The sequence below is a fragment of the Microcaecilia unicolor genome, chromosome 1, assembly GCF_901765095.1.
Source record: "Microcaecilia unicolor chromosome 1, aMicUni1.1, whole genome shotgun sequence".
Taxonomy (NCBI): Eukaryota; Metazoa; Chordata; class Amphibia; order Gymnophiona; family Siphonopidae; genus Microcaecilia; species Microcaecilia unicolor.
Genome location: NC_044031.1, coordinates 191,979,327 through 192,051,415, shown reverse-complemented (window position 1 = coordinate 192,051,415; position 72,089 = coordinate 191,979,327).

The window sequence follows — 72,089 nt, the reverse complement described above, 5'->3', positions numbered from 1 at the left end:
AGACTGTGTTTCTGCAGCCAAGAGAGACCCAGTATGATGGAATGTACTGCTGTCTGAAGGACATACAGGGCAATAATCTCTTTATGAAGTACCCTGATCCTCAAAAAGAGAGGGACCGTTTTTGCCTTGACGACTCTGAATATTTCCATATACAGAAGAAACAGAAATGGGCCAATGCAGCTCCTGGGTGGGGATGTTATAGTGACAAACCAGGGCCTCATCAATGAAACATCCTCCAGTCCCTGAGTTGATGAAGACTTCAGTAGAAAATCCTAGGCCCGATTTGATAGTAGTAGGTGACCAGTAATTGAGTGGGGGAATTCATCTAGAAGGGGAATTCATCCTGCTTCCCCTGCCAGAACTAGGCTTGAAGGTTTTCCAGCTTCTTGGAGCACCATCAAACATAGTTATCCTTCTCCCCACAGTACAGGCACAGATCCTGGGTCCATCTGCGCTGCTTCTCTTGATCCGAGAGGCCCAGGCGGTCAACCTGCATAATCTTCCCACTCTCAGCCGACACCAAGAATTTAAACGGAGAAGGAAAGGACTTATGCTGGAAATTGGGAGCCAGACGAAGTAGCCTATGACTGACCTGACATTCTTATGCCTGCTTGCAGAAGCGAATATCCACTCAAGTACACAGTAGAATGAGGTCATCCAGGTTCGTTGGGAGGTCTCACCCTGCTAGTTCATCCTTTATCAGAGTGGATAGACTCTGTCAGAACACAGCGACCAGGCTCTCGTTGTTCCATTCCAAACCAGGGTCCGAAAACAGACAGCATAGACCCAGGGTCTGCGATCCTTGGAGTAAATTCAATAACTCTGAGGCCACAGAGGAGACCTTCCTGGGTTCATCAAAAATCCTTCGGAATTGGCCCACAAATGTCATCAAGTTGTTCAATTTTGGGTCATTCTGCTCCTGGATAGGGGAGGCTCAGGCAAGAGCAGGACCGGTAAGAAGCGAGATGAAATAGGACCAAAGTGGCCTATCAGAAACAAAGTCTCTTGCTTGCAACTAAAAAATGACTTGACATTGGTTCAGGAACCCTCGACAAGCCTTCGGGTTCCTGTCAAAGCAAGGAAGTGGAGCGACACAAATCCCCATGCCGCTGGGTGAAATGGCTGGACACGGGGCTACAGTGGGTGGGAGGCCACAGCTTGTGATGCACTGGGGTTCTGGAAATTGTTCATATATTGGGTCAAATCTTGTACAAACCCCGATAACTGTTGGAGCTGTAAGGCCAACTGCTGAAGCAGTGCAAAGCTGGTGACTCTGTTGAGCTCATGACCTTTGTAAACTGTTATGGTCCTAGAGGGTGAGCACTTGAACCATTGATGAGTACCTGGCATGAAGGCCAGGAGGCTTAGGCTGATGGAAGATGAGCCACAAAGGAGGCTGAAACCACAGCGAGCTTACTGGAACTAAAGATTGGAGCCATAGCAAACTTGACTGGAGCTAAGAACCGGAACCACTGCGAACTGAGTGGAGGAGTGACCTAGTGGTTAGGATGGCGGACTTTGGTCCTGGGGAACTGAGGAACTGAGTTCGATTCCCACTTCAGGCACAGGCAGCTCCTTGTGACTCTGGGCAAGTCACTTAACACTCCATTCCCCCTTGTAAGCCGCATTGAGCCTGCCATGAGTGGGAAAGCAAAAAAAAAAAAAAATACTGGAACCACAGTGAGCTAGACTGGAGCTGTAGATTGGAACCACAGCTGCTTTACAGGAGCAAGGCAGGACTGGAGGTAGGCAGGACTGATACTTGACTGAAATGAGGCAGATGTTGTGAAGGCAATGAAGAGGAAGACTGCCCGGCTAATATAGTATCACTGCTGACTTCATTGGGACGTGCCAGGGCAGCCACCCAAGAGAAAATGGCATTTCCGGCACAAGCATGCACCTAAGTTACAGGCTGCAAGGGTTTCCAGTGGGAATGAGGAACTGGCATGCCCAAACTGCCACATGGGCTCTGACCTGTAGAGGCAGGCCTCAGGGCGGCCGCTCAGCTGGATCACAGCTTCCCCCACTGAGGCAGGTGGGTCAAGGTTGGGGCATGCCAGTGGCCATGACAATAAGAAATTGTAGAATTGAAACCATTTAATTGCTAAAATGCTTTTGTGATTATAGCCAACAATTGTGAGAAACAGCTAAGACTCAAGAAGATAAAAAGAGGCAACAAGAACATATTGCTCAGCCTAATAAACTATTAGATGGATGCAGAGAGGTAACAAAGGAGGACAGGCAGACAAGGAGAAACTCTCAGGCATTTAAAGGATTAAAAATATCAAACTTTGGTGTCAACGATCAATTGCATAAACTGGAAAAAGTGATATCAAATGCCAACACATAATATGGAACTTCAGTGAAGTGAAATAATTTACAATTAACAAAAAGCAAAAATGAAATTGTTATGCAATTTTGCAAATTGGCAAAATGCTGCGTTAATGTCAGGAACCAGTGTAAAATACAGATAATTAAAGCGCAAGAATAACTCGCATCAAAACCAGTGTAAGCATATTGTATATAAAATCAGTGTATTAGACACACAAAGTCTGCAATAAGAAGCAAAGCTTATTCAGCCAGTGGTATGCAGTCTATAGAAAAATAAGAAAGCAGCAATGCATGACAGACTTTATCGTATGTATATTGTCTGAAATCAGCCCACTATACTGTCTGTGTCTCTTTTATCCAAGAATGATTGCAAGGCTTTCGGGGTGTCAAAGACGCAAATAACATTACTTAGAATATTGACCATTCTAGCAGGTTATTGAAGCCTGTACCTTGTGCTTTTATATTTAAGATGAGCTCTCATGGTCAGGAATTGTTTTTTTTTCCCTGTGACATGGATTTTGAGAGATCGGGGACAATGTTGATTCGCTTACCTTCGTAAATCAAAGAAGGAATTGACCGCATAGTTGTAAGTATTAACAGCAAGTTTGAGGCTATCTGAGCAATTTTGTAATAATAGGATGTAGTGATTTTGCATTGGGCTTTATTTTTTCCTTGATCAGTGAACACGTTTGAGTTCTAACACTGTGTCTGGTGGTAAATGCAGAATCGGTGGCAGCCATGTGTTTGAAAACATTATTAAGTCAGGACCTTCAGTGTTCTCTGGCATGCCCAGTATTCTGATGTTTCTCCTGCTTCTGCTGGCGAGGTCCTCCAGCTGTTTTTCTAGCATTTGCATTTTATCCATCATGGCTTGCACATGATGATGTAGATCCGTTGCTGTTTGCTCCATGTGTTTTTCCACTGATTCCAGCCTTGCCTGAAATTCAGAGACTGAAATTGTAAGCCCTGTTAAATCATATTTTTAGACTGCACATCGTTTTGAAATGCTTTGTGGTGAATTCGCATAAAGCTTTCAGCTCGTCCATATTTGCATCAGAAGAATGGATGGTCAAGTCTGGTCAGTGCCATTTTTTCAGGTGATGGTGAATCACATTTAGATCTTTTTGGTCCCATACAGGATGCCAAACCAGCTTCTTGTTTGTGCGATTTGTTTGAAGACATGTTCACATGAAAGAATGTGAACTTTGCCTATAAAATAATTGCGCCATGACACCTAATAATATCGATTTTATTGAAGGCCTAGGAGGGAGCTCTCCATCTGCATGTCCATTCCTTTATAAAATGGCATCCTTCAAAGCTCTTTCAGGCTCCGAGGCAGGTATAATTTTCGCATCTTAGCTTGCACATATATGTGTTTTCTAACATATACTATTCTCACAGTTCCATCCCAGCTCTTCCTGGCCTCCACCCCCAGAGAATGCATGGATGGTAGTTTTATAGCAATTGACTCAGGTTGGAAGGCCAAGCAGGTGCCTATTTTAAGCCTATTTGATAGGGAAAATCAGGAAACTATTTGTCATTACAAAATACAAGCAAAAAAGTTGCTGAAATTGTGCCTACAAAGCACCCACGGGTGTACATGTGCATGGCTGAAGTACATGTGTGGCTGCATATTTTATATTATATATGTGTATTCCAGCACTTAACCTACACTCTGCCTCAGTTCATCCTGTGTCACATACATGTATGCATCTACTTGTCAAAGGGGTCCTTTTACTAAGCTGTGGTAAGCACTATTGTATGCTTACCACAGCAAAAAATGCTTTATCACGGGGTGTGCTCAGGCATCCCATGATACTTTTAGGATCAGCGCACACTACCCATGTGCTACAAAATAAAATTTAGGCCGGGGTAGGTCTGGGGGCAGAGAGCGGGCATGCCGCATGCTAACCGATTATAGGTGGCAGTAGGGGCTCACATGCTAATAGGAAAACTAGCACATGGCCATTAATACTAAAAATGGAAAAATTGGCCATTTTACCCCAGCAGAAAATTGGCTTTAGCATGTGGGAATGACCCATATAAGAATGCGCTAAGGCCACTTTTTACTGCAGTTTGGTAAAAGGGCCTCATAGTGTGCAGATGATGGGTGTAATTATTTTTTAAGAGGCTTTTCATGACTGTATATTGTCATATATGCACGAAGAAGCTTATGTAAAAAAGTATGTATTTTTATACAATACTTTTATGCATGTACACTCCCAGGCAATTTTATTTAAAAAAAAAACTATTTCTGTATCTTAAACATTGTTTATGTGTGAAATAGGATTAGAAATTTACTCTCTTCTTGTGCAATTTGTTTAGCAAAATTCTTATCTGTTATGCTTTTGGTCTAGATGGCATAACTATTTTTTATATTTGCTCTTGTAATTCATTAATATATACATTCCACTTAAAATAAACTTACTGGGCCAAAGGTAGCATGACCCTGAACATAAGTTATTGCTATCAGTGTGAACTTTCCAGTAATCCCTCGCCTTCCCAAAGGAGTGGAATATTCTCTCATGTGAAAATTCATCTCAACAATCTCTCATGTATATCCTTTTTGATCAGTACACAAATAGCTACAAATGTTCTCCACTTGGCAGTATACGTGTGATTTAGCAAGAGAATGGCAGTAGAATGTGAGAAAATAAAGACAAGTAACATTATCACATGGATCCCTTTCACCTTCATATCTCGGGGACCTAAATTAGACAATTGTTTAAAATGTAGCAGAAAAAGAATGAGAACGTCTTGTCTGCGAGTGTTGTGTGGTGCCAGCAAAAGGGACTCTTTCAAGGAACTGAAACAGAAAATAGCCACATATCTTCCTCCTATTGTTCGACTGTTCACAGCATTGATGTTGGTACCGACCTCTGACCATCTTCAGGACAGACATCAGCCATGTGCCAGCTTTTATTTCTATATTCTACAGATCATCTTCTTAGGGTACGGTTTGGCGCTGTCTCTAATGCCATTCCACCTCCATGAATATAAATCTCTCAACACGCATGGTAAACAAACGTGTATATTCTTTATTTATGGAACTGGGGATGCACTCTGAGTACATAAGTTAGTTGATGGATGTTTGAGTGATTTTTAAGTAAAGAGGGACAGCACTTTTCCCCTGTATTTGTCCAATGAAAATGTGAACTTTAAGTACCTAATTTTATAATTAGCACATCTAGCTTATGCATTACAAATGTGAATGAATAAATGTCTGAATTGTTAATGTTCTGTTGTACTCTGCTGATAAACTTGTGATCAGTGGCACACGTTTTAATACATGAAATGAAATCTAAATATTCTTCTGCTTTACCAAACAAATCAAACCAACGCTCTTCTGAAAGTACAATAAATTAGCATGCACAACACAGTTTTAGTTTTTTTTTTTTTTATTTCAATATAAAGAAATTAACAGGCAAACACATTGCCCACAGCTAAACACAGTGGCGGGCAGCGCTTTTGCGTTCAACCTGGATATTGAATGCTAGGCCATTTCCATTGACCAGTATTGAATATCCAGGGTTTTTTTTAACCACTAATAAGTTAACCAGTTAAGCTGATATTTATGTGGCCTCTTCTAACCGCTGAATATTACCACACCTTGATTTACTGCCAGATTCAGCAACCTGCAGGATCTTAGTACCACAGGTTGTTTTAAAAGAATAATACCACTTGTGACCATTTGTGAGCTATACTAGGCTGCAAAACCGTGGCCCGATGCTCCCAGGCCACCAGAGCAGGGCCCCCTGGCTGAAGCCCCACTCACCTCACACTCCCTTACCCCCTAAGATTTCAGCTAGCTGCTAACCGCTGATATTCAGTAGGAGATAACCAGTTATTTCCTGCCGGTCATCTTTGAAGATCAGGGGGAAGGAATCACAAGTAAAAGGTAGCACAAATCAGAAAATATCATAAACAAGAGGGTCCTTGAATCAAACCACAATATAATGGAAGCAGACATAAGAAAGAGTACTACTACTATTATAAATCATTTCTATAGCGCTACTAGTCGTATGCAGCACTTCACAATTGAACATGAAGAAGAGACAGACCCTGCTCAAGAGAGCTTACAATCTAATTCAGGACAGATATACACGACAAATAAGGGATAAGGATAGGAACAGAAACTGCTTCCTCCACCACACCACCTCTGGAAGCATGATTTTGTAATTCAGAAATATTACATCTTTAACTTTAAAAATCATTTTCAATAACCCTTCTCTACCTGATTCCAAGGCGAACTGGTCAAGAAATATAGAAAGTGTTGCAGATTCATTCCCTGATCTTTCCAGGAAATCAGTTACATTGATAGTATCAAAAGATAACTAAGTTTGACCACAACAATGGTGTCTTGCTTTTACCCTTATGGAAGATAGTTTGGACAAGTTTTGGGGGTGGGGCAATGAAGAAATATCTGGAACCTTAACTACTGTTAAAATTATCATATTTGGAAACAATCAAGAGTCTTGGGAAATTTATCACATGCATATTCCTCCTTCAGTGTTTTCCAGTTTCTGAATTTTTATATGCATATTTATGTTATCCTTCATCCACAGAGTGTTGTTAGCTTCCAATTTTTTTAAAAGTAGATCCCTTATTTTAGTATTTGCCATACCAGCTATAATGTCATTAAAGTCTCCAAATGGCATGATTTTGAGCTGTAAAAGAACGCCAAACCCCTTGAACTGTCTCCCCCAGAGTTTCTAAATTGAAAGCTTGAGGGCACTTCACCTTAACAGAAGCAGTAGTGGGGCTCACAAGCATCTTTAAACTTACAGTTGGCATGTCTGTTGTCTGCAGTACACCATTCATCCTCCAACACAAGATCAGCCACAGCCCTTGAAACTCTATGACTTCCTAGATATTGCAGGAATCGCCCATTCATGCCAAATTTTGCCTGCACCAAGATGACTAATCCATGTACAAACATGGTGGTTTACCTTTTTCAAGCCTCTAGTATACAGTTTGGAATCAACCCAGTGTAGCTGTAGGATAATATTGGACCATAGAATCCATTTTCCAGTTAACATGATGCAGAGTTCAAAGAGGTCCCGTTTCACCTTGGAAATCAATTGCTTGCAGAAGAACTCAATGTCATTACCTACCAAGTGAAGGATCATCGAGAGGAGCAAATGAAGAGAGCAAGTCCTTGAAATAAATCAGAATCTGATGCAATTGCATTCTGGGGAGCCCTAGCCACTTAACACATATGCATGCTACATCCAGCCCCAAGTGGGTGCCCAGGGGATGGCCTGCACTCTACATCTGGCTCGAAGAATAAAAAAATGCCTGATTATCCACATGCAACCACATTTTAGACAAATTAAAGAATAGGAATCAAGACATACAGGTCAGTGCATCTCAAGTTTCACCAGTATTTTTAAACAGAATCTGCAAACAGTTCTAAAATACAGGAGTTTATAGCCTATTCTAAAATAAAGAAGAAATGGACATTTATGGCCCAGAGTCTTTTCTAAAATACTTGCAAGAGTACTTGTATATTTGCAGGTATGTACAGTGGGAGCAGCCATTTTACAAGTCTACATGTGGGAAAAACAGAGTACACTCAAGCAGGAATCTATCAAAGTGCAGTAAAAGATCTCCTTTTACTGAACCTTGATTTACTGCCGGATTCATCAACCTGCAGGATCTCAGTACCACAGGTTGTTGAATCCCATTTTAAAAGAATAATACCACTTGTGAGCCATTTGTGAGCCACATTAGGCTGCAAAACCATGGCCCGATGCTTCCAGGCCAGCAGAGCAGAGCCATCTGTCTAAAGCCCCACTCACCTCCCACCCCCTAGCCCCCTAAGATTCCAGTACCCAGCACCCATCCGCCCTCACATTTGAAAGAGCCCTAAAGGGGTTACCTGTAAACTCATTGGTGGTCCATGGGGTCCTTAGGCAGGACCAATGCCCAACTGCTCCTGTCCAATCCAGCATCTTTCCCAAAATGGCACCTATACAGTTAGTCATTAACCCCTGGATTCTATATAGCATGCCTATAGATTTGCACCGATAATAATGTGTATAATTTAACAAGCTTAATCAGCTAATGAGCGCTGATAATAGAACTTAACTAGCAATAATGACCACTAATTGGCATGGATTAGAATTTAGGTGCACAAGTCACTAAGTGTATTCAAAAATGAAGTGTGCCAAACTTCTAATGTGTGCAGGCAAAAAGGGGCAAGTTTATGGGTGAGGAAATGGGCGTTTCATGGGTGTTCTGAAATTTATGCACCTAGTTTATGGACCAGTGTACCTAAATCTACACGCTGGAATTTACACTACATTTTAGCTGGTGTAAATGGATGTGCGTAGATGTAGGCGCTGAGAGACCCTTTTACTAAGCTGCATAGGCGCCTACGTGCACCCAACATGCAACAATTCAGAACTATCGCCTGGATATCATGTGGCCTGAGTGGTAATTTCATTTTTTACATGTGTCTACTATGCGCTCAGGAAAACATTTTATTTTACGGCATGTGGCGCTAACTAGGTGGTAATCAGCATTGTATGCGCACTGACGATCACTGCCCGGTAAATACGTGAGACCTTACTGCTAAGTGAATGGGTGGCGGTAAGGTCTCAGGTCCAAAATGGACGTGCGCCAATTTTCATTTTACCACATGTCCATTTTCAGCCACAAAAAAGGCCTTTTTTGCATGTCCACTGAAAAATGGACCTGCACATGTCCAATACATGCGTCTACACCAGCGTAGACCACTTTTTGGTGCACCTTAGTAAAAGGACCCATTAAATATTAACTAAGCGTATTCTATAATCAGCGCCTAAATCTAGGCCCCTATTATAGAATATACTCAGTCAGCATTGATTTCAGTGCTGATTTTTTAGGCACCATATATAGATTCCCCGCCAAGGGCACCTAAAAAGTCCACATGGAAATCATTCTTGCCTAAGCATATTCTATAATCTGTGCCTAAATTTAGGCACGATATATAGAATACACTTAGGTGGCAATTATAGCTCCTAAATCTATGCGTTCTCATTTACACCAATGAAAACATTACATCAATCCCTGTGTGTAGATTTAGGTGCAGAGGGCCATGTTCTTTAACTGAATGTGTACAGTTTGGAACACCCATGAAATGCCCATTTCCCCATCCATAACCATGCCCCTTTTTGTCTGTGTGCATTAGAAGTTAGGCACAGTGCATTACAAAATACACTTAGCAAGCTGTGCATGTAAATTCTAATTATTGCCAATTAGTGCACATTATTGCTTGTTAAGTGCTGTTATCAACACTAATTTGCTTGCTAAGCCTATTAAGTTACACCACAGTTATAGAATCTGCTTGGATTTCAGCGTGGATCTCTAGGCATGCTATATAGAATCCAGGGGTAAGGGGCTTATAATGTGACATAAAGCCCTAATGCAGCTTGATAACTTGCACCTCAGCAACTTGGTATTTTGCATGTCCCTTTCACTCTACATATAATGATGGGCATATAATGAAGTATACATCCAGTATTATACATATAACTCTGCTGGATTAAAAAAAAATTATTCGTTCTGTGCTGGCAGCAAACATAAAAGTGGTTTTAAATATTGGGCCCAAATATTACTGCATAAATACAGCAAACCGTTAATATAATCTCCTGCTCTCACAATTTTTTGATTGGTTTTATGTGTCCTTTGTAATTATCCTTTCCTTCTTTCCAAAGGGGTGTGTTGTCCAGCAATAATTGGTGCCCTTAGGGCGAAGTACCAAAACCTCCATAAGACATGTCTGCACATTTAAGTCTCTTAACTGAATTGTTAAAATAAAATGTGACTGCAAGAATTTCAATCATCTCTTGGCAGGGGCGATAAGATGCCTGTCTACATTAATCAAACAATTTGGCTTTGTGGTTGCCCATTTTGCCTCTCTGAGGTCTTCTGTGGTTGGAAAATAAATTTTGAGTCAGAGACCCTTCATTTGCGGTTTTAGGTAATAGAGCGATGTGCTGTAGAGTACAGGGGATTAAGAAAATCTAATTTGATGTCAGGTTCAAGAACCAGAACAACAGATGATAATAAAAACAGGTCTTGACTTGAGCTAACCTTGATTTATGATTGTTTTCTGTTGTTGAAAGAATGTGAAATTCATGGCATGCATACAGCTTAGCTTACCTATCCATGTATAAAAAGATTTAGGGACTGAAGTACTCTTTCCACCTCTTTTTACCCCCTTGTCTCATTCCTTTACCAATCAGTCTGTCTTCTCCATGTCTTACCTGTCTCTTGGCCTCCTCTCTACTACTACTACTATTTAGCATTTCTATAGCGCTACAAGGCATACGCAGCGCTGCACAAACATAGAAGAAAGACAGTCCCTGCTCAAAGAGCTTACAATCTAATAGACAAAAAATAAATAAAGTAAGCAAATCAAATCAATTAATATGAACGGGAAGGAAGAGAGGAGGGTAGGTGGAGGCGAGTGGTTACAAGTGGTTACGAGTCAAAAGCAATGTTAAAGAGGTGGGCTTTCAGTCTAGATTTAAAGGTGGCCAAGGATGGGGCAAGATGTAGGGGCTCAGGAACTTTATTCCAGGCGTAGGGTGCAGCGAGACAGAAGGCACAAAGACTGGAGTTGGCAGTAGTGGAGAAGGGAACAGATAAGAAGGATTTATCCATGGAGCGGAGTGCACGGGAAGGGGTGTAGGGAAGGACGAGTGTGGAAAGATACTGGGGAGCAGCAGAGGGAGTACATTTATAGGTTAGTAGAAGAAGTTTGAACAGGATGCGAAAACGGATAGGGAGCCAGTGAAAGGTCTTGAGGAGAGGGGTAGTATGAGTAAAGCGACCCTGGCGGAAGATGAGACGGGCAGCAGAGTTTTGAACCGACTGATGAATTTCAGATATGCAGTGCTCATAGCTATCCCATTTTTTCTGTGATACTGAAGTCAAGTAATACCGTAAGAGCAATGTGGATTCTGCTAGCTCTGAGCAGCTCGAACAGTAAAACAAGCCATGTATTGTAGAGGGGCTCTCCTTTTTATTAGTATTGCTATTCTTTTGGAGTGATAGGAAGGAAAGGGTGATGGTGGGGATTGCTCTGGTCCTGAAATAACTATGATCATGAGTGTCATGACAGAAAATGTTATATACCCCACCTTGGTCCAGATGCTAGATAACTAGCTAGAATACTAACAGATGTATGCCGCAGAGAGTGCTTTAGTAACCCCCCCCCCCCCCCCCATAACGTAAATGTGTACGCTTCAGAATCTATAATAAATGTATGTTATTCATATAAAAACAGTTGCAATTTCAGAACAGATAAATCAAACTACTTTTATTGCCACCCAACCAAGTGTATACCATGGACAACGCTCTAAAATCTAAGGATCCAATTATAGTGTCATGCCAGCTATACAGAAGCTGTTTCCCTTAATCACTTTGAAAAAATGATCTATATTTATACTAAAAATTATAAGAAAGCTGTCGTGATACATGTGTTAGCCTGTTAAGCAAACTACTCAAGCCTACCAACCACCTCTAGTGATATGTCACAATTAACTCTAAGCCCCTGTTTCATTTTTATGCTGCTCTCCTGATATATCGTCCTAAATATTATTCTAATTAAAACAAACATCAACCTACAAATGCCCCATTACTTTGGAACTCAACACAGCCAACATTCTCCCTCATGGATCTGACAATGGCACTAAGATTTTTGGATGAACGTATGAGCCCCACACAGTTTGGAATTCTATTAATATCCTTAGGGATACTACTGCCATGCATTATATTCCCTCAACTGATAACACAATTACTAAATAAACACCTAACAATATTGCTAACATGATCCTTGTTGAACATCACAAAATAACTATTCTCACAACTGTCCAATAACGAATTTAATTTCTAACATCTTTATCATATTCAGGCCGATATTCAAAGCAAGTTTTGCATTGAATGATATTGAACTTATTGAGCTTTTAAATTGCAAAATGGGCAGATATTGTCTGTATATTGGTAGACCAGGAGCTATATGCTATGCCAAATAGGTTACTACTTGTACACAACCTGTGTGTAGGCATATATGGGGGAGGTGATTGCGTGGAATAAAGGTGAAGTCATGAAGTACACATTAAGACTGTAAAATGTGCACAGCTAAAATACGCCATAGGTATGCATTTGCACCAGCTGGTGTAAGGGCTCCCTTTACTAAGCAGCGATAAACCCAACGCGGGATTACTGCTCGCTATAATGGAAATACCACCAGGCTACCACAGCAGCCCGGCGATAATTCCCACTCCCACTGCGCTGTCATTTCTGATGCTACAAAAATTTTCCAGTTAGCACGGGAGCCCTTGCCACCACCTCAATGGGTGGCAGTAAGGGCTCCCCCCCAAAATGGCCAGTCAGCAAGTAAAGCAGGAAAGCAAGACCTTCCTTTTACCAGCTGCGGTAAAAGGGGGCCTCGGCGCATGTGGAAAACACATGCCGACACCAGCGCCAGCCCCTTTTTGCCACAACTTGGTAAAAGGGGCCCTAAATCTATGCAGCTGCAATTTCAGCTGCTCTTGTATTGCTATTTTATAAAGATACATGAAGACCCTTTTTAGATAGGTTGTAGAAAAGGGAATTGAGATGTCCAGGTCAGGACATTCACAGTTCCCTGTGTATTTTACAAAGGCTTTGCCAAACTTGAAACCTCTTGTAAAATACATGGAAGAATGTACAGGCTTGCTGGCACATCTAGTGGGAAGAACAATTTTAAAGAGCTACATGTGGAGCAAAAAGAGTGTTCTGCTGTCTCCTATTTGTGCTTGGGAGTAGCTTTTCACAGTCACTGATCCCAACAGATTCAATCCCTACAGTGTTGTATAGCAACCAAGTAAATGTAACTAGTTACTGTACCCAAGTAAACATTTTGTCACTTTCATACAGGATGACATTTGTTGTTTTTAGTGAAGTAATAATTTCACCGATTTCTTTTCTACTTTTACTCAGTTAAATCTGATGCTTGCAGTTAAAAGTAAAAGTGGAAGCGGAAGTGGAAGTGAGACGTAAATGACAATTCCTCAGCAAACCAAACGAAACACCAAAACAGGGAACTGGATAAGCTAAGTATTCGCTTTTTTGCACTACCCGCTAAACGTATTCTGCAAATCAGTGCAATAAAAATTCTAATGTGCACTGCTGAAAAAGGGATGTGGCTATGGGCATGAAATGGACGGGTCCTGGGCATTCCAGAAAACTATGCACAGGGTTACAGAATAAAAGGACCCCATAATAAACTCATGAGCAACATTATGGAGGGTGGGTGGCATGAATACTGTTTGTGCAAATTTAAACATGGCAGAAAGAACCACCCTATGAGGAGGAGCCAGTCACAAAAGAAAGTAGTTAATGGGCAAAGAAAGCGAAGAAGAGAGATAGGGGATATGTATTTAATAAGCAAAAGTAATTATTCTGAGGTAATTGATGTGCTGGGTAATTACTCTGGGGTAATATGTAGAATATATAGCAAATCAGTTCATTAAAGCAGCATAAAAGCTCATAATAAACTTCAAGAGGTGCTTTACTCCTGGAAAGTTAACTAGCCATAAAGAGACTCACCAACCAGAGGGTGGCATTAAATACTGATTGTAGCAGGTTTACAAGCTCAAACCAGGCTGGGAGAGATTTGTATCAACACGAAACCCACATTAATAATTTGGGTGCAATAGAAGACACAGAGAGCAAAAACTAGAGAAATAATCCAAGAGAGAATGAAGTGAAGCAGAGAGAGTGGAGCTGTACTTGCTAAGAGAGGGTACTAAGTCTGGGGTAATTAATGGGCTGCTTGGAAAATAACATTGCCCTGGGGTAATTACTATGGTCTAGTTACTCTGGGGCACCTACCCTGTAGTAATTATCCAAGGGTAATTTGTAGTGAATCACATTATTAATTACCCTTGCTAAATTACCTTGGGGTAATAATCTGGGGATAATGACCCTGGGATACCACGTTGCACAGTTGCTCATTAAAGTGGAGTAACAGTTTATAATATATGCATGAATTACATTTTTCCTGGAAAGCTAACTAGTCATAAAAACCTTGCCAGCTGGAAGGTAGAAATTATAATTGTAGCAATAATAAAAGTGCATATTTGGCAGGAAAAGTTTTTAATTAACATAAAGCCTTAATAAGTTCCATGCCGACATCCATTTAAGTATGGCTACTGAATTTATTGAACCCCTAGTAATTAGGCACTAGATATTCAAAATGATGTGCTAAAAAATCCAAACTATACAAAAGTAAGCTATAGAAAATATATATATTTTTTAATGCACAATAGATTAAATAGATTGGCATAGAACCTGCTTAGTAGATGTAGCTAGCATAACGCATTCCAAATTATGAGAATATATTTTCCTGGAACCATATGCCTTGGGCCATTTACTCTTTCTTTTTCACCTCTGACTTGTGCACAGAAGAAAACTGTCACTCATGTAGCTGTCATGCAACCAGTGCAGGCAATCAAAAAGTGGAATAACATAGTAGATGACAGCAGATAAAGACCTGAATGGGAATGGAGATAAACGAGTCTGTTTACAGGATGGAGCCTATCAAGAAGTTTGTAGGAGAAGTTATGTTGCCTAGAACAGAAGAGACTTCCAGGGTTGTTGACTCGCACCATCTAGGTTAGGATTTTTAAAATTTTGTTGACTTATTTATTAGGATTTTGTTGTACCGCACTAACACAGTCAGGATCTAGGTGGTTTACAGACTAAAATAAACTTCATTGCAGGCATAAAACGAACATTAAGAAAAGCACATGGGTAGGGAAGCATGGCACAGCAAGGATTTATTTCTTTATTTGTATTCCGCACAATCTCAAAATCCTTGTTAGCTGCCCACTAAAAACTAACCTGTTTAAAAAGGGACGCCCTACCGATCCAACTTAAATGCCTGATCTCTGCAACACAACCAAACTAAAGCACGTAATGGACATAACACAACTCCTCTGTACTACGATTCCCTAATGTGGCTGTGCCACATGAACTTTATCTTACCACAACATCACTTTGTATTTGTTCACACCGGAGTCTGCAAATACCTCTCCGGTACTATGTAAGCCACATTGAGCCTACAAAATAGGTGGGAAAATGTGGGATACCAATGTAACAAATAAAATGTGGAGGGGCATTTTTGATATAGTCAAATGGAAAAATAAATGTTTACTGGAAAATGTTTAAAAGCACAAATCCATAATGGAAGAAATAAATAAATGTGTCCCAATATTTAAAAATACACAAACAAAAAAATATTTAGAAAGAGGTTGTCATAGCTGTTCTGAGATAAACGTCTCCACCAATCAAAAATACACTATGCAAAACGTGCAGTAGCGGTACTGGTCCCCAGGTCAAGAAAATGTCTGTGGCAACGGCAACCTGTTCTCTCCAAATGCAAAACATGCATATATACCACCTACATGTGTAGGAATGGTCCTCAGTATGGCGAGTTCTATGGGGAAAATACTCTAGTTCAGATCTTCACCCATTGTTGCATCAGGAAGGCTCCTGTGGATGCAGAATATATGCTTGGATTTAATGCTATGACAATGCAGAGTCAGGGGTCAGTATTTTTTTTTATATGAGATTTCCAGATTTGTATAGCTAAAATATGTTGCATTATTTCTTTTTAGTACAACTGCTAGGCTAGTGTTTAGAATGAGGGGACCCCCTCACCCTTCTTCCTGACTATAGTTTTCAGGGAGCCCTCTCTTTTGGGTGCCTGGGGAGATGTCACCTCATCCCTCACCTCAGGCAGCAGATTGCTGTGAGCCTCCCCTTGGGGTAAGTGCTGTCAGTGGAAGGAGCCGAGAGGAAAAAAGTTATACCCAAGGGGTAAGTGTTGCCTCTGAGGGAGGAGGTAGAAAAAAAAGTGCTGCCTGTAAGGTGGCGGGGAGGGGTGTGTGCTGCCTGTAGATGGCCCCAGGAAAAAGTGCTGCCTGTTTGGGGTGGTGGAGAGTGGATGTTTTTTTCAGTCCATGTGGCATGCTATGGGAATTGCTGGTAAGGAGGGAGACGTCCCCGTCTCATCTGCCCGCAACCTCAGTGTCATCTTCAACTTCTCCCTCTCCTTCTCTGCGCATATCCAGCAGATAGCCAAGACCTGTCGCTTCTTCCTCTACAACATTAGCAAAATTCACCCCTTCCTCTCTGAGCACACCACCCGAACTCTCATCCACTCTCTCATTACCTCTCGCCTTGACTACGGCAACCTACTCCTCACCGGCCTCCCACTTAGCCATCTATCCCCCCTTCAGTCCATCCAGAACTCTGCCACACGTCTTATCTTCTGCCTTGACCGATATACTCATATCACCCCTCTCCTCAAGTCACTTCACTGGCTTCCGATCAGATACCGCATACAGTTCAAGCTTCTCCTACTAACCTACAAATGCACTCGATCTGCAGCCCCTCCTTACCTCTCTACCCTCATCTCCCCTTACGTCCCTACCCGTAACCTCTGCTCTCAAGACAAATCCCTCCTTTCAGTACCCTTCTCCACCACTGCCAACTCTAGGCTCCGCCCTTTCTGCCTCGCCTCACCCCATGCTTGGAACAAACTCCCTGAGCCCATACGCCAGGCCCCCTCTCTACCCATCTTCAAATCATTGCTCAAAGCCCACCAATGTCGCCTTCGGCACCTAATCACAACACCTCTACTCAGGAAATCTAGACTACCCCAACTTGACATTTCATCCTTTAGATTGTAAGCTCTTCTGAGCAGGGACGGTCCTTATTTGTTAATTTGTACAGCGCTGCGTAACCCTAGTAGCGCTCTAGAAATGTTAAGTAGTAGTAAAGAGCTGGAATTTGGAGAAGGAGAAAAAGGGAGGCTGCTAGTATCAGGCCTAGGGAGGGGGAGAGGGAAAGTGCATGCTCCCCTTGTTAATTTGTGTGAATGTGAGAGGGGGCATAATGAGAGAAATTCCAAATGGTGCTGCCTCATTTCAGTTAAAAAAAATATCTTCACTGTTTTGATATGCTGACTTTATATGCTGGTGTGTGTGTGTGTGTTTTGAATAACCATAATGAATATGCATGCAAATGAATATGCTAATGTGTCAAGCTCCCCCCCCCCCCCCCCCAATGAATCAGTCAAACTATGCCAATGCTAAAAAATTTCAGTTTCAGTGGCAGTTTTCGTTAGGCTGAAACCAAATAAAAGCAGTTTCAGTTGGCCTCTTCTGTAAATGTTTATCATATGTTTTAATCCAATTCTAAAACTCCAATAAATATTTTGTGAACCCACCACACAAAAAAGATGTCATTGAGGGGTAAATATTCAGATGGTCAGCGTTTTTTTTTGGCTGCCACTGGTGTTATGCCCATATATTTAATTCTGGGCCATGTCCAGGCACTGGTATTGACCATCTTGGTTTGTGTGGCTAAGTGTAGTATTAAGCACCTAACTGCCTATATTAATCAAAAAAAGATAGAACTGTGTTTTATGTGGTCCAGTTTGTTCAGTTAACCTAGGGCCCTGTTTACTAAGCCTCGCTGCAGCTGTGCACACTTTTTAGCGCCCGCTGATAGAGACACCGATATGAATATAATGGGTGTCTCTGTCATTAGCGCATGCTAATTTTTAGAACATGCTAAAAAGTGTATGCCTACAGCGCAGCTTAGTAAACAGGGCCCTTAGACAGTTAAATGCTTCATAATTACCAACTTTGCTCCCGGACCTCCCATAAAATAGTTGTCTTTGTGCTTAGTGGTCAGTGCTGATATTCAGCTGCACTATCCAGTTAATATCAGTGGATAGCCCCACAGAAGCGATTTAACTGGCCAGGAGCCTTTCCTACCTAGTTAAACTGCTTTCAATATTGACCCCAATATATCTGACACAGTATTTTATATAATCCAAAATCATGGATACATACTGTTAGCCAGTAATTGCGGTATATAAAGTTTTAATAAACATTAGCATAAACATATGCAACTCTTCAAAATTTTGTACATATGAACATGGTATAGGTGATGCTACATTAGTTTCTATGGCATTCTACAAATTTAATTAAAAAATTCCTTCTTGAACAAAAAATAATTCCGTAAGAACCAGTGTCAACAATCAGATGATGACATCTACCCTTGTCACCCACCAAATATTTTCATGCCACATGTACTGCTTCCAACTGGGAGATATTGGTATACAGAGCTGCAATATCTATCATCACCAATATCCATGTATCTTATACCTGTTCCACTGAAGAAAGAAGCTTTAACAAAGCTGTGAAGTCTAATATAAGATTTCCCATCTGACACTAAGAAGGGAAGTTATCAATATGGGCTACCATTAACATGGGATATTTTACCACTAACTTGTGCTGTTTTAACACGCCCCATTAAAAGAGAAGGACGCCCATTTTTCAACACAAATCGGAAGATGGGCATCCTTCTGACAGGCCTGCTTATAATCAAAAGAGAAAAATGCCTATATTGCGACCCAAATCGGGAGATGGGCGTCTTTCTCCCGTGGGCGCCCAAATCGGTATAATCGAAAGCCGATGTTAGGCGTTTCCAACTGCACTCCGTCGCGGAAACGAATAAAGTTGATGGGGGCGTGTCGTAGGCATGGTGGAGGCGGAACTGGGGCGTGGTTATCAGCCGAGGAGAGATGGGCGTCTTTAGCTGATAATCGAAAAAAAAAGGCGTTTTTACCGCGATTTTGGGTCACTTTTTTGGACCCTTTTTTTTTTCACGAACAAGTCCCAAAAAAGTGCTCCAACTGCCCAGATGACCACTGGAGGGAATCGGGGATGACGTCCCCGGACTCCCCCAGTGGTCACTAACTCCCTCCCACCAAAAAAAAAACCCACTTTAAAAACTTTTTTTCCAGCCTCTATGCCAGCCTCAAATGCCGTACCCACCTCCATGACAGCAGAATGTGTTCGATCCTGTCACAGCCTTTCCCTGGGTCAGATGTGGCTCTTGGGTGCACTACAGAGTCACATCAGCATTGCATTGTGGTGGGTGTAGGGTATTGGGCTCCATGATTTCATTAGCTTGTGTTACAGTCTCACGATGTTGGTAGTTGGTAGGCTCTTCTCCCATGGTGCTTTCCCCCCTGCCTACTAGGTCAGAGTGTGCCCTGTTGTACTTCCTGTTGTAGTCCATGCGGTAGTGGCCATTTTTGTAAGCCAGTTTTAGTTCCCTTTCCTGTGTTAGCCACGTTACAGAACTTAGTTCTTCCCTTGAATGTGGCTGAAAGAGGGCATTGTACAGCATTCTGCCAGCTCTGACCTACTGCTCATCTCAGTACCAGGGAGACTCGTTGTCAGTGGGGCACAACCTGTGATCTGCAGTTAACTGTGAGTAAAGGCGGTTATTCCAATAAAGGACGTTTTTGGAGAGATTAGTCTTCAGGTGTCAACTGGTGTGCCAATGTTATACAGCAGCAACCAGTCCTAGAGGCCTGCGTGTATGCAGGTCCCTGGAGCATTTTTAGTGGGTACCGCAGTGCACTTCAGCCAGATGGCCCCAGGTCCATCCCCCCCACCTGTAACACTTGTGCTGGTAAATGGGAGGCCTCCAAAACCCAGTGTACCCACATGTAGGTGCCCCCTTCACCCCTAAGAGCTATGGTAGTGTTGTACATTTGTGGGTAGTGGGTTTTGGGGGAGGGGGGTTGGGTGCTCAGCACCCGTGGTAAGGGAGCTATGCATGTGGAAGCTTTTTCTGAAGTCCACCGCATTGACCTAGGGTGCCCAGTTGGTGTCCTGGCATATCAGGGGGGCGAGTGTACTACGAATCGTGGCCCCTCCCACGACCAAATGCCTCGGATTAGGACGTTTTTGAGCTGGGCGTTTTTAGTTTCCATTATAGCTAAAAAAAGCAAATGCCCAGCTCAAAAACGTCCATTTTTTTCGAAAATAAGGTTCGGCCCGCCCCTTCACGGACCCGTTCTCGGAGATAAACGCCCATGGAGATAGGCGTTTCCGTTCGATTATGCCCCTCAGGGTCACCCAAATCGGTATAATCGAAAGGAGATTTCGGGCGTCCCAAACTGCTTTCCGTCGCGGGGACGACCAAAGTTCACTGGGGTGTGTTGGAGGCATAGTGAAGGCGGGACTTGGGCGTGCCTAACACATGGACGTCTTTGACCCATAATGGAAAAACCAAGGCACAAAAATGTGCCCGAACTGACCAGACAACCACCGGAGAGAATTGGGGATCACCTCCCCTTACTCCCCCAGTGGTCACTAACCCCCTCCCACCCTCAAAAAACATTTTTAAAAATATTTTTTGCCAGCCTCTATGCCAGCCTCAAATGTCATACTCAGGTCCATCACAGCAGTATGCAGGTCCCTGGAGCAGTTTTAGTGGGTGCAGTGCACTTCAGGCAGGCGGAACCAGGCCCATCCCCCCTGCCTGTTACACTTGTGGTGGTAAATGTGAGCCCTCCAAAACCCAGCACAAACCCACTGTACCCACATCTAGGTGCCCCCCTTCACCTGTAAGGGCTATGGTAGTGGTGTACAGTTGTGAATAGTGGGTTTTTGGGGGCTCAGCACACAAGGTAAGGGAGCTATGTACCTGAGAGCAATTTACAAAGTCCATTGCAGTGCCCCCTAGGGTGTCCGGTTGGTGTCCTGGCATGTCAGGGGGACCAGTGCACTATGAATGCTGGCTCCTCCCATAACCAAAGGGCTTGCATTTGGTTGTTTCTGAGATGGGTGTCCTTGGTTTCCATTATCGCCGAAAATCAGAAACGACTAAGTCTAGGAACGACCATCTCTAAGGACGACCTAAATTTCAGGATTTGGGTGTCCCTGACAGTATTATCGAAACGAAAGATGGACATCCATCTTGTTTCTATAATACGGGTTTCCCCGCCCCTCCATTGGGATGTTTTGAGAGGACGTCCTCAGCAAAACTTGGGCATCCCTTTTGATTATGCCCCTCCTAGTTACTAACAACCAAAGTTAACAGTAAAATAACCAGTCTTTATAGAAAGCTACATTGATAACCTCCAAGGGACACAAAAATTGATTTATGTAAATAGTGATTCTAGAAATGACCCAACACCTGCCACTATTGGTCTATCGAGTGGACTGGGAGCAAGACCACAGAAGATCTACAAATGTTTGGTACCAATTAGAAACATGTAACTGAAGAATACTTCTGATACAAAATTCATATAGTTTTCTTATCAATCCTTTTCACTAAGCTGGTTCAAACACAATTTCTGTCTCAGAATGAAGGTTTCCCATAGGATCTTCTTTTAAAGGAGTATAAAAAGAAGCATCTATTATATATATATATCTATATATATATATATACAGTATATATCTATATATCTATATATCTATATATCTATATATCTATATATATATATATATATATATCTATATATCTATCTATCTATCTATATATATATATATATAGATAGATAGATAGAGAGAGAGATAGAGAGAGAGAGAGAGAGAGAGAGAGAGAGAGAGAGAGAGAGAGAGAGAGAGAGAGATGTATCTATATCTATATATATACTGCTTCTTCCTAAGTGTCCTTGTCCCATACTACCACTCCTCTTCCCCAACCCTTTAATGGTGAGTTTATTGACTAGAATGGAATCCCGTAGAATTTGTATTGCTAACCTGTCCTCATTGGATACATCTTTTTTTGATGAATCATAGTTGAAAGCTCAGATACTCTCTCCAATAAAAGCTTATATACTTTCTCCAATGCCAATTTCTTAAAAGACAAAATATGAGGATCAACTAGTCCCAGGGCATTCATGTACAATAAATTGGTAATGCCAATACTAGAGGTCTAGGGGTGTCTTTTACTAAGGCGTGCTCACGTTTTTAGCGTTTGCTAAAATTATGGGCGTGCTAAATGTTAGAGACGCCCATAGGAATGCATTGGCGTCTCTAACATTTAGCGCACCCACAATTTTAGCGTGCTCTAAAAATGTGAGCGCACCTTTGTAAAAGACACCCTAGATTCCTTGTCAGCAAAAATTTGCAGCATGAATGGTGAAAAATCATTTGTAATTGAATCTGTACATGAAAAAGATCAAACTTGGTATAAATGATGACCCTGTATTTAATAAGGCGATCTCAGCAGTGATTGCTTATATAAATTTACAATTAATGTTCTTGTTGCATCACTGACTGGGTTGCTGGGTGCTGTTCCATGGATAGAAAACACCACCCTTCATTTGCATGCCCATGAGCACCCTTAGTATGACAGGACTGTTCAATTCAGAGATACCATGTGGATCATTTGGACAAATTACAAGAGCCTCTCCTGCAAAAAAGCTGTAAAAGAGGGAATGTTTTATTGCTCAGGGGTCACAAAAGTTAGAATAAGTACATAAGTAATGCCATACTGGGAAAAGACCAAGGGTCCATCGAGCCCAGCATCCTGTCCACGACAGCGGCCAATCCAGGCCAAGGGCACCTGGCAAGCTTCCCAAACGTGCAAACATTCTATACATGTTATTCCTGGAATTCTGGATTTTTCCAAGTCCGTTTAGTAGCGGTTTATGGACTTGTCCTTTAGGAATCCATCCAACCCCTTTTTAAACTCTGCTAAGCTAACCGCCTTCACCACTTTCTCCGGCAATGAATTTACTGTTACTGTGCCAGTGGAACGATGCAAAATTATTCATAATATTGCTGTGATATAAATTTAAGGAAAGCATTTCTGTTTGTTTTCAAACAGCACTATGTGAGATTTAAGGAATTGATTCTGTTCTGTGAATAGACTTAGCCCCAATTTATCATAAGACCTTGGATTGGAATTTTTCTATCAATTAAAAAAAATGGCTCCTCATGCCATCTGTTTCATAGTGACCATACAAATGCAGTTAAGATGCTGAACATTCAGCCCCTCACATGGCAGGCACACTGAGATCTTGCTGAGTTTTTAACACAAGGGATAATAAAACTTGGTGTTTCACAGCATGTTATTGCCAACAAATTATAAGTGCTTACCCAATATTTCCATAAATTAGCAACAAGTGTTCTTAAATTGCTGAGGTGGTAGGTTCAAAGGTTTAAGAGATATCACTATGATATGATGTTTTCCACCATACCATTTTGATTGTTTCCAAAGAAAATACTTTCTTCAGTAATTTGTTTCAGAAATTTGAGAATAACCTAATAAAGATACTGCTAGGAGTAGCAATCAGGCCTACAGGTAGATGTTCTTGCCACAGACTGTTAAAAAGGTAATATGTAAGCACCCCTAGGATCTCCACATGCAACTTCATTAGGTGCCATGAAGCCATGCACCAGTTTCCCACATCCACTGCTAGGATCACTTCTCCATTCCATAACAGTATGCAAAACTTTGCAGATAACCTAGGGCTTCTTTTACTAAACTGCGCTAGCAATTCCCCTGCAGCAAATGAGAGGAAGCCCATTCAGTTCCTAAAGGCTTCCTCTCACTTGCTGCACAGAAAATTGCTACTATGGTTTAGTAAAAGAGGCCCTTAGTCTTTTATAGTCTACAGAACTTCTGAAAGCAAATAGATATCAAGGAATTGTCTACTGTTAGGAATTTACAGTCATTCATTTCATCCTGTGCAGTGCATTTTAAATTAGTACATGGTAAAATAATTAGTGTGTGCTACATAATTGTAGCATGTGAGACCTCATTTGGAGTACTGTATGCAATTCTGGAGGCTGCACCTATGGAAAGATATAAACAGGATGGAGTTGGTCCAGAGGGCGGCTACCAAATTGGTAAATAGGAACTTCAACATGTATACGCTGGAAGAGAGGCGGGAGAGAGGGGATATAATAGAGACATTTACATACCTCAGTAGCATTAATGTACAAGAGGTGAGCCTTTTTCAAATGAAGGAAAACCTGGAGTGAGAGGACATAGGATGAAGTTAAGAGGAAATAAGCTTAATAGTATTTTCTGTTAAAATACTATTTCACGGAAAGGGTGGTGGATACATGGAATGGCCTCCCGGTGGAGGTCGTGAAGATGAGGACTATGTCGGAATTTAAGAAAGCATGGGACAGACTCATGGGATCCCTTAGGAAAAGAAGGGGCTAGGAGCTAGTGGTTATTGAGGAAGGGCAGACTGGATGGGCCATTTGGCCCTTATCTGCCATCATGTTTCTATGTTTCTATGTACTAAACCCATTTTGTGTGCTAAAAACAATACAAAACAAAAAAGAAAAGCCACTACATAACACAACAAGCAATGATCTTCTGGGGAGAGTTTGCTGGGCCACAGGGATGAGTGGCATGTTGAGGTTGTTTAATGAGGTGGGACGAAAGTTTCCACTTTGGTTCTTAGCCATAGATGTTGGGCTTGCTGTTTAAACGTGTCCTCAGAAGAACAAATGCGGCGTAGGCGTAGAAATTGTCCCACTGGTAAAAACATTTTCAGCCGCCACGGGTGATGACTGGTGTACTGTAGTAATGAGGTATGATCTGTTAGTTTTTGAAATACTTTAATAGCTATTTCAGTACCCTGTCCATAGACCCATGTGTCCAAAAAAGATAAACCATCTCGATGAAATTGCATTGTAAATTTTAAATGGGGGTCCAGAGAATTCAACCAAATCAAAAAGGCTTGCAAACTTTGGCTAGAAGCATCCCAAATAAAGAAGATGTCATCTATAAAGCGATGTCAAACTTTTATATGTTGAAATCATTGAGAGGGATATAGATGTTCCTCCTCCAAGCGGCTGACATATAAATTCGCTATGCTAGGGGCAGCCGTGGTGCCCATAGCCACCCCTTGTTTTTGTAAATAAAAAGTGGAATCAAATAGAAAGTAATTCTTGAATAATACCATTTGAGCTAATTTCATCAAAAATGCAGAAGGTATTCGCTCAGTACTAGGTCTGTTAGATAATATGTATTGAACTATTTCAAAAGCTGCATGCTGCAGAATGTTAGAATACAAGGATTCCACATCTAAGGATACAAATAGCATTTCCAGTGTAAGGTTTCCAACTCCAACCAGAACCCAAAGAAAATGAGATGTGTCTCTAATGTAAGATCTAGATTTCACTACATAAGTTTGTAAGTGTAGATCTAAAAAATGAGAGAAAGGTTCTAAAACAGTGTCTCTTAAGGACACCACAGTGCGTCCCGGAGGGTCAGACAGGCTTTTATGCACCTTAGAAACAGCATAAAATACTGGTATTTTAGGATGCTGAACCACTAGGTACTTGGCTTCTGTTTTCAAAATAGTCCCCTCTAAAACTGCTTCATTGATAATGGTAGTAATCTCTTGTTGGTAAAGATTTGTGGGGTCCTGATCTAAAGGGACATAGTAGGTGGTGTCATTAAGTTGTCTCATAACTTCTCTATAATATTGAATAGTATCCTGAATAACTATAGACCCACCTTTATCTGCAGGGTGAATAGTTATACATTTATTCTGAGCTAATCACAGACAGGGGTCTTTCTCAGCCAATCACAGCGCATTTAGCTGTCTGTGAGTGGCTGAGAGAGACCCCTGTCTGTGACTGGCTGAGAGAGACCTGAAGGGGCATAATCAAAAGGGAGACACATCCAAGTAAGTGGAGCTGTGGCCAAGTGGTTAGAGTACTGGTCTTGTAACCAGAGCTGGCTGGTTTAAATCCCACTGGTACTACTGAAAAAGCCATCCCATGTTTATGGGCTCCAAGGTTAGAATTTTTCCTGATTTATCTAGGCCAACGCAAATGAGACGCAGGGCTTTTTGGAACTGTGACCCAGAGTCGAGGCCATTAAAGCAAATTTTGTATTACGTTTTCCTTGTATTTGTAATGTGATGCTTGAAGGTAAACAGTATCAATTTGTGGACCCTAAACAGCTTAAAGATTTCTTAGATGCTAGAGTTGAAGTGACTGTTATATGCCCTCCTACATAACAGGCTGGAGTCTGAACACAGAGGTAGCAATTGTGTAATAATTCAATATTCCTGTTAAATTTCTCCTATCTTGGAATCAACCTTTTTTTCTTTAAGTGTGGACGGAAAAAAATGTTCTTATTGTTTCCTTATATGTTGAATGAAATGTTTTTCTGTTTATGGAACTGAATGTGAATTGCATGGTCACATTGTATTGTGTATCATTGAAAATACTAAAATAAAAAAAAATAAAAAAAAGAAAAAGCCATCCCTGACAAGCACTTCAATTTTTTTTCCACTTTTTTTTGAAGCCGGCCATCTGTAAACCCGGCGATCTCAACATTTGACCTAAATGTTGAGATTTAGCCGGTCCCAACCGTATTATCGAAAGAAAAGGTGGCCGGCCATCTTTTTCTATAATATGGTTGGCACCGCCCTTTTGCGGAGCCAGCCTCGAAGATGGCCGGCCATATAGATGGCTGGTGCCGTTCGATTATGCCCCTCTATGTTATTGTAGTAAGACATGGCAAACGTAGGACAGCATAATAACTGTATCCGACCTGGGGTAACTAAATGTTTTGGTTTCCAAATTTATGTTTACATATATGTATTATAGAAACCGTTATTAGTAAATTTTTTTCTTTTTTTTTTGTATGCTGTGCTATGTGCATGAAACAATATATATAATAAAAAAATATACACTTTTATCTATAAATATTGATATGTTAGTGCTCAGTAAAACGCATGTTGCTTTGGCTGGACTACTAGAAAGTTACATGCTGAACCCAACATCATTGCACTCCAGCTCTCCCTCACTCCTGATAATGCTTTTAACTTGCTTTATTATCCGATCTTATCTAAATTTATACATGCTGGGTAATTGTTTAAATAAATACTTAGCTTTGGGCTGGATCCATATGATCTTTATAACCACCTGTTGGGGTCTATTCGGTTAGCTGCCAAAGCTGCATTAGTGAACTCTGTGATCGTGAACTCTGTGAAATGGTTTAAAAATTTTTCTTTTTTTCTGTTTCTCTTAATTGGCTGATTGGTATTTCATCCTGTTGTGTTCAACACAACGTGTGTTTCGCATTTGTTGCTTCCTCAAGAGAACTTAATTCGATAAAGCCATGCTCTTGTCTCTGGACCAAGTATATACTATCAAAAATGACATAAAAGTTATAATTTTGCCATCGTATCTTAAACTCTTTAGATAATTTATTTTGATTGGAATGGTCTCCGTATTCAATTCTTCTAACATTCTCTACAAATGTTTTTCTTTTATTATAATTATTGTGAGGCTTACCTAGAAATACGGAGACCATTCCAATCAAAATAAATTATCTAAAGAGTCCCCAGTCTCCACCCGCCCACCCCCGGGTCCTCGACAGCCTCCCTCTGTCCGCCACTGGGCCCCCTGCATTCAAATCGGCAGTGCCTCACTTCCATGTGAAAGCGTCAGATCGCCTCCCTTCGGGTCCTCCCTCCCTGTGTCCCGCCCTCGTGGAAACAGGAAGTTACATCAGATGAGGGCGGGACACAGGGAGGGAAGGCCCGAGGGGAGGCGATCTGCCGCTTTTACACGGAGGTGAGGCGCTGCTGATTTGAATGCAGGGGGCCCGGTGGCGGACGGAGTGGGGCTGTCAACAGAGCCGAGGGCGGGCGGGTGAGACCGGGGACTGCGGCACTGGTGGCCTAGGAGCAGGAGAAGGAGAGAGACCCCAGCGCTGGGCCCCCCTTGGAGGCCCGGGCCTGGGGAACTTTGTCCCCCCTGCCTCCCCTCTCGGCGGCCCTGAGGGACAGATTCAGGAGTAATGTCAGGAAGTATTTTTTCACGGAAAGGGTGGTAGATACGTGGAATTCCCTCCCGCGGGAGGTGGTGGAGATGAAAATGGTAATAGAATTCAAACATGTGTGGGATAAACACAAAGGAATCCTGTTTAGAAGGAATGGATCTATGGAATCTTAGCGGAGATTGAGTGGTAATGCCAATAATTGGGAAGCAAAACCAGTGCTGGGCAGACTTCTATGGTCTACACCCTGATTATAACTGAATAGATATGGATATGGATGGGCTGTAGTGTAAATTTTAAGGGGCTTCGATGTTGGCTTTGGAACTTTTAGTACAAGAACAGTGCTGGGCAGACTTCTATGGTCTGTGGTCTGAGAATGGCAAGGACAAATCAAACTCGGGTATACATATAAAGTATCACATACCATGTAAAATGAGTTTATCTTGTTGGGCAGACTGGATAGACTGTTCAGGTCTTTATCTGCCATCATTTCATTTACTATGCTGTTCTGGAAAAGGGGGAGCCATTCCCAAAAGAATGGACTCCACCTTAAACTAAAATAGGGAAAAGGGGAGAGACAACAGTCACCCAGGAGTGCGTGGTTTGGTGTGGAGTATCCTTGAAGGATGCTGTTGAAATAGAATCTTTAGGGAATCCCAATAGGGAGGTTTCAATAATGGTGAAAGAAAGCCAGCAGTATTTAATGGGAGAACAGATTAAAGACGCAAATTATCCCTGCCAACTTTTAAGCAGCTTGTAGATGCAAGGAAAAAGCACAATTTGAATCATCTATATACAAATGCTAGAAGCCTGAAAAAATAAAAGAGAGTTATAATAAATTGCACTAAATGAAGAGATAAATATAATATGCATCTCGGAGACCTAGTGGAAGGAAGACGATCAATGGGACACTGTGTTATCAAGATACAAATTAAATTGCAATGATAGAGAAGATCAAATGTGTGTGTGCATGGGGTGGGGGTTGTTCTATATGTTAGAGAATTGAATCAAACAAAATAAACATTCTATATGAAACAGCAGCATGGAATCCTTCTAGATAGAAATTCCACATGTGAACGGAAGTAGTATATTAGTAGGACTGTACTACCGTCTGCCATGACAGAACAGACAGATGAAGACACGTTTACAGAAATTAGCTGGCAAACTGGGCAACAGTATAATAGTGGGTAATTTCAATTACCCCAATATTGGCTGGATAAATGTTACCTGCCTAGTGCTCCCTGATGTAAAATTCCTAGACGTAATAAATGACTGCTTCACGCTTGTCTAGGGGCAGTTGCCAACTGGCTCAGAGAACATTAATTTGTGTTGAATACTGTAAAAACAGTTGCTTATTGGTTTTCCAGTGCTCCTCTGCCTCCTCCATCTCCCATTACTCATTTTGGTACATCCATAGCTCCAGTAACCAGTTCTTGATATTTAGGTGTCATACTTTACTCTTCTCTTCCACAAATTTCTCATCTAACAATAGCAAGTTTTTAGTTTTCCGTTAACCAGTGGCGTTCCTAGGGGGGGTGGTGGGTGCGGTCCGCCCCGGGTGCACGCCGCCGGGGGGGGGGGGGTGCCACGCGCACCTGTCCTCCGTTGTTCCATGCTTCTTCTCTGCCCCGGAACAGGAAGTAACCTGTTCCGAGGCAGAGAAGAAGCATGGAACAACGGAGGACAGGTGCGCGTGGCACCCCCCCCCCCCGGCGGCGTGCACCCAACAGAGGGGGGTTCCTTCCTGGGGGTGTCCTTTCACCGGGGAGGGTCTGCGCCGCATCGGGGGGGGGGCGCTGCACCTGGGGGGCGGGGCGCATCGGCGATCCGCCCCGGGTGCCAGCGCCCCTAGGAATGCCACTGTCGTTAACTCAGAGCTATTCAACCTGTCTTTGATGACTCAATTTCCGTGCATTAATTCTTGCTTTTTTTACATTGTGACTCAATTATTACAATATTATTTACTCTGGTTTACCTCATTGTACATTGCAGAAATTACAAACATTGCAGAATGCAGCCATTAGGTTATTATGCCATGTTCGTTGTTCAGATCATACCTCACCTTTGTTTAAAAATATATATATTACTGGCTTCCCGTTGAACAACAGATTTAATATAAAGTAGCTTTACTTACTTTCCAAGCTTTTCAAACCAGTGTCCCTGATTATCTCTCTTTGTTTACCAATTCCCTATTGCCCATTAGGTCGCTTCAATCAATAAATGACCATCGGCTGGTATTACCCAACCCAAAGTTAGCTTACTTAGGGCCCCTTTTACTAAGCCGCGTAGGTGCCTACGCACGCCCAACCTGCGCCAATTCAGAGTTACTGCCCGTCTACTGCGTGACCTGTGTGGTAATTTAATTTTTTACAAGCATCTGCTGCAAGCGCCAGAAAATATATTTTATTTTCTGGCACGCGGCGAAAATCGGGCGGTAACTCTGGCTTGATGGACGTAGGCAATTACCACCTGGTTAATGTGAGAGACCTTACCGGTAAGTCAATGGCTGGCGGTAAGGTCTCAGACCCAACATGGACACGCGCCAATTTTTATTTTGCCGCACATCCATTTTCTGCAAAAATGTTTAAAAAGGCATTTTTTTACAGGCAAGCTGAAAAATGGATCTGTGTGTGCCTAATACCCACGCCTACACTACCAAAGGCCATTTTTTAGCACAACTTAGTAAAAGGACACCTTAGAATCCACATGGCATACAGGATTTTTATTTCTCTCCCCACACACTTGCAATAACCTTCCTTTTACCCTCTGCAGCAATACCACTTTTAAGAGCTGTACAGCTGAATTAAAAACTTGGCTCTTTCAGCATGCATTTAGTGAGAAAGTCTGACTGACAAGCACCAGCTACATAATCTTTTTTTTTCTACTCTACCCATGATTCATCCTTCCCCGCCCACTCTTACTTTTCTTTCCCAGTTGTTGAATACTTTCCTTTTCTCTCTTTTGTGTGATAGTTATCCTGTCCATTTCTTTTAAATTCTTAGTATGATTGCAATGCTTTCCTATGTTTTAATGGAGTTCTTTTCTTTATTTTTAGCCTGCACACCGCTCTGCTCTGCTGGTCAGTTAGAGCAGTATAGACAAATTTGAATATAAATAAATAAATAGTCCTTAGTGGAATGCGAGGCATAGTATCAGAGGTAACAGTGTTGGGTCCGCTGGGAAACAGTGATCATAAAATGATCAAATCTGAACTGATTGCTGGAGTGAAGTCACTAAGAAAATCTAATGTAGCAGCATTTAATGTTTGAAAGGGCAACTATGATAAAATAAGGAAAATGGTTAAAAAGAAGCTAAAAGCATCAACCACAATGGTTTGGACTTTAAATCAGGCATGGACATTGTTTAAAAATACAATCGAGCAAGCCAGACCAGATGTATTCCGCATATTAACAAAGGTGGAAAGAAGAGCAAACGACTGCCAGCATGGTTAAAACGTGAAATGAAAGAGGCTATTAGAGCTCCCTTTCTCCCTTCCCCACACCAGTGTCTCTCTCCTCTCTGACCCCACCCCAACCAGCTCCTTCTCTTTTCCCTCCCCCTTATGCATCTGGTACATTCTCCCACTGTGGGTTCAGCATTTGACGCCCTCTTCCTTTATCTCCTTGGTCTGGCATCCCTATCTTTATCCCTTCCCTATAACCTAAACCCTGCCTCCTCCCATAGGTCCAGCACCTCTCTCCCTTCCCTCCAGCCCTCCCCTGCATATCCTGCTGCACCTTCCCTTTGCTCCAGCCTCCTTGCATGCCCAGTACGTCTGATAGGTTTCCACAAAATCTGTAAAAAAAATAAAAATAAAAAATAGCCTACTCTATGATTTTAGAGAGGAATGAGAACCATGCAATTGGTCCTATAGAGGGGTATTTTCGAAAGGGACGTCCATGTTTTGATATGGATGTCCTTGCAAAATGTCCCGATCTAGGGGCGGGGAAACCCGTATTTTCGAAACAAGATGTACGCCCATCTTTTGTTTTGAAAATACCATCAGGGACGTCCAAATCCTTAAATTTGGTTGTCCCTAGACTTGGTCCTTTCTGATTTTCGGCAATAATCGAAACCAAGGATGTCCATCTCAGAAACGACCAAATGCAAGCCATTTTGTCATGGGGGGAGCCAGAATTTGTAGTGCACTGGACCCCTGACATGCCAGGACACCAACTGGGCACCCTAGGAGGCACTGCAGTGGACTTCATAAAATGCTCCCAGGTATATAGCTACCTTACCTTGTGTGCTGAGCCCCCCAAACCCCACTACCCCAAACTGTACACCACTACCATAGCCCTTACGAGTGAAGGGGGGCACCTAGATGTGGGTACAGTGCATTTGTGGTGGGTTTTGGAGGGCTCACTGTTTCCTCCACAAACATAACAGGTAGGGGGGGTGGGCCTGGGTCCGCCTGCCTGACGTGCATTGCACCCATTAAAACTGCTCCAGGGACCTGCCTACTGCTGTCATGGATCTGAGTATGATATCTGAGGCTGGCACAAATTATTTTTAAAGATATTTTTTTGAGGGTGGGAAGGGGTTAGTGACCACTGGGGGAGTAAGAGGAGGTCATCCCCGATTCTCTCCGGTGGTCATCTGGTCATTTCAGGCATCTTTTTGTGCCTTGGTCATAAGAAAAACATGACCAGGTAAAGTCATCCAAGTGTTCATTAGGGACGTCCTTGTTTCTTTTGATTATGGGTCGAGGATGTCCAAGTTAGGCATGCCTAAGTCCCACCTTCATTATGCCTCCGATACACCCCCTTGAACTTTGGCCGTCCCTGTGACGGAAAGCAGTTGGGGACGTCCAAAATCGGGTTTCAATTATACCGATTTGGACGACCCTGTGAGAAGGACGCCCATCTTCTGATTTATGTTGAAAGATGGACGTCCTTCTCTTTCAAAAATGACCCCGATAGTTACTCACCAAATCTCTAATTTGGTGAACACCCTTCAGTTTCATCCAGATAGTAGTTGCTTTCCAAATAGATGTACCAAGCCCTCAGTGAGGCTTATCTGTAACATATGGGTTATATAGGTGAGAAGAAAGCCAGTAAAATGTTTTACTATGAAATTGGAATGTTGGCATGGGATCCGATGGTGCTGTAGTGGTTTACGATCCATCGCCAACAGTGTGGGAATCTCAAATCTCTCCCCATCCTCAGAGGTCTGACTCTCTAGCTCCATTCAAGATGTTATAGGTGCACAATTGGTGCCTAAGATTAGGCAACCTGTTATAGAATGAGGGGGGTCTGCATTTGTATAACTATGGTAGAAATAATTTTTGTTACATCCCGGGTATAATAAATATCTGCTGAAATTTTATAACGAGCACTTTTGTGATAGCCAAGCTTCTGCAAATGTTCTCTGTTATTCTGATTTCCCAGGAAACAGAATAACAAAGAATAAGTTATTTATAATAAGAATAAAAGGTCTGTTTCATCTGGTATTCTTAGTCAAAGGAGCCCTGAGATGATGCATGCTTGTTTTAGTCTTTTAATTGCATGAAATTACAAGCAGACTTGCAACATTTCTGATAAAGAGAATACATGATGAGTATGCAGTTGTTTTAGACTATATAAATACAGCTACCCTTGTATATTGGAAAATCTGTCTGTATATATTGGCATCCAGAATTTCTTACTAGACAACAGGTGATATGTATCTGCTTGAAATGGATTATTTGCACATGTAGATGGCAAAATGCATGACTTCTCAGATTTTGGAAATATGCAGTGTATATATTTTTTTCATTTTCTTCACTGATATTTTTGCAGATCTACTTGTAACCCCTTGGTTGTATATGTAGCTAGTGGTTAGGTGGTTGCCTAACATAAGCCCAGTGGAGTAGGGTAAGGGATACAAAATCACTCTTCTTGGTTGAGGGACAGAACCAGGACTGGTTTACACCAGGAGGCTGAATAAGCAGGATCAGACCTTTAGCAAACTCCACATAATAACTCAGCTGACTCCAAAGCCTTTAACTGAACTAGAATCTTTACTGAAAACTTGCTTAAAGTTACATAAGAACATAAGAATAGCCATACTGGGTCAGACCAATGGTCCATCTAGTCCAGTATCCTACGTCCAACAGTGGCCAATCCAGGTCACAAGCACACTGGGAGTTTTAAGGGGTGGGGAAAGAGAAGGGTAATTCCTGACTTTTGTGTTGCAAAAGAAAAGTTCACATTACAACAAAAATAACTTGTGGCACAACTGCAAGACATGTCAGTCAGTAAGCACTCATATTAGTGAGGTCATTTTGCATTCCTCCCCAATGCTCTGAAAAAAGCGCCTGAAACAAAATTGCCTTACCGCTGCAAAAAATAATACCAGGTTGGAGCAGGCATTAGGATGTTGGAAGAGAGGATTTCTCATGATTCTCACGCTTCTCTCATGATTCTACAAACTCTTCCAGTTGTGATTGATTTTGGAAGCAGAAGGAAGCCTGTGCAGGCGCTTCAGCGATGGTCGTGAGAAACTGCAGACCCAAGTGAAAGTACACATTGGCAACTATTTCCTGCATCTAAATTTAAAGTTTCCATACTAATAAAAAAATTTAAAACTCCCAGTGAAAGCACATATTGGCATATGTTTCCTGCATCTACACAAAAGCGTCCAAGCTAAAAAAAAGAATTATAATATTTATATTTAGGCCGTAGAAAGCAGACATCAATAAGTGCTTCACATTCAGGTTTTACCAGGTGCATGTGCACAGAAGCCGAGCTTACCACAGTCCTCCCGTGCCAAAGCACTATCCTCCTGCTAAATTCCCTAATACTCAATGTCATGAGCATCTCTTTGGCATTGAGCATTAGGGGGTTGTTCTATGCTGTTCTGGTGATATTTTTACAGCTGTATTCGGAACAGCACCAGAGTTTTCAGCATCGAGGCCTGAGGATTTAGTAACACTTCTTAGTGCTGAATTCCTCAGTCTATTACATACTATAGAAGATAACATTGCTTGTTTTTAAAATTATTTTATAACAAAATATATTCAAGAAGCCACAGGGTGGCATAAGAGTTTTTCTACTTATTTTCCCTGCAGTGCAGAAAAAGAAGAATTAAAAAAAAAAAAAACGAATGAAAGTGTAAAATTAACTAAAACTGTAGTTTCCACAACTGGTTTGAATTGTGCATCATGTTTTGCAAGTTTAGTTCCTGAAATGCTCATTTAAAAGAAAGAAGGTGTTCCAGAGGGTTTGAATTAGAATTTTCCATCGAGCTGGCATTTTTTAATGTAATGTTGAATCCATTCATAGCCTCTCATGAAAGGTCTCTATCAGTTTAATTAGTCAGGGTATACTGAATTTTATAGTGTTGTGAAAAGAAGGGGAAGCATATGGTCTCCCTCTAATGGCATAATGGAAGTTGGATATAATGTGATTGCATTTTTTTCCCCTAAATGACATTGGCTTTGATCCTACAAAACCTCTGAGCCATGTGAACGATAGAATAACTGCTAAAAAAAAAAGAAATAATAATTTGGCTCAACTTGAGGAAAATCAAAGTATGACCTGTGGAAATTTACTGCTTTGCATTACGCGTTCACTCCTCCACGTTTCTCAGAATGGAAGTACTGTGATGACTGGTTCTAAAATTATGAATATAACTCTGATAGGAAGAACATTGCCAAGATGAAAGAAATTGTGAAGCCAAGGACACAGTCAGCCTAGTTCTGCCAGCCTACATACACATTTATCAGAGACCATGAAGAACAGGAAATGAACACAAATGAAGGCAACACTTAGGCCTCTATTTGCTGAGTTAACACAAGAAGTACTCTGAGTGAAAGTGTGCTAATAGGTTATACAGATAACATGAAAAACATTATTTATGGGGCATAGAATAGATGGGACTGTGCTTTACAGGTAATGGGCGGTCATTATTGTACGTTAACTGACGGCTTCTATATATCGCACCTGAATTTCTGTGCAGAAATTGAAGAATATACTATAACAATGTATGCAGCTTAATTGGTTAACTAGCTAATCTGCACTGTCAATTGGATGTTAACAAGCAATTATCAGTACTAATTGGCATTAAGATTTACGCGAAGAACTCGCTAAGCATATTCTATAACGCATAAATTCTAAGTTACATCGTTGAAAAGAGGTGTGGCCATGGGTGGGGCATGGGTGGTTCTAAAATCTATGCATGTTGTTATAGAATACACCTGCTCTATGCCTAATTTAGGTGTCAGGATTTACACCAAGCAAAATGTGGCATAAATGGCCACGACTAAATTTGGTCATGTGAAGCTCAGCATATTCTATATGCCGTGCAGAAATTTAAGCCTATTCAATAAAATTTAAGCATACTTTCGAGAATACGCCTAGGAGCTTTTTTTTTTCACGCAGAATTTTAAGGTGCCATATATAGAATCTAGCCCTAAAAGGCTAATTCTATAAACTTGGCACTAACATTTACATACCCCTTTGCACACAAAAATGTCTACAATACTAGTATATATGCAAACAGGTGCAAACATACATGCATATATGCAGCATTCTGCCTATATGCTATTCTAAGTGCATTTGCAAGGAGAGAGCATCCATGAAGCGAACTAAATGTGTACACCTAAATGTTAGGGTGCTAATACCGGATTACACTAAATGGAACCTAAGTGTCTAGGCTCTGTTATAGAATTGGCTCCTGCCTGCCTGTCTGACATTGCTGCCTGGATGACTCAACGCCATCTGAAACTAAACATAACCAAGACTGAACTTCTTATCTTTCCCCCTAAACCCACCTCTCCTCTTCCCCCATCCTCTACTTCTGTGGATAACACTCTCATCCTTCCTGTCTCATCAGCTCGTAACTTTGGGGTCATCTTTGACTCCTCTCTCTCCTTCTCTGCATATATTCAGCAGACTGCTAAAACCTGTCGTTTCTTTCTCTATAATATCACCAAAATTTGTCCTTTCCTTTCTGAGCACACTACCAGAACCCTTATCCACACTCTTATCACCTCTCGCTTAGACTATTGCAACTTGCTTCTCACAGGTCTCTCACTTAGCCATCTCTCTCCTCTTCAATCTGTTCAAAATTCTGCTGCACGACTTATATTCTGCCAGTGTCACTATGCTCAAATTAGCCCTCTCCTCAAGTCACTTCACTGGTTTCCTATCCATTTCCGCATACAGTTCAAACTCCTCCTATTGACGTATAAGTGCATTCACTCTGCAGCTCCTCAGTACCTCTCCACTCTTATCTCTCCCTACACTCCTCTTCAGGAACTCCGTTGTTACGATTGTGGCCGTGACTTCTCCCAGACTTACCTTATTCTGGTGGTCAGCTTCTGTGCTGGCTTCTTTCTTCTTTCTGTGTTGCTAGAGCTGGCTCTGTGTCTGTGGGCTGGCTGCTCCCAGCATGAGTCTAATTGCTTTACTATACTGCAGCTGTGTGTGTCACTTGAGCTAGCTGCCTCTGTGTGCTGGTTGCTTCCAGCATGGCTCTAATTGCTCTGCTATAGTGCAGCTGTGGGGGTTAAGCCTGAGTTAGCTCTAGCTCTATTTCAGTATGCTGCCTGCCTGTGTCTGCTAGTGGTGACATCATCAGGCAGGGCCTTGATAAGGAAGTGGTGTTCTTCCCTTCAGGGCCTGTGCAATGTTTGCATTTGTGCTTGCTATAGGGCCAGGTCAGTGTTAGTGCAGTGTGCACTTGTGACTTGTGTATTTAGCTTTCCTGCTTTTCCCTTGTAGCTCCCCTGCTTCCCCTTTTGGTGCTTTAGAAGCACTTCTGTGTTTGGGGCTTTGGAAGCTCTTCTGTGTTTGGGGTTTTGCCCAGCTCTTCTGTGTTTGGGGCTTTAGAAGCACTTCTGTGTTTGGTGCTTCTGTGTTTGGTGCTTTAGAAGCACTTCTGTGTTTGGGGATTTGGAAGCTCTGTTGTGTTTAGTGCTTTGGAAGCACTGCTGTCTTCTGTGTTTAGCTTCCCTGTTTTTTCCCTTTTGGCTTCCCTGTCTTCCCTTTTAGTGCTAGGAGCTCTGCTGGTAGTTTGGTGCTTAGGAGCACCATAGTTAGTTTAGGGTTGTAGAGCTGTTGTGCTTGGTGCTTAGGAGCACCTGTTCTAGTTTATGTGTTTAGGTTCCCTGCTCTTTCCCTGTGGCTCCCCTGCTTTTCCTAGTGGTGCTAGTATAGGGCTTAGGAAGTCCTTTTGTTGGTTTATTGTTAGGAACACTTTTGTTGGTTTCTGTTTGGAGTTCTTCTGTTGGTTAGGGCTTGGGAGCACTTATGTCAGTTTAGGACTTAGGAGTACTGCTGTTTCCAGCTTGTTTTAGTCCTGGTCCCTGTGTCATCCGGTATCCTGTAAGTCCTGCCGGCCACTCGAACCCAGGGGCTCAACCCTTGGGGGGCAGTGGCTAAGTGCAGGTGAAGCTGTACGGATCAGTCCAGTGTGCTCCAGTCCAGTGTGCTCTGGTCCGGTGTGTTCCAGTCCAGTGTTCCAGTCCTGTGTCCTCCAGTCCGGGGGATTCCAGTCCAGTGTTCCAGTCCAGTGTTCCAGTCCTGTGTCCTCCAGTCCAGGGGATTCCAGTCCAGTGTTCCAGTCCTGTGTCCTCCAGTCCGGGGGATTCCAGTCCGTGTGTTCCGGCTCTCTGGGCGGTGCCTGCAGTCCCTGCCGGTGCCGGTGTGCTTGCCCAGCATTGGTTGGTGGGTTTTGCCTGCTGCTGTCGCTCCTCGACAGTAGCCCAAGGGCTCACGTTTCCTCCAGAGCCCGGCCCTGCGGGCTCTGAACCTGGGAACCTGACATCCGTTCACTAGGTAAATCTCTCATCTGCACTCTTCTCCTCTACCGCTAACCCCAGACTCCGTTCCTTTTATCTTGCTGCACCATATGCATGGAATAGACTTCCTGAGCCGGTACGTCAAGCTCCATCTCTGGCTGTCTTCAAATCTAAGCTAAAAGCCCACCTTTTTGATGCTGCTTTTAACTCCTAACCATTACTCACTTGTTCAGTACCCTTATTTTATCATCCCCACCTTAGTAATTCCCTTCTCTTATTTGTCCTGTTTGTCTGTCCTAATTAGATTGTAAGCTCTGTCGAGCAGGGACTGTCTCTTCATGTTCAAGTGTACAGCGTTGCATATGTCTAGTAGCACTATAGAAATGATAAGTAGTAGTAGTAGTGGCTCCTACTGTCTGCCCTCGGGGGGCTTAAATGGAGGCAAATAGTATGAATGCAGCTAACTGTATGTTGCATTATCTGCCATGACCTTAGGACATGAATTTTGGTCTAAGTTAACCACACAACAGACCTTGCAAAAATGCCAGTCTAGGTCATTTGGAAGTACCTCACAGATGTTAATAGAAAAACCTATTCTATATTGCTCAGTTCCACAATTACAAAGTAGAAACAGCCAGATCTATTTGTGTACTCAGCTCTTATGATTTTCTGCCAGATCATGTCAGGTTGCTAAGTTGGAACTTTTCATCACTGATGTGGAACTTTTTGGAGTTTGCTTCTTTTTCCCTACTGCTACTGAAGTGGAAGGGGAACCCTACACTAGCCCAGATCTTGCACCCTTATACTTTTTTAAGAAAATCACTACTGACTCAGCTGTACTACTAACCTCGGCAACAAATTCAATACCCTCTTTGTGCACAGACGAAAAACATATTTTTTTAAAAATTGTTTAAAACTTGGTACTAGTGATGCTTAATTGGGTAGTGCTGCTCTGTAACCTGATGATAGAGGAACTCCAGAAACTCTGGCATTGTGGTTATGCATGAATACTTAAAGAAAAGTAGTCAAATGTTGTTAAAAAGAGGTTTCACGGGACTTTGAAAACGGGGGGGGGGGGGGGGGGGGGTCAATGAACTAAGTAGTAAATAAATTAGTAGCTTAGCAACCAATTTTGAGAAATTGTGCTATGGGATGCTCTCTTTCCTGCCCCAGTGCTACCATTATGCAAAATGGCATCACCAGACTCCTAGAGGTACATTGAAGTAGACTGCCAAAAGTCAGCTTGCTTCTTATTTGGAAAATGGATCCCTATTGTTATGTTCTGCTGTACCTCTAAGGCAGTGCTCCTCAACCCAGTCCTTGGGGCGCACCCAGCCAGTCAGGTTTCCAAGTCATCCACAATGACTATTTATGAGATAGATTTGCATACCAAAGAGGCAGTGCATGCAAATCTACTTCATGCATATTTCTCCAGCTTCTATGAAGTAATTTTATAAAGCCCTATGCATGATTTCCACTTGGGAATGCAAACATAGAAGTGGCATCCACATAGAAACAGTCCACCTGATATTCAGCTTGTGGCAGTATATGGCATCAGAGCCACTCACAGCCAGGGGCTGACCTGACCCCAGATATTCAATGCTAGGACATGTGCAGCTTTTGGCATTGAATATCTGGGTATTTGTGGTCACCCGGAAGTTAACTGGGCACTGGCCGATATTCAGACCAATGCTCAATTAACTTTAGAGCATGAAGTTAGAACAGCCTTTTTCTGTCATTACCTCCTTTTTCCCATTCCCCATCATCTCCAGCCTCAACTGCAACCTCTCCCACCTGCTGCCTTTCCAGTATTGCCCCATCTTTCTCTTCCCCCCCCCCCCCAATCCACTATTGTCCTTCTCTCTCTTCACTAAGGCACTCACTAACAGGTAGCATCTTTTATCCTCTCCTGTTGCCATTTCTGCAGGGCCCACAATAGTAATTAAACAGCAAAGCAGTGCAGCTCTCTGTACTCTGCTGCTGCTGAACCCGTCTTCTCTGAAAGAGGAAATTATATTGGAGGAAGCAGGGTCAGCAGAGGAAGCAGTAGCAGTGTGCAAAGAGCCGTAGTCCCACATGGCTTTGCTGTTTAATTACTGCTGCTTAATGGAGTGGAGGAGTGGCCTAGTGGTTAGAGCACGGGTCTTGCAATCCAGAGGTCCAGAGGTGGCCAGTGCTGCTCCTTGTGATCTTGGGCAAGTCACTTAACCCTCTATTGCCTCAGGTACAAACTTAGATTGTGAGGCCTCCTGGGACAGAGAAATATCCAGAGTATCTGAATGTAACTTACCTTGAGCTACTACTGAAAAAGGTGTGAGCAAATAAATAATGGTGCAGGGGAAGGGGGAAGAAAGTGAGACAGGGTAGATGGGAGACAGACAGAAGAGGCAATGCTGGGAGTGGGTGGAGAAAGACAATAGTGGGATGATAGATGGCAGGGGAGATATATATATAGAGAGAATGATGGATGACAGGGGGTGAGGAGAGTGAAAGACAATGGAATAAGAGAAAGGAGAATGGGATTACCAGGGTGAGGGAAAGAGATGGAAAGCTATAGGTAGACGCAGTAACAAAAGGAAGACTGGATAAAAAGAATGAATGAAATTGGAATAGATACAGACACACAAAAATGGAAAAATGCTGAAAGGAACTGATCAGTGCTGGGACTGGATGTAGTGGAGGAGGCGAGGGAGACAGGAGAGGAAAATTTGACCTTATGGCATTATATTTAATGAATTCACTTTCTGAACAATTTCAAATACAATCTAATCACATTTCACAGCTATCTGAATCAGTGACCTCAGGTTAATTTGTTGACTGAGCATGGTAATAGATTGCAAGATATGAATAAGGAGTTAGAAAAGATGGAATCTGTCAATGTAGCAGTGACAAAGGACAATATAGTTAGGAAAACTGGAAGCTTTAGAAAATATTTCAGGATCTAAAAATGTAGAAGATATGTTATTCTGAAGATCTTCTAATGATATGTTATTAGAATATCTGCAACAGTTTTGAAGATTAAGACACTTCCAACAATATCTCAAGTTTATTATGTTCCATCTTCTGGTGGTTTTAATATTGATCATGGACAATGAGACCCATTGTCGGAATTGTCAGATAGTTTGAATGTTTCAGCTACAACTCATCTGAGAGCCATAGATAATTTCACACTGCTATTTTGACAGCAAATTTTGAAGATATAATATATCACAATTAGATTTTGAAAAGATTTTTCTCCCATAAATTTCATAATGTGAAAGTTTGGGTTTTTCTTGACATTGCATGGCCAATGCAAACCCAGTGGAGACAGTTCTGCTTCTTAGATTTTGGGTCCTTCAGCTTGGGGCACAATATAATTTAACGTTTCCCAGTAAATGTTTGATATCTTTTTTAAGCCTTCAAAATTAACTTTCTTTTTTCTTTTTTTTTTTAATCTAAAAATATCAGAACATCTTTGTTGGAAGGTGTACTTCCAGAGTCTACTTTGAGATCACACCCAGAGGCATGATGTAGATAATGACTCAAAGTTCAGCTAGAAGACTGTATTTTTCCTGATATTTTTTTTCAATCTCCCATTTTGTATTGTTCTCATAAGAGGGTGATGCTATTTTTCTTTATATTATTTGTTTTACTTCTGTTTATTTTAAATTATTGCTTAATTGTGTTCTTTTTTACAAGCTAATGATTGATTGTATTATTAAAAATTACATAAAAAATTAAAAATGGAAAATAAGATTATATCTTTTTATTGGACTAAATACATATTTTGACTAGTTTTCTAGCTCTCAGAAGACAAAACCTTCTTCCTCAGATTGGGACTGTATACTGTTATTTAGTATACTGTCCTGATCTATGGAAAGAGGTTTTGACCTTCAAAAACTAGTCAAAAATGTTATTGTTAGTCCAACAAAATAAGTATATATTTTCCATTAAAAAAAAAATTTTTTTTAGTGTAATGATTGGAATATGTCTTTTAAAAATTTTTTTTACATCTGATGTCTATATATTTTGCACAGAAGAGGGGGCATGCATCACTGTTTCTCTGTCCTTGGTTGTTGCATTATATGCACAGTCTGGCTTCTTGGGGGTTCAGTTTTATTTTTGTGTACATATTTCTATTTTTAGTTTATGTTTACTTATTCTATATTTGGTGTGAGTGTCTGTGTTCTGCAAGCATGAAAGAAACCACTTTCTGTTAACACTGAATTTCTGAGTAGGATCAATCCATACTTATCAGGCATGTTTAGATTTCAAATAGGTAACTTGATATTCTAGTGCCCACTGCAGTGTTTTTTGTGTTTTCTTTTCATGGGTGGGTAATTGTTATTTGAGTCCTGGAATTTTGCTCTATTATGGTATGGTGAAATTACTTTATGGGTTCTGAGTGATTTTTTTCAGGGTTTTGTATTATATCACAATATACCTAGTACTGGATTTGGGATTTTGATTTAGCTCACTCTTTTTTTCAGTGGTAGCTCAATGTGAGTTACATATAGGTACAGTCGGTATTTTTCTGGTCCTGGAGGGTTTACAGTCTGCTTGTATCTGAGGCAATAGATAATTAATTGACTTGTCCAAGATCTCAAGGAGAGGTAGTAAGGTTTGAACCCCAGCTTCCCTGGTTCTCAGCCTGCTGCTGTAAATATTAGGCACAGCTAAGATGGATGAATCATATTCCAAAAATGTTTGGCAATTCAATAATAAACTATAGGCCAGCAGATCTGAAGCCTGGTTGCCATTTGACAACCTACCAAAAAATTGACAGGCAAATCATTTTATGGTTGCCATTAACCACTTAGGGGTCCTTTTACTAAGCCGTGTAAGCATCTACTTGCGCCCAACGTGAGCCAAAATGGAGTTACCGCCCGACTATCGCGTAGCTCTTGCAGTAATTTCATTTTTTGGCACGCATCCAATACACGCGTCTGAAAAATATTTTTTTATTTTCGGGTGCGTGTAACAGATGTGCACAGGTCATTATCATCCAGATGCTTTACCACTAGGTCAACGGCTGGTGGTAAGGTCTCAGACCCAAAATGGACATGCGGCAATTTTGATTTTACCACACATCCATTTTTGGCCCCCAAAAAGGCCTTTTTTACAGGTGCACTAAAAAATGGATCGGTGTGCGCCCAAAACCCGCGCCTACACTACCGCAAGCCATTTTCAGTGCGCCTTTGTAAAAGGACCCCTTAAACTTAAAGTGACCTTCCGTAAACTTTTGAAAACTTATTTATTTAAGAAAGCATACAATAACAACTTATCCTAAATGCAGATTAACAAAACATAACTATATAACATGTATTTTCTATATCTCAATTGTTTTTGCTAATTATCTTGATTTCCAGTCTAATGATCATAATTGTTCAAGCTATTTTTGTCATGAATAAAGTTTAACCTATTACCTTTAGTTCTTATCATAGGACAAACTTTCCTCCTGTAACCTAACTTAATCTGTCCCTCTACCTCAACTATGCATTTCTCCTATCCGGAACTGGTAATCACCACTTACGGAACTATGTAAGCCACATTGAGCCTGCAAATAGGTGGGAAAATGTGGGATACAAATGTTATAAATAAATAAATAAATATAATTTCTGTCACAGTGCTGCTGAACAACACTGTTCACATGGCCAACTGGAAGATGCTTGATTGGGGTTCTAGGGCTGACTGGGAACCAAGTGTTAAAGTGCCTGTCTATGTTTCCAGGAACTGCAAATATTGTTCTATTTGATATGTTGTACTATTTTGGTGCACTGTTTTGATTTGTTGGCAAATAATTCCTGGATTGTATTTAGTTTGCATATTACCATCAGCTAAAAAGGTACTGGGTGGAGGAGACAGCTGCTGCAGCTGCACCAGAGCCACATTGTGGATTCCTCCCATGCTGTGTTCAAAAGTCCCCTATTATCCCTTTCCTGCTGACATAGGTATTGCCCACCATCCCAAGGGTTTTAACTTATCTGTTCTGCCCTGCTGCAACCTATACCCCACCCTAGCTCCGTCCACTTTAGCCTCCCCAAACAGCTGAGTCACCGACTGCCTATGATGCTAGTGATGGTCCGCTTTTGCCTGAGGTGAGGTACATTGGGGTAATGCTGCACTCAAACATTTCTGCAGCACAACTTAGTCTTCTGAATTTAAGAATGATGGGTCACCTTCATCCATTTCCTGAGACAAAGATCTTTTACTAACAAGCAGCAAGCATGTGAATTAGCTTTTGTTGACAGTGCACAGCTGTAGTAACAATTACCATGTTGGCATGATAATTAGCATATTCAAATTCACATGCTAAGGGGGAAATTCTATATATGGCAAATAAAGTTCTTTGCGCAATTATGGTCACACAGTCAAATTGTGTATCCAACTTAATTGGTTAACAAACCAATCAGCACCGATAATTGGCCACTAACAAGCAATTATTGGCACTAATTTGTATTAATAATTAGAATTTAGGCACACAACATGCTAAGTGTATTCTATAAATTGGTGCGTGTAAATTCTACTGTGTGGATCTCAAGAGGGGACATGGCCATGGGAGGAGCAAGGGCAAGTCATGGGTGTTCCTAAAATTTATGTGCACTGTTATTGAAAAAACCCAATCCATGCCTAAGGGCCCCCTTTACAAAGCAGTGGTAAGCCCAATGTGGGCTTACCGTTCACTAAACCGGAAGTACTGATGGGCTACTGCAGCAGCACGGCGGTAGTTCCCACCCCCCAGCATGTGTCATATGTGGTGCTACAAAAATATTTTTATTTTTGTAGCACTGGTGTGTACCCGGCAGTAATAGGGCAGTGCTGCGTGCTGCCGAGTTACCGCCAGGTTAGCACAGGAGCCCTTACTGCCACCTCAATGGGTGGCAGTAAGTGCTCGCCCTGAAATGGCCACGTGGCAAGTGCTTCACTTGTCGCACGGCCATGTCCTAAAAAAAAAAAGACCTGCCTTTTACCCGCTGTGATAAAAGGGGGCCTCGGCGTTCATGAAAAACACACGTCGATGCCACTGCAAACCCATTTTGCTGCAGTTAGGTGTGGGCATTTGCACCAGGTTTTAGTTGGTATAAATTACCGTGCCTAAATTTAATTTTGGGGATGAATGCTACACATATTCTATAAACTGCACCTAACTTTAGGCAAATATTATAGATTAGTGCTAAGCATGGGGGGGGGGGGTATTTGGCATCGATTTTTTGATGCCATATATAGAATTTCACTATAACTGCATACCCTGTTAGAGGGCAAGAAATGGGCATGATTTCAGTGGGGCAATAGATATGACTGTCACTTTTCCAGATAGCTTCCTATATCCTAAATAGGAGGCAAGTGCATCAGCGCTGCCAATACATTTGCCACACAGTAAAAAAAAAAATTATGTATGGGAAGATGCTAGGAGCACCCCAATAATTACAGCACAGGCACTGCACTCATCACATGGTAAGTGAAAACTTTACCATACTTTAATAAAAGGTTCCCAAGACTTGGTTATAGTGCAGCTGGATTACTGTAACTGTCGATATGTGGGTATTCCCGGGTGGTTCATGTGGAGACTCCATTAATCCAAAACTTAGCAGCCAGAGTGCTCTGTTCACCCAGGTTTTTATTAAATGGAGTGTAGGAGTAGCCTAGTGGTTAGAGCACTGGTATTGACATCCATAGGTGGTCTGTTTAAATCCCACTGCTGCTCCTCGTGACCTTGGGCAAGTCACCTAACCCTCCATTGCCTTAGGTACAAACTTAGATTGTGAGCCCTCCAGAGACAGAGAAATACCTAGCATACCTGAATGTAATTCACATTGACCTACTACTGAAAAAAGGTGTGAGCAAAATCCAAACTAATAATAATAAATTCATTTTTCTATGTTTCTATGTAAATTGAAAATATTTGCTTTCCCTGACTGGAAGATAGCAACAAAAATCCAGATGGCCAAAGGTTATTAAATAGAATACAGAGTATTTCCAACATTCTTGAAAAAGAGCAACAGTAGAGAGATGAAACAGAATACTGACAATTAGGATTAAGTCTATAATATATGCAAAATGGAAATGAAGCAGTAGATGAGTCAAAATTGGGCTAAATAAGAAAGGCATTCTTCATAGATATTGCAGTAAATAAATTCAAGTCTGGAAGTTGAAAGTGTCATATGAAATGTGCATATGTGTGTGGGTGAATAACCCTCCTTGGGCTGTGCTTAGAGTGGAAGACATTAATAAAGTATGGTAGCTTTCTTTCCACACACCCTAAGTATCCCTTTTAGGACTGCAGTGAGTTGAAACAGTGAAACAGAAAATGATGGCAAATAAAAACCATATGTCCTATCCAGTCTTCCCATTCACAGCATCTGTTCAATAGAACAGATCCCTTTCTTACCCACAGAGATTCTCTGTGCATGTCCAGAGGTACAACCCTAGTCTCTATCACCTTCACTGGGAGGATGTGCCAGCCATCCACCACCCTTTCTGTAAGGAGATATTTTCTTAGATTACCCCTGAGTCTACCCCCTTTCATTCACATCTTATGATCTTTTTTTCTAGAGGTTCCTTTCTGTTGAAAGAGACCTGCCTCCTGTGTATTTATCTTTGAAATATTCAGTGTTTCTATCATATCTCCCCTATCTTGCTTTCCCTCTAGGATAATCATGTTTAAAATCTTAAATCTGCCCTCAAATGTTTTATGATAAAGAGCACTGACCAATTTAGTTGCTGCGCTTTGGATCAACTCCTTTTGGCCTATTAGGGGTGTAGCATAGGCGTAGTTTGACTGTTTCATTTGGGGGGGCAAAGAATGGGCGGAGCATATTAGCATATCATTTGCATATATACATATGCAAATGAATATGCTAATATGGAGGAAGGAAAAGAAATTTACAGGCAAAATATTACAGATGCACATTTCAAAAAGCTGACACATTTCAATTAATAAATTATGAATAAAATACTTTTATTTACCTTTGTTGTCTGATCATTTAGTTTTTCTATTCGCTTTGATCCCAGTGTCTTCTGTTTTATGCAGTGTCTTCTTTCCAGTAGGCTTCCCTTTGCTCCCCACCCTCCCAGTCCCATCCATCTCTTGCTCCTTCCCTCTGCTCCCCACCCCTCCCAGTTCCATCCATCTTCTGTTCCTTCCCTCTGCTCACCATCCCTCCGTCCCATCCATCTTCTGCTCCTTCCCTCTGCTGTGCCTGACCTCTCCCAATCCCATCCATCTCCTGGTCCATCCCTCTGCTCCCCACCCCTCGCAGTCCCATCCATCTCTTGCTCCTTCCCTCTGCTTCCCACCCCACCCAGTCCCATCCATCTCCTGCTCCTTCCCTCTGCTTCCCACTCCTCCCAGTCCCATTCATCTCCTGCTCCTTCCCTCTGCTTCCCCACCCCTCCCAGTCCCATTCATCTCCTGCTCCTTCCCTCTGCTTCCCACCCCTCCCAGTCCCATTCATCTCCTGCTCCTTCCCTCTGCTTCCCACCCCACCCAGTCCCATTCATCTCCTGCTCCTTCCCTCTGCTTCCCACCCCTCCCAGTTCCATTCATCTCCTGCTCCTTCCCTCTGCTTCCCACCCCTCCCAGTCCCATCCATCTTCCCTCTGCTCCCCCCCCCCGAGGTCCAAGATGGTGACTCCGTTTACCCCCTCTCTTCCTCCCTCCCTCCCTCCGGTGCAGGCAACAGTCTTCAGCTTTTCCAGCGTTCCTGGCAGCGGTAGCGTTGTACACGCTGCCTTCGGTCTGCCCCGGAAGCCTTCTCTTCAAGTTCCTGTTCCCACCTATGCGGGAACAGGAACTTGAAGAGAAGGCTTCGGGGCAGAGCCAAAGGCAGCGTGTACAACGCTACCGCTGCCAGGAACGATGGAAAAGACTGCTGCCTGCGCCGGAAGGGAGGGAGGAAGAGAGAGGGTAGACGGACACGCTCCTCTCCGTCCGCTTGGCTTCCCTGCCCTCTCTGTCTGCGTCCCGCCCGAAAGGAAATGACGTCAGAGGAAGGCGGGACGCAGATAGAGAGGGCAGGGAAGCCAAGCGGATGTAGAGGAGCGCGTGCCTGCATGTGTTTTTTTTTTTTAACTAATGCCGCGGCGGCGCCTCGCGTCATTTGGGGGGGCATTGCCCCCCCCTCGCCCCCCCCAGTCTACGCCTATGGGGTGTAGATAGACAAACAAAATTGATTGGTTTTCATGTTTTCATGAAATTTTCCTGATTTTCATTTGGTTTTTTTTTATTTGGTTAGTTTCACATATTATTTGAATAGCAATTCTTTAATGCATGTTACAGCATTTCAGCACACACTAAATGATGTCAAATGTGTTAGGCTAGTACACATTAACCACTGAATTCTGTAAGTCACTAAATATTGTGCCCAGGGCCGGTCCTAGGGTCTCTGGCGCCCCCATGCAGACTATGAGTTGGCGCCCCCGTCCCCCCAGCATCTCCTTTCTCTCTTCTCCCACCCTGCCCCTGTTCAGCGATTCTCCTTCGCCCCCATCCCCCGCCGCCCTTGGTGCTTTAAATCTTTAATTTACCTCTGTTCCAGCAGCCACGTTATTTGAAAGCCTTGCCCCGTCTCTAGCCTTCCCTCCCTTCGTGAGTTCGTTCTGCAGTCCCACCCTTGAGGAAATGACGTCTGAATATCCATGGCTGGGCAGGCACTAACAATTTAAACAGGCAGGAGGCACTCCTATCTGTTTAAATGTTTTGAATATCAACCCCGTAGTCTTCAGAACTGCAGTACACTGAATGAGGTCTCACTAGAGTCTTATATAGAGCACTATCAACTCCTCTTCCTTGTTATCTATTCCTCCTCATATGTATCCAAACATTTTCTGGCTTTTTCTATCACCTTATCTGCTTTGAGTTCATCAGACATGACCAGATAAGAACATAATAACCACCATGTTTAATCTGACCTAGGTCCATTAAGCCCGGCATCCTGTTTCAAGCAGTGGCTAATCTTGGTCACATAGATCTGGTTGGACCCCCCTAAAGTAGATAGATTCCATGATGCTTATTTCCAGGAATATGTAGTAGATTTCCCCAAGTCTACATTCATAAGAGTTTGTGGACTTTTCATCTGTGAACCTGGCCAAATCATTTTAAACACACTGCTAAGATAATCCCCTCTTTTTATGACAACTTGTTTAAATGTATGCTCCTTTTGCATGCATAAATTTATAGAATACTGCCATCCATTTTGCTTGTATAAATGGCAGCATTGCACCTAATTCCTATTTTACAAATATGCACTCAATTGGCAGAGTACATAACCATTAGAGGGGCGTTCAAAGGGAGGGAGCATGGGTAGGGCATAGGCAACACCAACATTTATGCAGACAACTTTCAGAATACTATAAATCACATGTGCTCCTGTCTCATTTATATATAAAAATGTACCAAGGCATAGACCTGTTGCATCTGCATTTTGGCACCCTGATGCTGGGTTTACACTAGTATTCTATAAGAACACTTGAGTGCCCAAGTATAGTTATACAGTAGGCTCAGTACCCAGGATCTTGAGAGTCTGGACTACTACTACTACTACTACTATTTAGCATTTCTATAGCGCTACAAGGCATACACAGCGCTGCACAAACATAGAAGAAAGACAGTCCCTGCTCAAAGAGCTTACAATCTAATAGACAAAAAATAAATAAAGTAAGCAAATCAAATCAATTAATGTGAACGGGAAGGAGGAGAGGAGGGTAGGTGGAGGCGAGTGGTTACAAGTGGTTACAAGTCAAAAGCAATGTTAAAGAGGTGGGCTTTCAGTCTAGATTTAAAGGTGGCCAAGGATGGGGCAAGACGTAGGGGCTCAGGAAGTTTATTCCAGGCGTAGGGTGCAGCGAGGCAGAAGGCGCGAAGTCTGGAGTTGGCAGTAGTGGAGAAGGGAACAGATAAGAAGGATTTATCCATGGAGCGGAGTGCACGGGAAGGGGTGTAGGGAAGGACGAGTGTGGAGAGATACTGGGGAGCAGCAGAGTGAATACATTTATAGGTTAGTAGAAGAAGTTTGAACAGGATGCGAAAACGGATAGGGAGCCAGTGAAGGGTCTTGAGGAGAGGGGTAGTATGAGTAAAGCGACCCTGGCGGAAGATGAGACGGGCAGCAGAGTTTTGAACCGACTGGAGAGGGGAGAGGTGACTAAGTGGGAGGCCAGCAAGAAGCAGATTGCAGTAGTCTAAACGAGAGGTGACAAGGGTGTGGATGAGGGTTTTGGTAGAGTGCTCGGAAAGAAAGGGGCGGATTTTACGGATGTTGTAAAGAAAGAAGCGACAGGTCTTGGCGGTCTGCTGGATATGAGCAGAGAAGGAGAGAGAAGAGTCAAAGATGACCCCAAGGTTTCGAGCTGAGCTGAGCCCTGGAATCCAAGTCTGGAGTAAGCAGGCTACTTCCTGACTGGTTACCACCCACTCTACAGCCAGATTCACAAGGATTTCTAAGTCAAGGTCTCCTGTGGTTAGACATAAATAGTCTAACATAGTGGTGGGCTTCGTCTCTGGATCCATGGGGACTGTCCACATTAGGATCCCCTTCCAAGGTCTGAAAAACTCCTCTGGTTGGATCATTACCTCCACCTTTCTTCTTAGTACTCCAGGCATGGGTGCCATCCTTGTCCCAATGACCACCACTCCTTCGAAAGGCAGTACCTCCTCGGTGGCAACGGGGAATTGACACACCACATCAGGCTCAGTTGAGGCTCCAGATTTCTCTCCATCAGTGGAGATGATGAGGAAGGGAGGCTATCACTAGTTTCCTTCTCTCCCTCACTCCCAAGTTTTCCACCGATACTCTAAGAACCCTTCTCCTAGGGGGTTTTCCCCTCCTCTTTGATTGACTGGCACCAATCAGGCTCTGCACTACCTCCTTCCTACCAGTAGAACCCCATCCCACACGCTGGGCAGCACAGCTTCACAGGCATCAGCTCACACCGGTTGTGGCATTTGAGGCATATGACTCGCCCCATCACTATGTTCTCCTCCAAGCCAAGCTCCATTACCACTTGTAGCCTATACACTATTCTTTCCAGTCTTTTCTGTATCTCATCTTCCACGCTTTCCAAATCTCCCATGTTGGTAGGCAGAATCTTTTCTCCTTTTATAGGGTGGGAGCCCACGTCTGTCCCATGCACATGCCCTCCGCCCTCTACAGATATGTGTGACATCAGACATCTCAACTGTTCAATAGAAATGCACTTCTAAAATCTCTGCAGCGTGCTATTAGCGTAAGCACTCTATCCTCTTCCTCCCTGGCTGGTGTAGGAACCACTGCCATGATGATTCAGCAAGATCTTCCCGCCCTTTACCCATGTACTCAGTTTTGGTGCCCTTTCTGCGTCCGTTAGCTTTAGTCGGGTGGGAACTTTGAATTTTTACTGGGCTGGTTTCAGTAGTCTCTCTGGTATTGATAACCAATTTGTAAGTCCTAGTCCTATGTGACAGGCTGTCTGATATTTGTAATCCACAAAAAAGCAGCTCATTTGCTTGATGCCAGTCTCTTAAACAGTTGAAATAAGGTACTTTTTTCAGCTCTTCCAAATGCCAGCATGAAACAAAAGTATTATTTTCACATCCTTTCTATCCCAGCGTTGTCTCCAGAATTTTATGTAACGCCCCTTTGCCTGGGCGCTTCTGGGTCCTGAGACTGAGTGGGCTGAAGCCCCCGTGAAAGGCATACTCAGTCGGACCCTCACTCTCTCACTCACTTGCGCACGTGGCAAGATCCAAATCACTATGGGAAACAAGGCTGGCAGTTAAGATAGGTGGTCAGTGGGGAGACAACTGTTCACCTTTTAATCCAAATGACCATGCAGCAGTCAGCAGCTTAAAATTCAGTTTATTCTTCAACTTCAAACCAGAGGAACATCCAACTGTATGAACTCTTCATCAAATAGTTCAATCTTTAATTAATTCCCCAGAAGAACACTTATATTCTCCTCTGTTAGGATATATCTTACAAGACACTCTTGAACAGGGCTATTTACACTTTGTACAGCTCTAGTCCATGCCTATCCCAAAAGATAGTTTCCAAAGGCTGAACTCCTCTCTCTGTTTCAGGCTCAGACCCTCCTGATCTGACCATCACCCAGGGTGACCTTTGCATTGGCTCACCCTGGCTATGGGATGGGCTCTCCTGGGACGGGTCTCTTCACTACTCCCCAGAGCTCTCTGTCACAGTTACCGTTTGTCTTAGCAGTAACTCTCCTTATACTTAGCCAATGGATTCACTTCTTTTCAATGGGATCTCCCTTCTCCTTCTTTGGGTCACTTGGCAGGGGCTTGCAGGCAACAAAAGAGCCACAGCAGCAAACAGAAAAAAAATAAGAAAAGACCCCAAAGCAACACCCCCCACCCAAAAAAATTACAAATAACTCTACCTCCCCTGTTACTCAGTCCAAGGACCCTTTTCTCCCTGCACTTTCTGCATTTTATTCCAAAGCTACTCCCCTTGTGCTGAGCTTCCTCCCACCGAGGACCTCCCAGTCACTCCCCCCATGACTGTCTGCAGGGACTTACTCTCATAGTAGTCCCAAACTAACAGGGAATTACATACACAAAAACATTTCAACCCCTATAGTGTACCATTTCATTGGACTTTAGCAACCTAAGTATATGACTTTTATTTGTCAGCCTGTGGCAGCATAGCTGGTGGACAAACTGAGAGCCCCACAGACACAGTTATGGTGCAGTGTAAATCAAAAGGAAACTTTTATAGCTGAACAGACAACAAATTGCAGTCTTTTTCTGTCATAGACTAAGGGCTTAGCATGGCAACGAACATATTATAATTGTTTCTTCTCTCTCTAGCAGTCCTATCTTGTCAGGCTTCTACAGCATAGTTCTGACAAGTACTTCACAAATAAAGAAATGCACTCTTTACCTTCACAGTCGTCTATTCCTTCTCTTGTAACCCCTAGGTGTTTACTCTTTATCCCTGAGTGCAAACCTTGGATATAGTGCCTCTCTTCGATTCCCTGGGTCTCCCCCCACAGGTGCTGCAGCCCAGCCAATACCCTTAGGAAGACTCTTTCAGTCCCAGTCCTCCTCCAGGAGACTTCCTGGAGATCTCTTCCCTCAGGGCCTCTCTGATCTCTTCTGCTCCAGGGTATTTAACTACCTCCTTTACAATCTGTTCTTTTTTTCTGCTAATACCTAATAGGTTCAAAGCAGATCAGAAACAAGAGAAACTAAGGGGTTCGTTTACTAAGCTGTGCTGAAAAATGGCTTGCGGAAGTGTAGGCATGGGTTTTGGGTGCACCACTTTTCAGCGTGCTTGTAAAAAAGTCCTTTTTTAAATTTTTTCCCGAAAATGGACATGCGGCAAAATCAAAATTGCCGCGCATCCATTTGGGTCTGAGACCTTACCACCAGTCACTGACCTAGTGGCAAAGACTCATGTGGTAACTGGGCGGTAGTGATCTACGTGCGTTAAGTGCCACTTGGCACGCGTCCAATATGCAAGTAATTTTTCGGACATGCATACTGGAAATTACCTCAAGAGCCACATGGTAGCCGTGTGGTAACTCCATTTTGGCGCACGTTGGGCTCTCGTAGACACTTATGCGGTTTAGAAAAAGTGACCCCAAGTAGACACCGAGGACCATACAAAATTTGTTTTTTAAAATTCTGCTAATAAAATGTAGCTTACATCTGTTTAGAAATGACATATTCACTAAACAGAGTAGTTTTTATCATTTTCCTAAATGGCATAAAATTATACTCTGATCTTAAACTCTCTGATAGTACATCCCAAGCTTTAGCTGAATATACAAAGGGGTCACTATCAGATTTCCTATTTGAGTAATCAGCAAACATTCTGCACTGTCTGCAGTTTTTTAAACAGATGGGCCCTTTTACTAAGCGCTCTACGCATGCCCAACGCATGCCAAAATGAAGTTACCACCCAGCTACTGCGTGGCTCTTGCGGTAATTTCATTTTTGGCACGTGTCCGATATGCGAGGCTGAAAAAAATCATTTTTATTTTCAGACGCACGTATCGGACGTACGCCAAGTGGCATTTGGCGCAAGTAGGTCATTTCTGCTCGGTTACCTGTGAGACTTTACCGCTAGGTCAATGGCTGGCGGTAAGGTCGCAGACCCAAAATGGATGCATGGCAATTTTGATTTTGCCACATGTCCATTTTTGTCAAAATTTTTAGAAAGGGCTTTTTACTAGTGCGCTGAAAAATGGATCAGCGCATGCCCAAAACCTGTGCCTACACTACCAGAAGCCATTTTTCAGCGCACCTTAGTAAAAGGACCCCAGAGCTTTGTACATCCTGTATATATAATGCAGTAATCCAATTTAGATAAAACCAAGGCCTTCTTTCTTCATATATTTGAAGAGAAATTGTGCTTGTTCAGAATCACTATCCTGACATCAGTTAGTGTTAACATTGCTGTTCTCTATCGTTTATAAACTTGTTTTACCTACTACAATGGCAAATTGCTTCATTTGAAGGCAAATTGCTTCATTTGAGGGCTTCTTATTTGCAAACAGTGGAGAATGATAAACAGGATAAAGTTCAGGCAATTTATTAAATGTTCTCCAAACATTCAGCCCATTTACAACCAAACATTGTTGCTGCAATTCTATTTTTGTTTAGTTTTCTTTGATCTTAAATTGTGGCTTAAGGAGCCAGGAATCTTTGATGCCTGCGACTGCTATTTAGAAAGGTTACTGAGTTCACTTTTGGTCAATTTGCAAGATTTTCCAGACAAACCTTTTAATTTTTTAAGTCTTGTCCCAGCTTTATTGCTTAATTATAATGACTGCTTTATACTATACCATCCATGTTGCACAACTGAATTCTTTAATTACACATACCCTAGCATGACTGCCTGCCTGTCTGCATATATGTAGAAAAGGCATTCCTTCCTCAACCTTAAAACAACTTTAAAGAGCTAGAGTACCCAAGTTCATACTTGATGGCTCAAATATACAGTGTTTACAAGAATGATTCCTTTCTGTCCTTCATGGTAGCTCCTGGAAAGCATGTCTTGTAATCATGTTATTCACTAGCACATCTGATCTTCAATGTTCTCACTTCAGATAGAAACACAAAAACATAGACAATGGCAACAGATAAAGCCCATATGGTTTGTCTGCCTAATAATACCAGATAGTAAGCTCTACAATCCCTTTTGTCCATCAGAGATCTTCTGTGCTTGTTCCATGCTTTAATGTGTAATTTTATTTTGTGAACCACAATGATCTATAAAATTCAGGCGGTATATTAAATTCTTTTAATAAACATAATTCAGATACAGTCCTTGTCTTCACTGTCTCCTCTGAGAGGTTGTTCCATCATCCTTTCCATAAATAAATATTTCTTTAGATTACTCCTGAATCTATCTTCACTTTTGCCACCTTGTTCCAGAACTTCCTTTCAATCAAAAGAGGTCTGCCCCATGTTCATTTATGCCATGGAGGTAATTCAATGTCTCCATCATAACTTCTTTCTACCATCTTTCTTCAAAGTATACATGTTTAGAGGTCACGTGATGCTGTGAGCCTAAGCAGATGTGCTCACCTGAATTGGCTCTGTATGTCAGGAAAGAGAACAAATGAGATGGAGGAAAAGCAAAAGGTGGAGGGCAAGATGATGGATCCTGCTCCACCTTCACCAGTGCTGGCCCCTGCGGTTTTTAAAGAATGAAATTACTGAGGTGGTGGTTAAAGTGCCAGACCCCTGGCTGGTACAATTATTGGGACAAGTTACATCAATGCAACATTTAGACATTTGGGTCTCGGATGTGGAGGACGGGGCTTGCCAACATAATATGGAGGCTCTACAACTACTGGTTAACGAGAAGGCCACAAATCTTGGTGACATAGATCTCAGAGAAATAATCTCCACTTTTTAGGATTCCCTGAATCGCTTTCAGATTCCCGGCTGAATGTGGAACTAGAAACTTGGCCGATGGGCCAGTTTACAGTAGAGCAGGGAGCGCAGACCTACTGCCTAGAGTGTGCGTACTGTATGGGGAGATGCCACGAGGGCGAGAACCACCCAAGACCGGTGATAGCCAAGTTCCATAGCTATCAGCAAAAAGCTAATGTTCTATGGAGATATAAACAACATTGAGATGGAACAAAGTATGAAGACCACATCATCCGGTTCTTTCCAGACTACTCGGTGGCACTCACAGAATGCAGGGGAGCCTTTACATCTATATGCAACCAGCTAATGGCACACAACATACGCTTCATGTTGCTCTGCCCAGCACAATTTAAAATCAATGTGGTTGGCACCTGGCGTACCTTCACCACAGTTGCGGAGGCACAAGATTGGACTGACACAACAGCAGCTAGCATAGAGTTGACAGAGAGCTGAACCCAGATATTGGGGGGGGGGGGGGGGGGCATCAGATTTCATTTCAACAGTAAGGAAGGCCATGGTTGGACCCCATTTCTCCGTTTCGTGTTAATTGTTTCCAGAACACTTAGCTCTGTGCACTTTTAATTGAGAAACAGAGATCTTAAAGGGACAAGAGGGCTTATAAAATGGAATCCTACACAAGGAAATGGAGCTTTTATACATGTGGAAAAAGGCAGCCTATTGTTTGCTGGTTTTTACATGTTTCCATCTGAAATTGTTGGTGGCAGTGCATATGCAAGTGATTTACTGTGGATGGGGACAATTTTACAACCCACAGACACATAGATTGGCCCCATTAAAAAAAAAATATTACCTACATGACAAATCTATTAGGGACCTTTTTGCAAAGACACAGTAGGGCTTACTGGGTGGATAGCATGCAACAAATCAGACCATCGGGGTAACGCAGGAGCCCGGTAGTTCTGAAGTTGTCATGCGTAATTTCCCATGGAAGAAAATAATTTTCTATTTTCTTCTGTGGGGGACATTCCCAGTGGTAACTGGCAGCATGACCACATTGTGTACTGCCTGATTACCAAGGGGTTAGCGCATGAGCCCTTACCACCAAATACATAGGAGGCAGTAAGAGCTCACGCGGTAAATAGCCAGGCACTAATTTGGAACTTAGCACCTTGCCATTATTGCCATAAATAGAATTTTGGCATTTATACAGACACACTAAGAGATGGCCTGAACTTGTGGGAAAACCACAAACTAAAAGTAGCACAGGACACTTTTTAGCATGTCTTTGTAAAAGGCCCTTTAGTTTGAAATCTCTTTTATTAAAAATGTGAATTTACAAATTGCAAATATCAAAATACATTCAACAATCTTAAACATTTCCTCCCATTATACTGTAAACATAATCTATCCAATAACTCCCATTTGCAATCTCTAAAGGTGCCTGGTGCTCATTTTTGCTCTAGAATCCTCTCATAACTCCTAAATAAATTGCTCAGATATTTCCAGTGGTTTACAATTAACTTAATAAAGAAGCTAGAACAACTCTGTCTCCTCCTCTACTGGGGATCCTGACTAAGAATGTCACAATGTCATGCTCCTTTCCAATTACGATACATGCCCTTAGTTTTATCAGTAGGCTAGTGGCCAGACCAGCAGGCTAGGAGCTAGGATCTGAGATGTGTTTAACATGTACATGTGCTTACACAGGGAAAGAAAGCCAGCAGATCAATATCACAACAAAAAGATTTATTGAAGATACACGGTATCTTCAATAAAATCTTTTTGTTGTGATATTGATCTGCTGGCTTTCTTTCCCACATTGGATTTTGCAGATCGTTTGCCTTGTTGTTTTTTGGGACCCTCATGTGCTTACACAGTCCACTTTCTGTCTCTGTAGATGGAGCCCTATGACTGGGCTTAATGCCCAAAATAATGAGCCCAACTGTGAAGTGAACAGTGGTATACAGATATGGGTACCAAGATAACTTGTAGCTTTAGGGACCATGGACATGTATATAGCTAGTGGATAATGGATTTACAAGAGAGGGTTGCATGCATGTTTGAAAGTGGTTGTTTTAAGGGATGTGTGGGTATATAGCTCTGTGGATAAATTTTTGTGGTACCTTCATGAAGAAGTATATGAAGTCATGGTTAACTAATGTTGCATTTTGGGCTTTGTATATACTGTGGCAGATAGTGTAGGTAGCTGTTAGGTATATGTGGATATTTGTTTTTTGCAAGCTTTTGGTCTAGCTGTTTCATGATTGGTACCATAGATTTGCTTTATATCATATAATAGGATAAGATAATGGGATTATTGTTGCTTATGGGGTGGGGGGGGGGGGGGGAGATCAGGCAATGTGAGGTTTCTATGATGTATGTGATTAAGTCTATCCTATCTAAAGGATGGAGTTCTTTTTATATGATTTATTGTTTTGCATACTGCTTTGAATCTATTTGTATTTAGTGGTATATCAAATTATAATAAATCTAAACCTATTTTATTGAATGATGTTTTCATGGCCATGTATGTATTTCAGTATGTATAAATATGCAACTTTTATGTATGCATATGCATTTGGTTGCCACATATAGGTTTTAGCGATGTGTATGTATTTTAGATGTTTAAAATTGCTGCTTGTATGAATTTGCATGTTATTTATGAGTCATAAAGCTCATATTATAATGTTGTATATAATGGTGTAGGAGGATCCAGCCTTATAATAGCACATCTCTCCACTGTTAGCAGGTGCTGCTATGGTGCTCATATGTTGCTATCTTTCAAGGGAATGTAAGTGAGGGATATGCACTTGACTTGGAGAGAAGCATGCTGCATGACAGCATGGGTTTGGTAGTGGCCTGAGCCAAAAATAACAGTAGAATAAAGCTGGGTGATCCAATTTATGTCATCCTTTACTGGGTCAAAAAATAAATCACACAATAGAATGATTCAAAGATTAAAAAAAAATTACACCCAGACTCGACACGGGCTGTGTTTCAGCACTGTCACCCTTATCAGGAGTTCATTGAAAAGTGTGTGGATTCCATATGGATGAAAAAAAAATTTGCAAGAGTGTTACTTCAATAGCGAGTATCCTCTTATGAAAACCACTGCTGAGCCGAGTAGTGGCCTGAAATATGTAGGGCTGAAGGCAATCCATTTATAACAACCCTCTGTAATGTTATGAGAATGCAACTTCTCTTGAATAAAATCAGAGTAAGTATAACTCATCATTACTATGTCTGGTGTGTCATTGTGTCAGGTGTTTTGGCCTGCATCAATTTGGTGGTGTATGGCTGTCTCCATTTGAGCCACCTATAGACTATAAGAAAGTTACATCAGTCACAGGCCTTTAAGGTCTGCAGTATGTAATGCATTGGCTGGGGGGTTGTAGACAATATTTGGGAATACAGATGGATCCCTTTGGCATGGAAAATCTGCTTTGTACCAGCTCTCCAGGTTATAATACCCCTGACCCTGCATCTTCAGGACAGCTTGAGATACCTTGAGATGGTGGTTCAGGTGATGTATGCAATGTAGCATTGAAAGGCTGTATATAAATGGACAGTTTGGAATCTGATAGGTGAGATGGGGGTATTATGTGTTGTTCCTGTGGCAGGCACAATCAGTGACAGAATAGGCAACTAGAATACACTTGTATTGATAAAATATTCCAAACTTTAAAACTTGTAGAAACATCAAACTGGCTACATATATGGACTGATACAACATTAGCTGTTTGGCTCAGGAGGGGTGGAGCTATGTCCATTTGTATATGCTCTTTCTATGTTAAAGAACCATCTATAGGCAAGCTGAAGCTGCAGGGTCAGATATGTCATACCCTGGAGAGCTGAAGAAAAAGCAGACTTTCCATACCAATGGGATCCATCTATGTTCTGGTTCCTGGAGCACTGATAATTGTCACTGGCCAGGTAAATTTACTGAAACAGTTCTGCTTGGATTAATAGTTGTTCTAAAGTTATACAGATAGCATTATCTGAATATATTTAGTAGTACAGTTATCTGGGTATGTTATACTAGACATCTGGATAATATTATCTGGATAACAATATCTTTTTCCTGCTCAGCAACATTTTGAATATGGATCCATTTGTGTCCAATTATTTATTGCTAAGTTGCTATTTTATAAATTGTTTAAACAAATTCTCTGAGATTTGGCAAGCAGTTGTGTTTACAGGACTTCACATGCCTGGGGATCTGACTTGTTTATATGATATGTGTGATGTTATCTGTGACACTGTAATCAACAAAAGCCAATTATATGAAAAAGCCTGAATCTCCAGACAAGAAAGTTGATAACTGCGTTGGTAACTGCAGGAGAGAATTTAAAAATAATTATATAATAATTTTGTTAATTGTACATAACCTTTGCATTATTACCTGTCATGCATATATATGAAATACATTATAGTACAGAGATAATCTGGTGTTCTGTTAAATCAGCAATACAAAGTATTTATTTAAAATTGACAAGAGGAAAGTGGTACCTCATAGACTAACCAATTTATTAAGGCATGAGCTTTCATAGACCATGGGACAATGTTTTCTTAATTTTTTTTTTCTGTGAACTGAGAAGAACAGCCATGGATAGAGGATAGGACTGTAAGGTCATGTTTTGTTCTATTCAGGGTGAGGAGGCTGTTAGACTGAAGCTCCCATATCTTATATCTTTTGTTAAATATTTGAAGAATGCTTAGAAGAAAAGCCCCCACCCCCCAAAAAAAATACTTTTGAGAGAGACTAAAACCTAATTTACATAGTCCAAAGAACTCTAACAAGCGGTCTGCTGCTTGTTCCTCCTTTATGAAGATGAGAGTAAAACAGTTCTAAGAGTTGTGGAGGGATATTGCCACAGAAGAAACTGTGATCAACTCGAGGTAACTAAAGTTCAAGGTTATTTGGATAATTCACCCCAAAATGCTTTAGTTGTAGGAATTAAGGATTACTGTTGCTAACAAGAAGGATAGAAGTGTAAGATTGTCTGTGATATGCACCTCTTCTTCCATCTGCAAACTTCTTCTTCTTCCTTGATTGTTGATGTGGAGGGGCATAATCGAAAGGGGCACCCAAGTTTTCCTGAAGATGTCCTCGCAGGACGTAATGGGCGAAGGGGTGGGGAAACCTGTATTATCGAAACAAGATGGGCGTCAATCTTTCGTTTCAATAATACGGTCGGGGACACACAAATTGCAAAATTTAGGTTGACTTTAGAGATGGTTGTCCCCGTTTTTGGGCAATAATGGAAACTGAGGATGCCCATCTCAGAAATGACCAAATCCAAGCCCTTTGGTCGTGGGAGGAGCCAGGATTCATAGTGCACTGGTCCCCCTGACATGCCAAGACACCAACCAGGCACCCTAGGGGGCACTGCAGTGGACTTCACAAATTGCTCCCAGGTGCATAGCTCCCTTACCTTGTATGCTGAGCCCCCCTACCCCCCCCCCCCAAAACCCACTCCCCACAACTGTGCACCACTACCATAGCCCTTATGGGTGAAGGGGGGCATCTACAAGTGGGTACAGTGGGTTTGTGGTGGGTTTTGAAGGGCTCACATTTACCACCACAAGTGTAACAGGTAGGGGGTGGATAGGCCTGGATCCGCCTGCCTGAAGTGCACTGCACCCATTAAATCTGCTCCAGGGACCTGCATACTGCTGTCATAGAGCTGGGTATGATATTTGAGGCTGGCATAGAGGCTGGAAAAAGTATTTTAAAAAACTTTTTGAGGGTGGGAGGGGGTTAGTGACCACTGGGGGAGTAAGGGGAGGTCATCCCCGTTTCCTTCTGGTGGTCATCTGGTCATTTAGGGCACATTTTTGTGGCTTGGTTGTAAGAAAAAAAGGACCAGGTAAAGTCATCCAAGTGTTCGTCAGGGATGCCCTTCTTTTTTCCATTATTGGTCGAGGACACCCATATGTTAGGCACGCCCCAGTTCCGCCTTCGCTACGCCTTCAACACGCCCCAGTGACAATTCAGAAATGCAAGGGATAAACACAAAGGATCCCTTTATGGAAAGAAGGAATCAAAGCAAAACTTAGCAGTACTTGGGAAGTAAGGCCTGCACCAGGTGGACTTCTACATCTGTGTCCCAAAAATGGCAAGGACAGATCAAGATGCACTCACATTCATAGCATATGATATGACATTCACATCTCGTGGGGGGGGGGGGGGGGGGGCTTCAGATTGATAGCAAATAAAATGGTAGCAATATTGTTAAATTGTTGGTTTAATCAAGTATTGATAATAAATGTGACTTTGCTGCAATCATAATTATAAAACCACTTTTAGCGGCTCTGACCATCTTGTTGAGCAGGCTGGATAGACCATACAGGTCTTTATCTGCTGTCATTTACTACACTTCTACATCACTATATCATCCCCTCTGATAACTACATAGATTTTTCTACCAATTTCTCTGACCATGTAAAACACATCCAAGCCCTGTCTGCAAGGCTTATGAAGAGAATTCAAATGCTTGCTTCAAAAGAAAATATCTTGGGATCCTGAGGATCCTTCAAAGCTGTCCCTCCCTCAATTAGGGTAGTAGTTTTCTTTGACACAGCTGAAACCACTGCATCTACCTTAGGCAGCCTGAATCTTTCAGATTGCTGAGGTGCTACTGGGAAACATGAAAACTGACATCTGGAATCTAACATCTATCACCTGAAGGAGGCCCTGGGAACCAGAACTAGACATTGACTTATCCACCTAAATCTTAAGAATAAATCCAACCTGAGAAATTAAAGTAACCAATCCTCTTTACCAAAAATAAGGACCACAGAATGATTATCTCCCAGTGGAACTTCATCCTCCTCAGAGAGGATGCCTTCCTCCAGTCCAAACTGCTACTCTGCCAAAGTTAAATCTAGCTCCTCTTCCACTGCAGAGACTACAAAAAGCTTATCATCCTGATGTAAAAGGGTGTTAAAAAAATTGCTTTGGCAGTTTCACTGGGGAGCTGAGGACTGTTCTACAGATCAGAGAAGAAGCAGGGCTGCTTGGGATACAGAGCTGGCTGAGACAGACAAACCAAGACTAAGGCTTCTCCTTAGCTGTCTTGAACCTGGAAGTAATTTGCTCATGTGAGCATAGGGCCAGGTTGTGGCAGTCAGAAGAGGGGAGGCTGATTTGGGACATGTGTAGGCTCTGGGACAGTGGCAGCTGAGGCTGCAGGAGCAGGGGAGAAATCCAAGAAGGCTCCCACAAAGTTTTAAAAAGATGCCACGCAGCCCAGATGTTTTCTTAATGCATATGTGTGTGAGGGAGCAGTGCACATATGTGGGTACTCATGTTGCTAGCTCAGCCTGAGGTAGAGCTGCGCAGCAGAGAGCAGTGCCAGGATGTGGAGACATATAGGAAGAAAGAGAAATACTAGATAGCTGCAGGAGGGAGATCCTGGCAAAGGTACATAGGCAGCTATATCTGTGGGTATGGGGATATGGGACTGCAATGTTGCGGTTCGCATGTGATGTCTCGAGTATGCTGCTAGCTCATGCTGCCTTGGGACTGTATCATGGACTTGAACATTCTAAGGTTCTGTTGTGGCAGTTGGGAGGAAAATGGGAAGCTGAGAGGATGAGTGCTGTTATATGAACCTGTGAGAAAACAAAATGTATGAAAAGAGATGGTGCATGAGGTTGTCTAACTGAATAACCAGAGTTGTGGTAGAAATTTATTTTCTAATAATTTAATGAGTGAGTACAGTAAATATTTCAGTGGAATAGTTTGCTGGGAAAAAGCTAGGAAGTGGAAGACAGTGATGCAGACTCTCTGGATTGTTCATGAAATGGCATGCTGGTGTGGTTTTTCCTAACCAGTTCTCTCAGAAGGCTTAAATTTAAAGATGAGGAAAGAACTTCCTGGGAAAGGATAGATATTGGAAGTTCTGTGCTGACTGGAGTTGTTTGATGAAGGGTTTTGGCTGTAAAGCTGTGTTAAAAGTGTGAGAGAATGCCCCAAGTAACTGTGAACGAAGACTCAGGGTGCCTAATTGAATATTAGGAAAAGCTGCCATCAGCTGATGTCAAGTTTAAAAAATGGATCAGAGAAAGAGAGATCTTGAGTACTCCTGTGAATGAAGGAGAATATTTTAAAAATATGTGGGTGGGTTTTAGCAGGAAATTTGACTGTGTTTTTTTTTTTTGGGGGGGGGGGGTAGTTAAATGCAAAAAAAGATGTGAAGAACATACTTAGAAAAGAACTGCATATACACTAGGAAAGAGGTTTTGCTTCATTTATTTGGTAAAGCTAGGAAATAGACACAGAAGAGGAAAAAGACCAAGAGGAGAGAAGAAAATAGTTACCTGGGAGAGTCCATTGTCAAGTCATCCTTCAGGTACCCAATGCAAGAGAGTTCTAGGAAGAAGAAAGATAACAAAACAACTAAGTGACTGAGTATTTAACAAACGTGTGCATACTTAGGACAAGACAATATACAGAAAAACAGAAATAGGGAGGATAGATAAAGAGAGAGAGAGAGAGAGAGGAACAAGAAATACTTGCCAGATCTGAAATCCTCAGGGACCTTTGAGTTGTAAAACCTGAAAGACAAAAAGGGTATAAAGATTTAAAGTGTTGAGCTTTCACTGAGTTAGTTTATCTGAACAACTTGTTGAAAAAGGTTTAAATGTTTATCTACGCCAGATACTTATCTGAAGCTGCTCTTGCTATGATGATTATCTGGAGTACTGATTTTGAAACACTGTAATTGGAAATTATAAAAATTTGTTATGCACCTCCATTTATTTTTGGTGCAAATAGATAAAATTATAATATCAAAATAATAATTCTTAATATCAAAAATAGTTTAATGTCAAATTCCCTGATCTGGCATGAGTTATTATGGAAACCATAAAGTAACAACAACCTGTGACATATGTAACATCATTTTCCTGCAAGTGCCATACCAAGCTCCACTACCGGGGCTTTACACTGAGTTTCTGCCCTTCCCAACCTGGGCTACATAAAAGCTACACTAGAAGAAGCAGAAGGGACAGTAGGTAGAGCAAAATAAGCAGTGGGTAAATCTCTATCTATATCAAATGTTCTGTCTAACAGAATAAATTTTGAGCAACCTACCCTCAAGAGAGGGATTTGATGTTAGCAGCGGGGAGAGAGACAACTGAAGAGGCTCGTCTCTGGCAGCAACTGCCATAGGCACTGAAAACATGGCAGAGGTACCTGCCAAAATTGGGTCTCCTGTTACTTCAACCACATTAACTGCAGACTGAAGTGCACGGCTGAAGGAACTAGTGTGCTGCTCATCTGATGGTTCTTCAGCACCAAAAGAAAAGGAAACCATGGAGGGACATTTTCAATATGTAGTGAATCTCCATAGCATTCGTCAAATTTGACAGGTGACACGCCTACTTCCGGGTTTCAGCCAATTAGAAGTGAGGACACGTCCACTCCATACCAAGCTTTTCAGCGGAGAATATTCCCCCTTATGAGATTTTTTTCCCCTGTTAAATTATAACTTCTCACCCTTTACTGAGTTAAGCAACTTTCCATCAATGTCATCTTTTTGTAAGGGTTTGAAACCATCAACATAGTTCCCTCCTCAAACTTGTAAATTCGTCAATTTTCAGCACTTAGGGGCAGATGCACTAAGGTCCTCGGAAGAGCCCTTCCCTTACCGATTCCATAGCGAATCGGTAGGGAACAGCCATGCATCAAGGAAAGGGAATGCAAATGAGCTGCTCGTTGTAGCTTACTTGCATTCTCTATTCCTTTGGAAGCCAGTTGGCCAGTCGGCCGGTCGAGCATGCGCAGAGCAGCCAAGTGTTATGCTGGCTGCTCTGCGCATGCCAAGGACGTCCTTCACTAAAAAAATAATCAAACCCCATGCCTCACAGCTGATCTCTCTCCTCTTTCCCTAAGCTGGCAAGACAAGGAGGAGTGACCCAGCTTCCACCCTTATGCCTCGGGAAGAGGGACCAGCTGTGCACCATGAGGTGGGGAAGGAGCCATGGCTAATAAGGAGATGAACCCGACCCTCTCACGAGTTGCCCGCAGTGGAACAGCAGTGCAGGACCAGACGCAGGCTGCCTCACTCAAAAAAAAACAACAAAAAAAGGACGTTCCTGACGGGACTTTTTTTTCCCCCTGCAGATTTTTTGATAGGCGTCCTTCTTGGATGCATTTTTCTTACTATTATGCTCCTCCTCCAGGTCTCTCTCAGCCAATCACAGCGTGTTTAGCTGGTGGAGGGGCATAATCAAAAGAGACATCCAAATAGTTTTTTGATTTGGACATCCTCGCACGTCCAGATTCTCTCTGGCAGTGGTCAGTATAGGCAGTAGAAGGACACTCATCACAAAAAAATCTGGGGGAAAAACGTCCAAGTGCTTATCAGGGACATCCTTTTTTTGTTGTTGTTGTTTTAGTGAAGGATGTCCATGTTAGGCACTTTAGAAGGACGGCCCTGACGAGCATTTGGACGTGGCTAGGCAAAGGTTTCCGGCTGGTTGCTTTTTTTGTTGTTGTCTTTTTGAGTGAAGGACATCCATAAAGGACGTCCCTGATGAGCACTTGGATGTTTTTTTTTCCCAATTTTTTTAAATTAAATTATAGATGTTTTTAGAGGCGAATAAATCCCGCGCAGCCCCAACTAGAGGTACAGAATTCCCGTTAGATTTTCCACGGTTGGGCAATCGGAAAACGGTAGTGCATCTCATTACAATACGATTTCTACACATTATAATACTAATTTGTTCATCTGCATTCCGTTTTCATTAGCTGATACCGTGATCGGAAAATGGCTTGGAGAAGCCTTTTGTGCATGCCATGGTTTACTACTTGCTCATTAATGGCTCGTTAAGTTTAGTGCATCTGGCCCTTAAAGCAGTATAAATCCTTCTTTCAGGGGAGCTAGTACCCTAAAAATATTTAATCACCCTTTTCAGTAACTTTCCCCAGTTTTAATTACTTTTGAGGCAAGACCCCACTCAGACAATAACACCCTACTCTTACCTCTGATTTTCCTCAACTACTCTTTCTATTTGTCCCACAACATATCATAGCCTTCTGACATCACAGAGTTCCAACCTTCAGGCTTTCCAACAATAAGCTGAAAATAAACTTTTAAACCCCCTTTTATAATACTTATCTTTGTTCCTCTCACTCAACACACCTTTCACTGCAAGCACAAATTAAACTTGAAATAAAATTAAAACTTGTTTTTTTTCTTAGGGTTACCATATGTCTGGTTTAAGCCGGACATGTCCTCTTTTTGAGGACACGGCCGGGCAACCAGGTGGGTTTTGCCATCCTGCCCGTTTGTCTGGATTTGCGGACAAATGGGCAGGCTGGAGGTTGGGCAGGTCTTGGGGTGTCCTATCCTATCCTCTCTTCCCCTTACCTTACTGTATTGCCCTGGTGGTCTATTGACCTCTTTGGAGCAGAAAAGAGCCCCCTCTTTCCTGCCCAGAGTGGCTGCAGACTGTCTCTTGCTGCCTCCAGTCCCTTACAGTAGAGTTCATGTGGCGGCCTTGCGAGACTTCCACAGAAGTCTCGCAAGGTCACTCTTGGCAGTCATTTTGAATCGGCACTGGGACGGGAGGCAGAAAAATAGTCTATAGCTGCTCCATGCAGGAAAGAGGGGGTTCGTTCCTGATCCAGGGCAGTACAGTAAGGTAAGGGGAAGGGATGGGAGGATAGGACACCCTTAGTGGGTGTGACAGGGGAGTGGGGTGGGGATGTGAAAGGGGTGGGCTAGTATATGACAGGGGGCAGGGTGGGGTTGGGGCAGGGAGCAAGGCTCCCCTCTTTTGGGGGGGGGAGCAAATATGGTAACCCTATTTTTTCTCTCTATCTCCTGACTGACTCACTTCACAGAAGCTCCACAAAGTTGCCATGACACCCCAGCACCTAGATGCAGCTTTGGCTCAGACTTAACCATTTCAGCATCACACTCATCACAGTCTTACAGCAAGCACTTTATTTTACTCCATTCTTGTCACTTCACTCCCAACCAAACGGATGAACAGGGCCACACATATATTCCAAATCCACATAATAACTAAAATTCAAAACTTACAATATCTGAATTCTGAACTGGATTGGATGTCACTGATTTAAAGCAGCTAATGCCAGGTTTTTTTATTGTCATGTGATCTTACCGCTTGAATTTGGCAAGACACGGCTGCTATGTTGCAGATCTGTGGACATATTGAAAAGACTGATGAACACAGACATTGTACATTTTGAAGTTTAGTATTGTGTGGATTTGGAATATATGATGTTTTTTCTGACCAAGTGTTTTTGATGCATTGACCCCTGCCCTGACACAGATAGGGTGATACATGCATGTTGGCTCCAGGTCTCTGGATATTTCAGATAAGTGCTTGACTTTGTTATAGAACACAACAATATTATAAATGAGTATGATTCAAATAGAATCTCCCTGACCATTAAGGATTTGGGTGTGCTATGTACTGAAGTGTTTTGGAGTGCATAAGAAGACGCCACTTCTGAAGGTCATACGTGGAGATACTGCAAGTTCTAGTGATTTATCTTTTGATAGTGTCATTGGTTGATTGTGAGATGAGTTGTTTCTGACACAACAGGTTATTGACCTTATAAAGTGATAGTTGTGACTGAAGCAAGTCTAGATAAAAATGTACTTCTTTTCTGCTGTGGACCTTTTTTTCTGTTCCATTATCACAGAAAAACATCCAGATTTAAAGTCCACCTAAGTCCTGCCCAAAACACACCTCCAACATGTCCTCTTGCTATTTGGATGAACTCAGTGAAAAACATCCCAATTCTGCCTTTTTGAACATTGTAATTTAGTTGTTTTGGTGAGAAAATCATCCCAGGGGTGTAGCTACTGGTGGGCAGGCCCACCCAGTTTCTCTTGATGCTCCAATTGGGATTTGGCGTGGTCTTGGTTCCAGCCCAAGTAGCAGGCAGCTCTCGGTACTCACCTGCCCAACCTCAGCTCCCCAACAGCCCTGATTTCGTTTCTGCCGCCCTATGTTTAAATCTTTTATTTTAGCTAAAGTCGCAGCGGCGGCAGTGAAAGCAGCAGGCTCGCCTCCAGCCTTCCCTCTCAGTGTCTCGCCTTCCTCTGATGTAATTGCCTGTTTCCGCGAGGACAGGACACTGAGAGGAAAGGGAACACTGGAGGCAAGTCTGCTGCTCTCACTGTCACTGCCGCCACTGCTGTGACTTGAGGTAAAATAAAAGATTTAAATGTAGGGTGGCAGGAACAAAAAGGGGGATGTTGCGGAGAAAAGGGTAGGTAGGAGGGGCTGGGGTTTGAACTGGAACTTGGGGGCTGAAAAGGGGGGGCAGGTGGGGGTTGGGGTTAGTCACTGGACATGGATGGGAGGGAAGGATAGGGCGCAAAGGAGAGTCATTGGACATGGATGGGAGGGGAGGGCAAGGGAGAGAGGAGAAATCGCTGGACATTGAGGGGAGGGCAGAGGAGAATCACTGGACATAGAGGGGAGGGCAGGGGAGAGAGGAGAAACGCTGGATATGGATGGAGGAGAGGGCAGGGGAGACAGAGGACAGTAGCTGGACATGGATGGATGGAGGGGAGGGTATGAGAAATATTTGACATGGATGGAGGGGAAGGAAGACAGGAAGGAGATGCACATGGAGGGGAGGGGAGAGAGGAGAAATCCTGGACATGGATGGAGTGGAGGACAGGGAAGAGAGGAGAAATGTTGGACAGGGATGGAGGGAAGGAAAGACAGAGGAAGGAGATGCACATGGAAGAAGGGTAAGGGAGAGAGCAGAAATGCTGGACATGGATGGAGGGGAGGGAAGACAGAGGAAGGAGATGCACATGGATGGAGGGGAAGGGAGAGAGGAGAAATACATTCCCTTGTAGTCCCAACAGGAACATGACCCAGCCAGCACACACAGAGCACAATGTGCAGTGCTCTCTGAAAAACCAGCCACCACATGTACACAAATTTTGGAAGCTCAAGCCCAGCTGCCCAAGTAAAATAAATATGTTTAAATGTACAGAGGAATGGTGGTGGTGGTGGTGGTGGGGGGGGCTCTTCACTGCCTAGGGGGAAAAAGTTATATTTAATCAAATATACCCCCTCCCCTAAGCAATGAAGAGCATACCCCCACTCAGAAACCCACCAATAATAAATTTTATTGATGTCGGGTTTCTGGGGGGGGGGGGGCTCAATGCCCAAGTTAAAATAATAATAATAATAATAATAATAATAATAATAATAATAATAATGTTCTATATATTTTTTATGTTGATGGGTTCTATATTTTTAAAATGTTTGTTATAAAGCAAAGTTTGAAGGATATATGCCATTGCTGTAATTATATTGCAGGATCCTGTCATGTGTGTTGAGATGTTTGCCGTTATTGCAGACTTAAGTCTGGTCAAGTTTAAGATATGGGATAATGTAACTGGTTGGTTTTTCCATTACGTATGTCTGTGGTTTATATTGATGCAGGGCAGCTGTTGGACAGACTACTTAGAAATCCATAATAAAGTGCATTCTAAGGCATTATTTTGTAGCGTCCCAAGAAACACTACTCATACCTATATGCACAGTGCCCACCCATATTAGTTCTGGGCCCACCCAAAATGTCAGGTCTGGCTATATCACTGAATCATCCGTTTTGTGCCACTTTTGAGACATTCTTCTGTTTTGAAAACGAATGCTATAGTTTTCTCTTCACACTGTTAGCATTTTTCCCACAATCAAAACAGCACTTGTTTTTATCCTGCAGTGCTCTCATAGTGAAAACACACCAGTGACCCTGCACAGAAGTTAATCTGACAGAGTAAACCAATGCAGTCAAAAACAAAACCTTTTTGGAGTAGCCTTTTATAGTGGGCAAATAAAGAGCTTTTATAGTGGGCAAATAAAGAGCAAAAAAGCACTTCCACAAGCAACTGCTACTTAAACTGTCTCTTGAGCAGAATTTGCTTGGGGATGGAGTGTGGCGGGACCTGGGGCCCCCTAGGTGTTATACCCCTAAAATCATTTTATTTTTAAACAAGAACTCCCCGCATTCCCCAGCTGCTTTATCTTTTTTTTTTTTTTTTTTAAATATGACTGACGACGGAAAAGGAAATCAAAGTACTACCAGATTACCAGAGTTTGCATGGGAAGTCTACCATCCACTGGAGACTGATTAATACTGACTGGCCAGGGTGTTGCACAAGGTTCTAAAGCAATGACATCACAGCTCAGTGGCTCTCAATCGTTACTTGCTGGCAGAAACAGTACAAACCTAAATGCTTGGACAGATCTAGTAATACAATAAGAAATGTATTATTTATGGCCCCGATATTCAGCCCATAGTGGTAAGCACCTTGTAAGCCACTCAGCTGTGGGTTGAATAACTCCAGATATTCAGTGGTGGTGCATGGCCAGAGCCTCTGGCACTGAATAGCTGAGCTAGTGCAGCAAACTGGGAGTTAATGGAGTTCTGGCCAATGTTCAGACTGGTGCCTGATTAACTTAGTGGATAAAGATAGAAGCTAATTTTACACCTATGGGCTTCTTAGTATTTAGTGTGCACACACTAATTCTGATGAGGCACACTAAACTTTAGTAAATGGGCCCCAAAGT